This window comes from Mytilus trossulus, unplaced genomic scaffold, assembly GCF_036588685.1.
Source record: "Mytilus trossulus isolate FHL-02 unplaced genomic scaffold, PNRI_Mtr1.1.1.hap1 h1tg000103l__unscaffolded, whole genome shotgun sequence".
Taxonomy (NCBI): Eukaryota; Metazoa; Mollusca; class Bivalvia; order Mytilida; family Mytilidae; genus Mytilus; species Mytilus trossulus.
Window position 1 is genome coordinate 1,517,772 of NW_026963296.1, and position 60,948 is coordinate 1,578,719.

The 60,948-nt window shown below is 31.7% G+C and overlaps 3 protein-coding genes across 3 annotated transcripts; 2 read left to right on the top strand and 1 right to left on the bottom strand.

The window, feature by feature from the left end:
• Positions 1 to 29,067: 29,067 nt before the first annotated feature.
• LOC134699900 (cysteine-rich secretory protein LCCL domain-containing 2-like) lies at positions 29,068 to 38,421 on the bottom strand. Its single transcript, XM_063561299.1, has 6 exons — positions 38,362 to 38,421; positions 37,254 to 37,374; positions 36,722 to 36,828; positions 34,591 to 34,718; positions 29,850 to 29,943; positions 29,068 to 29,082 (listed from the first exon to the last, which is right to left on the bottom strand). Exons 1-6 carry the CDS (start codon positions 38,419 to 38,421, stop codon positions 29,068 to 29,070), a joined length of 525 nt encoding a protein of 174 aa, XP_063417369.1.
• A 3,233-nt stretch (positions 38,422 to 41,654) lies between these two features.
• Positions 41,655 to 45,567, top strand: LOC134699901 (peptidase inhibitor 16-like). The gene is made up of 4 exons (XM_063561300.1): positions 41,655 to 41,759; positions 43,507 to 43,627; positions 44,937 to 45,079; positions 45,550 to 45,567. The coding sequence occupies exons 1-4, from the start codon at positions 41,655 to 41,657 to the stop codon at positions 45,565 to 45,567; spliced, it is 387 nt and encodes a 128-aa protein (XP_063417370.1).
• Positions 45,568 to 46,115: 548 nt separating this feature from the next.
• On the top strand, positions 46,116 to 49,170 carry LOC134699939 (glycine and tyrosine-rich protein-like). Its single transcript, XM_063561342.1, has 3 exons — positions 46,116 to 46,218; positions 48,364 to 48,583; positions 49,074 to 49,170. Exons 1-2 carry the CDS (start codon positions 46,169 to 46,171, stop codon positions 48,557 to 48,559), a joined length of 246 nt encoding a protein of 81 aa, XP_063417412.1. The 5' UTR covers positions 46,116 to 46,168; the 3' UTR covers positions 48,560 to 48,583; positions 49,074 to 49,170.
• Positions 49,171 to 60,948: the final 11,778 nt, after the last annotated feature.

A 60,948-nucleotide genomic window follows, 5' to 3' on the forward strand; every position in this document is an offset into this window, starting at 1 on the left:
TTTCTTATGTGGAAAATCTTTTAGGAATGGTAATGGATGTTTTTGCAGAAACATATGGAAAAAATAAAAAGAATAAAAATTACTAAATGAAATAGACATTGACTTATTACAGTCCATTTGGTCAAAGTGGGGAAACTGGTATTTCTCCTGGCAGAAGTAAGCACTACTGGCACAGGGCCTTACATGCTATATAGCGCCTTTCCCCAAAAACATAAATATAAACAGGAAACAACTTTGAATATTTAATCCTGGTATCTATGATGAGTTTATTGACAGAAGAAATGATAAAAAAGATTGACAATCTTAATGTATGAGGGTTTTTACCTAAACCTGATAGCCTTATATGAGACAGATTGCTTGAGCTTTGTACAACAGATAATACTGGTCACTCTTCAAGTCGAGAGATTATGCTATTTTTTTAAAAAGATAAATGTATTTTTATCAATGAAAACACATGTATTTGAAATCCCCTTGACGGTATCAGAAGACAATATAGAATTTTGTTGCAAAAAAGGTCCAGCTTACTTTCAATTTGCGACACGAAAATCATTTTGATTTATGTAAAATTGTCATTTTTTTCGCAAGACACAAATAATTCAGAAGCAAAACTGAGGTAATGGAAGGTAAGCTATTGATTTCATACTTCTCTTTGAAAATTGTATTCTATAAATGTAAAGCAGAGAAACATCGTCAATTTGAATTTGAATATAAATAAATATAATTTCGTTAAGATAAAATACTAATGAAATGAACCCACATTAAACCTTGGAGTTATTGAACATAATGACAACTAGGAGAAAAGTGGTTATAGATTTAGCTTTATTTTTTAAATACCGAAAGTTGAAACAATTTAATATTCAATGTTAGAGGAACAAAATATGAAGAAATCAAAATTTGACTTTTAAAAATGCTTGCTTACATTTGATAGAATTCAAAAAAGTTGTGCCAAATACGGCTAAGGTAATCTACTCCTTGGGTAAGAAAATCCTTAGTATTTCGAAAAATTCAAAGTTTTGTAAACAGAAAATTTATAAAAATGACCATATAATTGATGTTCATGTCAACACCGAAGTGCTGACTACTGGGCTGGTGATACCTTCGGGGACGAAACGTCCACCAGCAGTGGCATCGACCCAGTGGTGTAAATAGTTATCAAAAGTACCAGGATTATAATTTTATACGCCAGACGCGCGTTTCATCTACATAAGACTCATCAGTGACGCTCAGATCAAAATAGTTAAAAAGCCAAATAAATACAAAGTTGAAGAGCATTGAGGATCCAAAATTCCAAAAAGTTGTGCCAAATACGGCTAAGGTAATCTACTCCTGGGGTAAGAAAATCCTTAGTATTTCGAAAAATTCAAAGTTTTGTAAACAGAAAATTTATAAAAATGTCCATATAATTGATATTCATGTCAACACCGAAGTGCTGACTACTGGGCTGGTGATACCCTCGGGGACGAAACGTCCACCAGCAGTGGCATCGACCCAGTGGTGTAAATAGTTATCAAAAGTACCAGGATTATAATTTTATACGCCAGACGCGCGTTTCGTCTACATAAGACTCATCAGTGACGCTCAGATCAAAATAGTTCAAAAGCCAAATAAATACAAAGTTGAAGAGCATTGAGGATCCAAAATTCCAAAAAGTTGTGCCAAATACGGCTAAGGTAATCTACTCCTGGGGTAAGAAAATCCTTAGTATTTCGAAAAATTCAAAGTTTTGTAAACAGAAAATTTATAAAAATGACCATATAATTGATATTCATGTCAACACCGAAGTGCTGACTACTGAGCTGGTGATACCCTCGGGGACGAAACGTCCACCAGCAGTGGCATCGACCCAGTGGTGTAAATAGTTATCAATTTGTAAAGGGTTTTTCGAGTTTTCATTTGTATTTCCATTTCTTCTCTCACGATAAATGTATTTTTTTTGATAAAATACAAAATAAGATAATAACTGCGTTATTCAAAAAGATTTAAACGCATGTTCTTTGCAAAAGATATACACAGGAATATTTTTTATCACAAGAGTGCGTTGTACGTATAAATATCATGTATATAATTTAACAAAGGAACAATAATATAACCTTCACTTTATCACGTTTTTATTAGATTCGCGCGTGACATACGCTGGCTCATGGAAGAATTTCATCACATACTGTAAAAATTGTTCCGGAAATCTTACATTTTTTCTTTTTGATTGACCAATTTATATTTACGTGATTCGACATTATGCACACCTTTCAACATTTACTATTTTTTTCTTTTGAAATAAGAAGACAACAAAATGGTATCCATGCACGAATATATAATTATCAAATATGTTACAGCCATTCATTTCATAAAAATGAGAAGTAGGCAGGGAGTAATATCACAAATGTGAATTTAAGCATAGGTGAACGTGTGGAATTCCTCATCACCAAATCAGGTGTCAGTTCAAATCCATTTATCGAAGATTCAATATTGAATCAATTAAAATAGAGGAACAATATAATACATTATGATAAATCGTCAATCTCAACACGCAACGGAAACTTTTTTCTGTATATTAAATTAACGTAGGTCAGAATATGTACAATTGTTTGTGTTTTTTTTAAATTTCTTGATCGGTCTGAGAAATCCTTTCTCCTTACTAGTGATATATCTGTTCACTGCAAATAATTGGTCGAAAATAATTTTGACGTTTAAAGCTTTGTTTCTTCTGTAGTTCATATTTTGACGTTATGATGAAGTCACATGAAAAAGAGGAACTATCTGCAACTCTTTAAAAGGAATAAAAAAAAATATAAATGTAAATATCTGACCACTATAATTCGTGTATTACAATATATCTCCGCTCTCAACAGTTAAGTTATAATTATCTACAAAGCCCGAAAAACCTCGATTAATGTATTTTATTTCACAGAGTCGTATTTTATATCGCTAACTCACAATGAACGCAATAATAGTTAGGTATACCCTTTATCGCTATATTTTCGCCATTACTGGATATCACACATGTTCCCGTAACATTTTGAAATAATAAAACAAAATATCTGACGCCACAATGGAAAAGTGATTGTTGTATGGCGTCAAAATTTCAACTGGCCGAGTCAGCCAGGAATAGCGATAAGGTGTATTCCTGATAAATCAAATAACTAATACTATGATTTCAGACGAACAGCCTTGTTTGTTTAACTCTGTATAATCATTCCATGAGCAGTGTGTACTATCATTAATGCATGATTATAAAATAAACAAAAGTATAGTAACGTGGAGCACTGGTTTCAGTCAACAATTTCAATATAATAATAAAATCAATATGTGAACCAAGAACTCAATGTAATTTATAGACATATCGCTTTCGCTGAATTTTCACTTGGTGAAGGGCATGGTACATACATTTTTAAGTGCATTGCAATAATATGCTATTGATAACGATTAGCAAACCGACCGTGCGAAGTATGTATATCCAGCCAAGGTCGTTAAACACTTCCAGTTGTTGATAACGATTTTAAAATTTTGTGCATGGTACATTTTGTCTAAATCAAATATTGTTTTCCAGAAAACAATAAGTTGTTGGCACAAGAGACTAACTATTTATCAGGCAGTGAATTAGTGCCTTCTGGATTACCTTACAGGCGCCTCCACTGTGAGGACTATATATCCGTTAACCAATCCAGAGCACCTTTACAAGTACAGCAACGTACACACAATAATAGCCGATGTATTGTGCAGCTGAGGTTCAATTTGTACCAATTGGAATTTCGTACAACTACCAGTCAACAGAACCATATGATAGAAGGACCTGCAGCATTCCTCTTCTGCCGATACAACAAGAAAAACAGGGCATACAAGAAATAACAAAGACATAGACAAGCGAGGTGAATCAGATTATCTAGTTTACTTGTATTAGAATTTGATTTACAGATATTTAATTGAAGTAAAGGAAATGAAGGACTGAACACTCTCATGATTATGAAGTATGTATGATGGATACTTTGTTCTCGGGAATGCACGAATATGTATCAAATAAAAAATGCTTAATTTTATTTTTTATTTAACAATTTTGCTAAGCTAATGGGAACTTTCAGTTCATATTTAAGTTTCTGATCTGCATCTTATTTCTTGTTCATTTTTTCATGTTTTAACTGTTGTATTGGGTCACATCATTGGACATGGAAAAACACCAGAAAGAAAACCAATAGTATCAAACAAATAAGATTAGCTTGTACAAACACACAATTAAAAAAGCATTCGGTATAGGATGACAACATGAACTAGGGGTGATCTTATATGCAACGAAAAGGTAAAATACACGTATCAATGTGATACAGATATCAAGTCGATTGTTCAAATTTTAATAATATACATGTTCTTTTTACTTTAAAGATGATAAAAAGGTTAGAACAATATTCGGAACGCGTTAGGATAGATAGAATAAGATCTTATGAATTCTGTTTTTAGTATCCGATGGTCTATGGATCAGTAGGGGGTAGTAAATTTCAAAGGGGTTCATGACGTCACGTCTACTGTTAATGGAGACGTCAGCTATTATGTTGTTATTTTTAAATAGTTTTTTTCCTATATAACGCAGCCGAAATAGACCTGCGTGCGAATAGTTCGTTATACGGTTCACTACTGACCCCCTAAGAAATATAGAGGGTGGATAAAAGCCATAGGGTGAATGAACAAGTAGGGTTTTTGAATGTCAACTTAACATTATTTCCAACATATACTGTTCTGAATTGAAATTGTCTGGTGACATACATCAAATTCCAACACGCGTCTGGCGTAAATATAAAATTTCAATCCAGGCATCTATGATGACTATATTTCCAAATTCAATGGACACTAGTACAGGTTTTTTTTAAACTGTCTATTTGTTTAAGTTTTAAAATATATAATCATTCAGTTAAAGATTAGTTTGCATTGCAAATCCTATACCAGAATTCATGAAATATATATTTATTAACCGATCGGCTGTTTACAAAACTGTCAAACATTTTATGCGACTTTAACATTGAACAGATATTCAGTAACTGAGTGCATTACGCTACTAGAAAAAAGGCGTGTCAAATGCTTATAGCTAAAAATATCTTGTTAAATAAAGATGTTGCTCTTGTCTAAATATCTTTAAAAGATTTCATAATTGGACATATTTTACATTTTTTTTTTTTACAAGTATAAACAAATGTTAAGCTTTTGAGAAAAGTTAGTTTTTTTCGCCAATATTTAGGAATTTAAAAGAATAACTGATATGTAGACTTTTGTTGTATGTGTGTTCTTAATATCATATGTGACCTTTTTACCGAACTAATAGACATTGAAAATGTACACCCTTTTAGGATCACCGTAACTACAACTACGATGATAAGAATTAAATGCTCAATATTATTAACTAATTGTTTCAAAAACATATTCGAATAAAACACCATAAAAAGCTACTGTTATATCATATAATTCACACCAGTATAGCTATGATTAGAGCTGTTTGACACACCCATATCTTAAACTTATCAATAGTGGTCCTTAAAGATAACAATAAGATAGGAATGAAATACAAGTTGCTTAATCAGAATAGTTACACATCCTAACTATCTAATTAAGTACCAGGATAAGTGATTAACAAACATTGTCCGTAACATATATAACAATACGATAGGGTCAAAAAACATGCAGTTAGGTTATCAAACTTTTTAAGTGGTGTAAACGGGACAATCTGATAAAAGAAATCTCTTGATTCTTGTTTAACAAATGTATGAATGTGGTAGATAAGATAATATCACCTTTTGAAAACAATTTAGAAGTAAATAATAGAGTACATCTAGAATAAGAAATAAACTTTACTTTCCATAAATACTCCACGGACGTTCTTGAGAGAATGAAATTATAAATTCATCTACATTTAAGTCCATCCGCTCCACAGAGAGTCATATATTAAACTATCATATCACAACCACATTAAAGCTTAATGCTTCGTCTGAATATCTGAAGGTCCCTATTATGTATTGGCTACCTAAACTACACAAAAAAAATCCTTTAAATATCGTTTCATTCGGCCTCTAGTAGGTGATCTACAACTAATCTTTCAGTGCTTTTAACAAGTTCATTAGCTACTATTAAAGAGCTTATCATTAACTATTGGAATAAAATATATGAACATAGTTTATATACCTATATGGAGTTATTTTCTTTCAGAGCGTCAGGTCATTCTTTTTCAGAATCAACCCGGACGATACCATGTTTCAATGATATATGCTCCAAGGCATAACATTATAACCTGCGTAAGGTCATTATTTTCCTTTAAAACATGCAATCTATGATTTACTTCAAAACTTTATTCGTCTAATAGTTTTTTTTATGCCGATTTGGAAATTTATTTTTGAAAGTTCAATCGATGATAGGTGTAAAAGAAACCGTCATTGTAGTCCTGCATTTTAATTTTAGAAAAAAATAACGTGAACTTTTGTTGATTTATCCCCAACCTTTGTAGCAAAATACTTCACCAGCATATGGGATATATATTTCCCAACTTATTCGATATTCAAGAGCTTGCAGCTCCTACTCAGACTTTGTAAAACGTCATCAGTGTCTGAGTAGAAAGTTGATGAACCAGGGGTATGTCAAAGAACGTCTCGTCCTTTTCCTAAAAATTTTCATCGGAAGGTACTAAGACCTTGTTGATAAATATTCCGTATCCACTTCTCAAATAATACACGATGGTCTTGATGTATAGATTCTGCGTACCGATGTTGTTTATCATCTTAACAACATGTTTTATAGTTCTTTCATTGCATTTGTTCTATTATTAATATTACTTTTGCTGTTGAATGGTTTTATGTGATATCCGTTTGACGTGGTTCGGTACTTATACATCTCGTCAATGTGTTTGTATTGGCTTTCATTTTTTTGTGGTTTGTTTTGTATATGCGACTTTTTGTATTTCTTTTGTTCTTATAATGTGACTCTGTTCTTTAAAAGATTCCGTCAGTATGATATTGTTCTATTATATGTCATTATGATATATTTCTAATATGAATTACATGTATACGTTGAACGACAAACGTCAAAATCATTCAATCGCGTAGTGGAATTAATTATTTGTGGATTCTTATAAATTCTATATATAACTTATGGACTCGTTTAAATCTAGGTCTATTTCTGAAATTTATTCACACATACTTTTGAATTTTCAACCCTGTATGCTTACATTGCCTATGCGAATTTTAATTTTTTTTTATGCACATTGAACGACAAATTTATGTGACGTATACAAAAACTCTGACGTCAGACACTCAAATTAATGAATATGTTCGTAGAAAGTAGATGTTTTTGTGTTCTGTTAAATTGTTCCCTTTAAAATTGGTATACGATATTGACTGATGTACCCATATTTTGACTATTGTATTTATTGTGTCTGTTTATTTAAGGCATCAATGTAAATATAACGAAATTTGATGAGACTGTCATTAAAGTGAGAGGATTAGTGCTATAGAACCAGGTTTAATCCACCATTTTCTACATTTGAAAATGCCTGTACCAAGTCGGGAATATGACAGCTCTTGTTCATTCGTTTTTTATGCGTTTTGTAATTTGATTTTGCCATGTGATTATGGACTTTCAGAATTGATTTTCCTCTAAGTTCAGTATTTTTGTGATTTTACTTTTATCTACATTTGATAATGTCTGTAGCAAGTCAGGAATATGACAGTTGATGTCCATTTGTTTGATGTGTTTTATCCTTTTATTTTGCCATGTGATTGGGACTTTCCCTTCAAGGTAACACCACAATTTTCCTCTGTTTATTTTTTCTTATATTTACATCATTGGAAAGGTAGGGGTCCATGCATCATCTGCCAAAGTCGCAAGGAAATTGACCGTTCCATTTTATGTTTAGGGAATATTGAATATGACCAGTTTTGGGGTACCCTAAAAAAACGGTTGAAAACACTAGCAGGTAAAATTCATTGAGTGTGTCATTAGAAATACCCCTGACTGTTAAATTGCATAGAAGAAACATATCTGAAAGTAAATCTGAAACATCAAGGTATTATACATAGATTGAACTTGAACAACAAACGGTTTTCAATAATTAATACAGTGAAGTCTGGCCAGCTCAGATAACAGATCTTTTTCAAATTATAGAGAAAAACATTTTTGTCGTTTAATTCCTGCAAAAATAAATTAAACATGTATTGGTTTTTAATCTTTGAAAACTATCCATTTAGTTATAAAAAAACACATGCATCATTTTTATTTCAATTTTTGGTTTCATATGACTTAATTGTTTTTAATTTTTTAATATATTAACCTTGGTGAATGTTATAATGCTTTGATATACGTATGAAACGTGTGTTCATTCTGGCTGGCATTAAAATTACAATTTTTATTCTTACAATTATTTTCAAACTTAATTGGATTCGTTTTTTTTCAGACGCATTCCTGTTTTCAAATTATTTTGATATAGCCACGTATTACTAAAAGCAACTCCTTTCGCGTAAATGACACATTTACGCGAAAGGAGTTGCTTTTAGTAATACGTGGCTATATTAAAATAATTTGAAAACAGGAATGCGTCTGAAAAAAAACGAATCCAATTAAGTTTGAAAATAATTGTAAGAATAATGTTTTTTTAACTTTTTTTATATCTATTGAGGTCCAACACTTTGGTTTTGCCTGGCATTGAAAAAAGACACAATGTTTTTTCCTGGTCGGTCAAGAAACAATTATGTATAAATGTAGAAGATATTAGAAGTTATTATGATTGTTTAATTTTTTTGTGTGTGTTTTATGTGACATGATTGTATATTTGTATGAATTAACTAGACAGCTAAAAGAATAAACAAGCAGCAAGCTAATAGACATACATACGTTTTAGATTAAGTAGTCTTTTAGGTAAATGTGGTATAACGTTAAGAACATAAGATATAGAAAAGAATAAAGATATGGACCCAGCCTTTTTTTATAACTATTTAATGATTTGTCTATCAATAACTAAAATAGTTCCGACAATTTATACATGTATACCCTTAGATGTTGACAGACTGGTAATCTGTTCTTTTTTTGTGTATCTCTCAAAAAATAGATAATCTGGACAAACTATAACTGAGGAAAACACATCAAGTATAAGAGGAAAACAACTAAACAACAGAAACACTGAAATGCAAAACCATAACAACAATGTAACGCACATATAAACAAATATATGTTTTTCATTCGTTAGAACAAAAAACCATCGCCGAGTTTTGTATGTATCATATTTCACTGACTTAAGGTCTTAAGTGTTTTATGGACTGCTGTTTGTATTGTGGTCGTTTGTTTTACCATGACGTTGTCAGTTTCTCTACTACTGGTGAGTTTGTGTATTCAATTTTGGGCTGTTTTATCAAATGTAAGATATCTTTGTCAGTAAATTTGTTGAATTATATCTGCATTCCAGGGATTGAAAATTGCATGATATTGTTTTGTTAATATCAATGAAGTTACGTTTGCTCAAATTTATTTTCTTGTTTTCCTGGAAAGACGTCATTTTGAAAATCCAAGATGGACGCTATGATCGGATGGATTTTTTTCGTGGCTACCCCCCTGCTATGTTTACATACACCTACAGGTTTCCTGATTGTATCAACACTTGCATGATTTGTGTAGTGAGATGCTTAACTAATATTTATAATTCCTGGTATTATCAATTCGTTCCACAATTTTCGTTAAATAGTACCACTCAGGTACATATACGTTATGGTAATGGGTAAAATAAATACTGTATATTTATTAAATTTCGTGGGTACTAATTTTTGTGGATTAAGGAAAACTTATATGTTCATGGATACTTAAATTTGTGGTTTTACCGAAGTCTGCATATAAGCGTATGGAATATTTGTTATTTGTTGAACATTTAATTTCGTGGTTTTCCTATACCCACGAAATCCACGAAAATTGATATACAACGAATAAATATGAATCCACAGTATGTATATTTTTGTAGATTGCAATGGATATTTCAACGGCATCAAGTACAAAGTTTATAGATATGACATAAAATGCTTCATTTGGTTAATAAAAGTTCGCTACACCATCTTTGCGAGGTGATTCTACACATATACATTTTATTATCAGATTGGTCGCAAAGAATTTCATTGATTTCCCATGATAATAAAAACCAATGATTTCACATTGTCATAAAAAAAATGCCAATGTTATAAAAAGAACAACTAATCAAAGAAATCAAATACTACTAGTTTAGAAAAATATTTAAACCATACAACAGTGAGAATTACATCATTCATTTTTTAATGTGTTGTTTAGTCACTCATTGAATAATTTTCGTTTACAAGATGCATCAATGACGAACAAACAAAAAAATATCTGTTGAAATCGAATAGAATACGAAGAACATTTCGGATCTTAAACACCAAAAGGTTTTGCAGTAAAAAAAAATTTCGTGTTTTTTTTTTGTCATGACATTTTAAGTTGTCGCTTTGATTAATAAATTAGTTAGTTTTAATTTTCCCTTTTTAGTTTTCTGGCGTTTTTTCTTTCACATCCGGTCAATATCATATGAAGTAAGTTGTGTAATAAATTAAATTTAAAAAGTTAACACCACGCACTAACTGAACGCCGGGGGAAATTGAAAATGTAAACAAATGGCAAAATCAAAAGCTTAAACACATCAAATCAATGGATTACAACTGTCACATTGTTGATTGGTACAGGCATTTTCTTATGGAGACATACTGGTCAGTCCACTGTGTTAATCGGATTAATTAACACCTGCAAAAACTTGAAGTTTGAATTTCATTGGCTGATGAAAAAACAAAAGCTAAAGTGGAGTGTTGTTAGATCCTTTTCATGAAATAGTTATCAAAGGTACCAGGATTATAATATAATACGCCAGATGCGCGTTTCTTCTCCATAAGAGTCATCAGTGGAGATCAGATCAAAATAATTATAAAGCCAAACAAGTACAAAGTTGCAGATCATTGGGAAACCAAAATTCCAAAAAGTTGTGACAAATACGGCTAAGGTAATCTTTTTCTGAGATAAGTAGTTATCAAATGTACCAGGATTATAAAATTGTCTTACACAGGATCGATAGAATGTATCAGATTGTTTAATGTAAGACTTAAAATTCAAAAGATTTATTTTTCAAAAGATTAAAAAAAAATATATATATAATAGACCTAACAATTATCACCAAAATAAACTACCGTTCTGTGATCTATACAGGTTTACTTTTACATTGAATGAGGAGTGTGACATTGAATGAGGAGTTGTCTCATTGGCACCCATGCATTATCTTCTTATATCTATACATATATTATCATTTACAAAGGTCTGATTCCGTCAATGAAGGAATCATTGCTTTCCTTGCCTATATATACATCAGGATTTTTCTTCTTCGAAAGACGGTTATACAAATGCTTTACAAAAAAAGTAAAATCACAAAACTACTACGCTCCGAGAAAAATTTATAATGGAAAGCTCCCAATCAAATGGCAAAATCAAAGGATAAAACACATCAAACGAAAGGACAACAACTGTCATATTCCTGACTTGTATTGATGTGGATTGAACCTGGTTACAGCGCTAAACTCGTTTTACATGTTTGGGGTACCAGGTTAAGGGATAAAGTAACAACAGTAGTAGTATGCAACAATGATTTGTAGATTTATTCTGCATAATTATTAAAATACGTTTAAACCATTTATTCAGTAGAAACTCTCCTGAAATAAAGAAAATTAAATTAAAGTTGTGTTGTAACATAAGGTACAAAAACATTGAAGCCTACATACATATGCAATAAATCAATGGCAGAGAAGTAAACTTGAAATGGGTACCAAAGTTACAATTCAAACTGTTTTCCTCGCTACTGAACTACAGTTATAGGTTAAAAATCAGTGGAAGTTGTAAACATGCAGATCTATCATCTACAAATATATTTCCGGTATTATCTTTCAACAAGCAATATGTACTCTTGTAATTTTAAAACAAATTCATGTTTTTCGAAATGACTCATAAGATTTTTGTGCTTGACTTATTAAAGCTAAAAAGATTTGTTCGCAACTGCGTCCTGTGTTTTACGATAAGAAATCATTCGTTTAACAGTGACTGCCGTTGCAGCTATGTTTATTGGTTGATATTCAACTAATGTTATGTCATGCAGCTCGATATCAACAGGCTTGTGATCCCTGCACACGAAATATCCATACAACTTGACTAATTAGATCGCAATGAAATACATAAGTAACATCTATTCAAACATACAATATTAGTTTCTCCTGTTGTTTCCCACCCATCAGTTGGTGTTCCTCCTTCTGTTGGTTTTTCTCCTCCTGTTGCTTTTTCTCCTGCTTTTCCGGTTTTGTAAGGTGGTTCATCAGGCATGTTACCGCTAGAAGAGCAAAGAAAAAAACAGTTACGGTGGTATAGGTGTCTTATGCCATCTTGGATTGTACAAAAACAGAGAATCGAAGGTCCAGATTTCCAATCAATTTTAAGTGGATGTAACTATAAAATAGTGCATTTTTTTAAGGAATCTACATCGAATTTTGCTATTTTGCATTTAACCCGGAAAAAACGCGCGGTAAACCTATTTGTCTTTTGATATTCTAACCGCATTTTTTAAAAACAGTGTTCTCGTATTTCAGTTACAATTCTATCATTTTGTTTAGCTTCTAATAACATAATGATGCCTTTTCCTGTATATTCCATACAAAACGTGTCGTTTTCTTTCTTTTTTTTTTTTTTAAATGATCAATCTTTTATTGCACATTTCTTTGCTGTTTAACAAATTACTCGACTCACAGCATTCAGCCGGGTATCCCTGTGAATTAGTTGCTGTTTAACCAGGGAGATTATACAGTAAATTTATATTTATATGTATATATATATATATTAATTATGATTAGTTATTATAAATACAGTACATTGATTTTAACAATTTGTCTGAGTTCTTAGTTCTGTGGAGGTCATCATAATGTAACGTAAATACGGAAGTTGTACTATTCATTATCCGATGTTGGTTATAATTTAATCATTGACCCTTAACCTTGATCGGCATAATCTCGTGAAAATTGAGATGATCGAATGATTGAAGGATAACACGTGGAATGATTTCATGAACCAAGGATCTAAATTGAGTATTTCTAAAGGTGAGTTTTGTTATATTCCCATTGACTTATGATAAATTGATCAAGAAGGATTTTTTTTTATCCTAAAATATTAGATATTTTCTAGTATTTAGACAGTAGACAGTACGGGGTCAATGTCCTACAGGTAAACATTGACCATGCGTCACATTAAACATCTTAAAATAATACATTTGTTTACATTTGAGTTTTTCTACATGATATATATAGTAATATAGAAGAATGATCATGCGCAATAATACATTATGGTTATTATATTTTTTTATCAACATCATTCAAAAATCTACTTGTTGTTTTATCAAGAAGTTTCATATTTTCATAATGTTGTTTAAATTCTGTTTTTTAAATATTCTATAGACATCAACATTGTTTTGTTTATACTCTGATGCATATGTAGATTTATGAATAGAGAATAATATTACAGTGAGAAATAGATTAATGTCATAATAATTTTTATCATATATTTTGTAGCCTAATATTAGATTTTTGAAGGTGATTATGTGTGTTCCCATTTCTATTTTATCAAGGAGTAGTTTGACCTTTTTCCAAAAGTTTTTAAAGTATTTGCATGAAATGAAAAAATGTTCATAGTTTTCTAATTGGTTGCAAATATGGCACTGGTCATCATTTTTCAGATGCCAGGTGTACAATAGTTGTTTACAAGGAAGTATATAATGAAGTAACTTCCATCTGAATATTTTTAGTTTGTTTACTTGTAAACTATTGAATATAAAGTTCAGCATTTTGTACAAATGGCTTGATGAATCTAATTTTAATTGTGTTTTCCATTTTAGAAAGCCAATTGGTGTTTTTTCCAGTATATAACATGAGCTAATACTTTTATAAATTTCTTATGATGGAAGGTTTTCAATTCTGATCAATTTTGTATTATTTTGTGTTTTTAAGTATAGCCTTTTATCTGTTTTAACTTGAGTATTGCGCGAGTTATTTGATTTCATTATCATTTGCCATTTTTTTGGTATTGCAGCTCTTATTCTAGATAGTTCTGATATCCAGTTTGATTTGAGGGTCAATTTATCTAATACTGCCTTTTGTGATATGTTTCCTGCTTCATCTATTATATCATTAATAAATAGTATTCCATTGGTTATCCAATGTGAGAATATTAAACATTTGTTTTGAAATTTTATATGTTTATTGCCCCATATGTATTGTTGTCTTATATTAATAAAATTTGTACTGTTGGTTTTTATTTCAGAGATATTTTTTTTATCTTAAACCAACTTTTCACTATTTCTAAATAGAAAAGAGGGATTGTTTTACTGAGTTTTGGGATTGCTTTTATGCTACCTGGATTCATGTTAAATAAAGTAAAGTTTTCTCCAAATTTATTGAAAAAGAAAAGGGGAATGACTTTCCAGTTTGCAAATTGTGTTGATGTTAAACGTTTGACCCAGGATACTTGTGTAGCTGATAAAAAATAATCAATGTTGATCATTTTAAGGCCTCCTTCCAAGTAATCTTTACATAGCGTGATTCTTTTAACTTTTTCTTTTTTATTACCCCAGATGAAGTTGTAAATCAATTTTTTAAATTCATTTAAAAATTCTTTGGAAATGGTTGTTACTGATGCCAAGAAAGTTAAATTTGGTAAGATGAGAGATTTAATTACTGTTATTCTACCTATCATTGTGAGATTTCTTCTGTTCCAGCTATTGATTGTATCTTGAGACTTTCTTAGAATTTTTTCAGTATTTAATTTGTCACATTCATTTTTAGTAAGTCCAAAGTATACACCTAGGCTTTTAATAGGTTCTTTTTTCCAGTTAATGTTTTCATATTTATCTTTACAGCTTTTAAGTCTGCCTAGCCATATTCCTTCTGTTTTCGATCAAATGAGTTTAAGACCTGAGAGCGTTCCAAATATTTCAATAATATTCAGAGCATAGCTAATTTCTTGCTTGCATTTTAAAAAAAGAGTTGTGTCATCGGCTAATTGTGAGATTTTCAGACTATGTGTTTTGGAATCTAATTTTATTTGAAATCCCTTAATACCAGTATCTTGTCTTATTTTGCATGCAAGAATTTCTACTGCTATTGTGAAAATTAGAGAGCTGCACGGACAGCCTTGACGTATCCCGCGAGATACATTGTAAGTTTCTGAAATCCACCCATTATTTAGCATGCAGCCTTTAATATTCTTATATAATGTTTTAACCCATTTAATAAAAGAGTTTGGTAGACCAAATTTTATAAGGGCTTCATACATAAAGTCCCATTCAAGCGAATCAAAAGCTTTTGAAAAATCAATAAATAGTAATGCACCATCTATGTTAAAAGTTTCAGCATAGTCTATAATGTCTTGGATTTGGCGTATATTAAAACCAATATATCTATTTTTGATATACCCATTTTTATCTCCATGAATTATTTTCAGCAGTATTGGTTTTAAGCGCTGGGCTATTGCATATGCAATGAGTTTAGTATCTACATTTAATAGCGTAATTGGTCTATAATTATCCAGTGACAAAGGGTCTTTTTTTTTGTAAATTAAAGAGATGATACCTATCTTTTGTATAGTTGTTAGTTCTCCGTCATCATAGCATTTATTAAAAACTTCAACTGTAAATTCTTTTAAATTACTCCAAAAAGTGCGATAAAATTCTACGCTTAACCCATCTATTTCTGGAGATTTATTTAATTTCATGTTGAATATTGCTTTAGTGCATTCTTCTATAGTTAAGGGCCCCCCAAGGAATCACTTTCTTTTTCTGATAGTTTGTGATAAATGTTGGTTTCATTTATATAATTTTTTATATCATTTAAGTTTGGAGAAGTGCTTTTATATAAATTTTCATAGTATGATCTTTCTATATTTAGGATTTCTGCAGAATCTGTTACTATTTTCCCTTGATTTTTTTTTTAGGGCTGTAATGCTCTTTTTTGTTTGTCTTGATTTTTCAAGGCCAAGGAAATATTTAGTATTTTTCTCTCCTTCTTCTAGCCATTGTACTCTAGATCTTATTTGTGCACCTTTAAATTTATTTAAATAGAGGTGTTCAAGTTCATTTTCAATGTTTTTAATTTCTTTTTTTATAATTTGGCTTGCATTTGTTTTCTCATTTAGTTTTCTTAATTTTATTTCTATTTTTTTTATACCATTTTTATTTTCAGATGATCTTTGTTTGCAGTAAGTAAGAGTTGCAGTTCTTACCTCTGATTTAAACATATCCCAGAGTGTTTTTAAATTTTTGGTGAGTATTTGTACTTTATAATTTTTGATTAAATCATTTATGAGGTCAATATATTTTTGCTCTTTAAGTATACTATTGTTAATTTTAAAGAAACCCCTGCCTCTTTCTTCTGAATTTTGTCTAACTTGTAAAGAAGTGGCTTGGTGATCAGTGTATGAGATCATTGCAGGTCTAATATCTGCTTTTATAACATGCGGTCTTATATCGGGACTAATCAAGAAGAAGTCAATTCTGCTCGCTATGTTTGTTTCATTTTTCCTTCTCCATGTGAATTGACTAGTATTTGGATTAAGTTCTCTCCATATATCTGTTAAGTTATTTTTCTTTATCAGTTTTTTTAAGCTATTTACTGGTTTGTAGTTTCTTGGAATGATATTAGTTTTTCTATCATTAATTGAGAGCGTTTCGTTCATATCACCTCCTAATATAAGAATACCCAAACGATTGTTTTCAATTATATTTTGAACCTTTTTGAAAAATTTGTTTCTATTTTTGTGTAGATTTGGAGCATAAACATTTATTAGAGTAAAAATATTGTCATTTATTTCTAAATGAATAGTACAACTTCCGTATAATATATTATGTATTATTAGCGTCTTAATAAATTTGATTATCGATACAATTTTTCGTATGTATTTTTCATAAACAGGGAAGGCTGTTTCAGTGATTGTTTTATCACAACTTGACTTGTTCTCATCTCTTGTTTGTTGGATCGCATATTGAGAGCAGAAACATTTATTCGTTGGTTTGAGGAATGGGGTTATTTGAAGATCGTTGTTTTCCATAATAAACAATATTATACACAGTTCATTACATATATATACATTTTCATTCACATGATTAATATTTATTTTATTACTAATTTCAAGGTATATATAATCTAGAATTATATCAGACTTTGACTTATTTTTTTCTGTATTTTTTTTTTGCATAAAAAGAAAAATAGACAAACAAGTAAAAAATATAATACAATATTTTCGGATGTCCTTGGTTTTGTTGAGCCAATATCTCGGTCATGCAAAGTGTCGGTTGGTGTGGTTGCAGATCGTTTTGCTGTTTTTTGCTGTGGGGTTGTTCCAAGATATTTGTCCAGTGGACCGTGAGCTGTTTCCTGGGATTTGGTTACTTTTTTTTTTTTTTTTTTTTTTTGGATTTTGTTCAGGGGACTGTTCTATGGGTGCCTCTGACTCCGACTTAGATATGTTTTGTGTTGGTACATCTACTTTGCTGGTATCTTTGGTAAGTTCGGTAATATTACTGGTTTCTTTATTCTGTGGAGTATCATCAGTATGTGAGAGATTTTCAGTCGATTTAGATGTAACAATCTCCTCATCTTTCTCCGATTCATTTTCACTTCCTTCATCTGACTCTTCTGTTGAATCCTCTGAGGCAATTTGACTGTTTTTATCAAATTCAGAAATGCAGTTCTTTGAGATGTGTCCGTTTTCACCACATGTCTTGCATTTCCAATCATTGCTACAGTTTGTTTTTTTGTGACCTTTTTGCAAGCATTTGGAGCATTCAATGTCTGTGTTGTTCTCATTTATTTGTCCTTTATAAAATATGAGGCCACGGTACTTGCCAATTTTTACGTTTCTTGGAATTGTGTGTGGAAAGGGTTCGCAATGAAAAATTCTGTCACCTGTTTGACAGTTTGTCATAAACCCATCGATCCTTAATCTTTCTCTGTGATAATTGAGTATGTTGAGGTGCAGTTTTGCAGGTATCTTAACAATTGGCCATCATCGGCGGACAGTGGTATATTTTTCATTCTTATTCTCACAGTAGTTGGACTCTCTTTTTCTACATATCTTGGGTTTCTAGGGTATACCTCAATGCGTTTTTTCCTTACTGTAATTGAATTAACCAAAAGTGTATTCCTGTCTTCATCATTGTTTGGGTAGATGCGCCAGACGCCTCCAATTACCATCTGAAGCCCGTTTAGATGGCTAGCTGGTATTGTGAGGTCAATACATCTAAACAGTTCTGTGTGTGTTAGGTAGTTGTTTTTATCTGGTTTTCAGCTACCGAAAATGTCTGATTCAAGAATAAATACAGGCTTGATGTTGAAATAATCAGCGTCAGGTTCTGCATTATCTTTGGAAAAGTTGTTGTTGTTTTGTTTCAGTGCCGAGACATAGGAGCCGGCCATCTTGTCATTGTCCGGATTTTCACTGTTTTGATTACTCATATTGCAAAGTATAAAACTTCTGTATTTTGTTCTCTAAAGATTATCTGACAGTTTCTAGATGTTAATTAACGTTTTGATTATTATTTAAATGGTTGGAGTGACTTTCAAACTTGTACATAACTATAAATTGTTGTGTTATTCCGGGAGCTCTGGAAAACCGTGGTCAGCCATTCTAACCGGAAGAAATACCCATACAACTTGACTAATAAGATCGCAATGAAATACATAAGTAACATCTATTCAAACATACAATATTAGTTTCTCCTGTTGTTTCCCACCCACCAGTTGGTGTTCCTCCTTCTGTTGGTTTTTCTCCTGCTTTTCCGGTTTTGTAAGGTGGTTCATCAGGCATGTTACCGCTAGAAGAGCATAGAAAAAAACAGTTACGGTGGTATGGGTGTCTTATGCCATCTTGGATTGTACAAAAACAGAGAATCGAAGGTCCAGATTTCCAATCAATTTTGCAAAGTATGTACAAATTCTTAGTACGTCTAAACAAATGACAACTCTACGACAGATCAATTGGACCACAAGAGAAGGTGGTACACGGATGAAAACATTTATATTCATAACTACTCTAAATATCATCACAACATTTAATCGGCAAATTAGCCGATATACATATATATATATATCATGGCATGCCGTTTACATAACTTTTCAGTATCAAACGCGGAAGCATGTTTTCACTATACACACTACTTTAAAGCTACGTTATGTTGACAAACAATATTACAGTTTTACACGGTCATCATAATGAACTAATTTACCGATAATAACATTAACGGAACTTCCCGTTTTGTGAACAATTTCGACAATAAAAACATATATTTAAATATTTGATTTAGAAATGTTTTGAACCAATAGCATTTCTTAATTTACTGAGGATTAAAAAATATCAAAGGAAAATCCAACCGTATGAGTCCAAAACAGAAAATGATAATGTCATTGAAAAACAAAAACAAAAACAAAAGCGACTAAACTCAAACCTCAGTGCACAAAAAAAAATTAAGAATGGAAATGGGGAATGTATCAAGAAAAAGTAAAATCACAAAAATACTGATCATGAACTCAGAGGAAAATCAATACGGAAAGTTCACAATCACATGGCAAAATCAAATAACAAAACGCATCAAAAACGAATAGACAAGAACTGTCATATTCCTGACTTGGTACAGGCATTTTCAAATGTAGAAAATGGTGGATTAAACCTGGTTCTATAGCGCCAAATAACCCTCTCTCTTTAAAAACAGTCTCATCAAATTCCGTTATATTTACATGATGCGTTAAATAAACAGTCACAATTAATAAAATAGTCAAAATATGGGTACATCAGTCATCATCGCATAACAATTTTTAAAGGGACATTTTAACAGAACACAAATACATCTATCTACGAACACATGGATTGACTTGAGTGTCTGACGTCATAAAATTTGTGTACGTCACATAAATTTGTCGTACAATGTGCTTACAAACAGTTTTAAAATTTACATAGGCAATGTAAGCATACAGAGTTAAAAAATCAAAAGTATGTAAGAACAAATTACAGAAATACACCGAGATTTAAACTAGTCCAAAAGTTATAGGTCGAATTTATGAGAATCCAAAAATAGTTAATTCCACTACGCGATTGAATGATTTTGACGTTTGTCGTTCAACGTATATAGTAATTCATAATAGATATATATCATAATGACATATAATAGACCAAAATAATACTGACGGGAGCTTTTAAAGTACAGAGTCACATAATAAGAACAAAAGAAATACAAAGAGTCGCATATACAAAACAAACCACCAAAAAATTAAAGCCAATACACACACATTGACGAGATGTATAAGTACCGAGCCACGTCAAACGGATATCACATAAAACCATTCAACAGTAAAAGTAATATTAATAATAGAACATAGACAAATGAAAGAACAGTAAAACATGTTGTTAAGATAATAAACAACATCAGTACGCAGAATCTATTCATCAAGACCATCGTTTATTATTTGAGAAGTTGATACGGAATATTTATCAACAAGGTCTTGATACCTTCCGATGAACTTTTTTAGAAAAAGGACGAGACGTTCTTTGACATACCCCTGGTTCATCAACTTTCTACTCAGACACTGATGACGTTTTACAAAGTCTGAGTAGGAGCTGCAAGCTCTTGAATATCGAATAAGTTGGGAAATATATATCCCATATGCAGGTGAAGTTGGTATGTTGCTACTAAGGTAGGGGAAATTTATAATTTCAAAATAAAAATCGTCTCGTTTGTCATAGATTCTGGTACTGAGATGACTGTGTAAGTCAAATTCGAGATATAAGTCTAAAAATGAGGCGGAGGAAGCCGTGTCTGTTGTTTCTTTAATCTCTAGTTCTGGGGGATATATAAATGGAACACAATCAGAAGAGTTTGGATTGTTTATGGAAAGAACATCATCAATATATATGAAAGTGAAATTAAATAATCTGGCTTCTTTGATCCTCTTGTTTTTGACAAGTGTCTGGAGGAACTCCGATTCATATGAAAATAAGAAGAGGTCGGCAAGAAGAGGCGCACAGTTTGTTCCCATAGGAATGCCGACAATTTGTTGGAAAAGTGTACCTCCAAACTCAACAAATATGTTGTCGATAAGAAACTCCAGCATACTGACCACTTGTTTTTTTTTGTGTAGCATATTTTACCTTTTTGTTTGTCACTATTAACGAAATATGCCTTATGAAATCCCAAAGTGATAAATTTATAGCGTATGCTACCATTTTTATGTTGAAAGGCATTGTGGATAATTTCTTCAAGGCGATTTTTCAATTTTACATGGGGAATGGTGGTATACAGGGTTGAAAAATCAAAAGTTTTGATGGAACTAATTTCAGAAAAAGACCGAGATTTAAAATTGTCTAGAAGTTCTTTAGAATTTTTAAGAATCCACATATGGTTAATACCACTACGTGAGTAAACAGTTTCATACTATTTCTGAAGACCCTCTTTCACTGCGGACAGAATCTTAGTCAATCTAATCGACAATTCTTTAGTGGAACATGAAGATGAGCCAGCAATATACCGTTGTTTGTACGAAATTTTATGAAGTTTTGGTATCCAATACAAACAAGGTAAGTCCGATTTGGTTTCAATGTAATGTTTATTGAAGTCATGAAGGACTTATGATTTGCTAAAATCTCATCCTTGTTAAATGATATGTCAAAGAGACAATAACCCGACCATAGAAAAAACAAATTGTACATAAGAAACTAAAATTAAAATAATACAAGACTAACAAAGACCAGAGGCTCCTGAGTTGGGACAGGCGCAAAAAAAGCGGCGGGGTTAAACATGTTTATGAGATGTCAACCCTCCCCATACCTCTAGCTAATGTAGAAAAGTAAACGCATAACAATACCTACATGAGAAATTTAATTCAAGAGAAGTCCGAGTCTGAAGTCAGAAGATGTAACCAAACAAAATAGACAAAATGACAATTACACATAAATAACAACAGACTATTAACAGTTACCTGACATGCCAGCTCCATACTTTAATTAAACTGATTGAAATATTATGATTTCATCATATGAATATCAGGAATAATCCTTCCTGTTAGAGGTTTAGTATCTGACCATCATAACATATACGAGAAGAACATAACTCGTATCATGCCAACAACTGGTTTTTGAATAAATGTGTTTAGTTCCGATGCAAAGACCCTATAATTGAATCAATATTAACGCCAAAATATGCAATCTTTAATGACCTGACAACAGTATCGTAACTATAAGTCTATTTAAAGGTTTTGTTAGTTTCTGCGGTGAATACTGACATTTTTGTGCTTTATAAAGAATATTTCCATGAAAAATTGGATGTGAAATACCTTAACGTATAAGAAGTCTGCATGTCGAGCTATATTTACGAATGATGTCCTTATACCGATGTTTAAATTTAGTAAATATTTTTAATAGTTTGTGATATCGAAAACCCTGGTGTTATAATTTTTCAGTAATACATAAATTTATTACGTTAAAATCTAAAACATTGTTACATACACAAGCGAATCGTACAATTTGAGATATATAAACACCGTAAGATGGTGACAATGGAACGTCACCATCTAAAAATGAATAATTAACGATAGGACATGACAAATCATCTCTTTTATCATAAATTTTAGAATTAAGCTTTCCGTAAGTGATATAGATGTCAAGATCGAGGAAATGATAGTGGTTATTGTTAATATTAGCTTTATTTAAAGTAAGTTTAACAGGATAAATTTCTTTAGTATACATACTGAAGTCGTCATTATTGAGAGCCAAAATATCATCCAAATATCTAAAAGTATTATTGAATTTGTTTGTCAGATGTTTTTGCTGATTTTTGTCATAAATTGTTACTCATAGCAATACAAAAACAGGTCCGCAATAAGTGGTGCACAGTTAGTCCCCATTGGAATTCCGAAAACCTGACGATATACGAAATCTCCAAAGCGAACAAAAATGTTATTTAGTAAAAATTCAAGGGCAAAATATTTTCAAAGCATGTCAAATTGACATAGTTTTTTTGTTTTTACCTACTAAAAAATGACCTAAAAGAGTTTGAACATATATATTCACATTCTGACTTTTTAAATGTGCCTTTAAAGATAGAATATTAAACGAAAGACTGTTCGACACACTATATCAAATATTCGAAGTATTACAGAAGCTCTGAATAGATAAGTCAAAGGTACCAGGATTATAATTTAGTACGCCAGACGCGCATGAAATGGCAAAAGATCATGCTTTACAAATACACACGTCGTGGTGCTCGTTTAAGTACAGAGTAAGTGATGTGTCTATTCTGTAGATCACATTCCAGAAAAATAGAACTGGAGTACAGCAATTGGAACATATTCGTCGTTATATTTGTATACACAATTGAAATTAAAGTTGTATAAATTAAGAAACTTACGCTTGATAATAATTACAGACTAAGTATTGGTACCCATCAAAACCTGACATGTCATCGCCATCGCTAGATGTAAATTGGCTACATGTAGCAACGCCGCATCCTATTTTGGTTGTAGCTGTCTATATCATCTTTGTAGAAATACAATAAAAATAACAGGTTTTTGAAATCCACAGATGACCGTTTACTCACGCGGTTATTAAAATGATATTAGATAATCCCCAAAAATGACTCTGTCACGAACGGGTATGAGGTATTGTTGAAAATGTAATATATTTGGAACATGTTCTGTTGCTATTCCACATCCTAACTGTCTATTTTTAGTAGTTTTTCCCCCGTTTGTTTTTATATTAACAGCAATTTATTTAACTTTAAGACAAAGTCATGTGAAATATTTAAGAATTCGAGGACTCAATATATATAATTTTATAAAAGAACTGAGGGAAAATATCAAATTCAGTATCAATTATTGTGAGACAACTGAGATGAATTTTAAAATGATGTGGGTCCATGTAACTGAAACAAGTTCATAAAATAGACTTATTATTTATATAGCTGTTTTGAAATGTATATAATTATTCGCATCCTCCAAGTATTTTTTAGCTTTAATTTTCACAATATGATAATATAAAAAAGAAGATGTGGTATGATTGCTAATGAGACAACTATCCACAAAAGACCAAACTGGCACAAACATTAACAACTATAGGTCACCGTACGGCAAAGCCCATACCGCATAGTCAGCTATAAAAGGCCCCGAATATTTTTATCTAATTTTTCACATCTATTTTTTGTGGGATAAAGGTTGTAGTCAATACACGAAATATAAGTATAGCTTGTAAATTGTTTAAGCGAGAATTTTTGGATTCTTATAAAAATTGGGGTAAATAAAATGAGTTCATGGTTTATTTGAGCCAGAAAAATGTAAATACGATACATGTGAACTTATTTATTCAAAAGAAGTTGGCATAAGGAAACCTATTCTTAAAAAACATAGTTTTAATATTGCAGTTATATTTTGGAGCATTACTATTATACGTACTATCCTTGACTCCTAGTATAATATGTAGTACTTTCCATTTAAGAATACTGCGGGCTTTAGATCCTGTTAATAATTTGGCATTGCATTATGTTTTGCTTATTCCTTGTTAAAAAGAACGTATTCACACTAAATTTTGGATGTGTACTGGTTGATACATTGTTTTTTTAGAACGTTATATATTAAATACTATTTATTAATTGTTTTTGGGGTTTGGCCCATCTGTCAGTTGCTAGAGTAATGTAGGACTATTTATCATTTGTTTTATACATTAAATGTGTTTTGTCCGTCGTGCAGATCTGACATTTCCAACTGATTGTTACAGTTTGTTTTGTTCATAAGTTGTACTTTTACAACATTTATCAAGATAAGGGAAGGTTTCAGAGGTCACAATGATGATCAACGTAGCTAAACTGTTTATGGCTCCGTGTTGAAGGCCATACCTTGACCTATAATGGTTTACTTTTATAAATTGTTATTTGGATTGAGAACTGTCTCATTGTCACTCATACCACATCTTTCTATACCTATGTCCTAAGTTAGAAGCCAGTCATTCAGTGGTGACCGTGCTGTCTGATATATCTGTTTTATTGTGGCTTTATTTTGTCAATAATCAGACTGTTGGTTTTCTTTTGAATAGTTTAACAATTTGTCATGACGGGGGTCTTTTTAAAGCTGAACATAATGTTATAATTTTGTGCATTTGCGTTTGACAAAAAAAACTATACATGTTATTCTTCCATTAGCAACTTTATTTTTATCATTAATAACTTCATCATTCAAAAAAAAATCGTACACTCTTTCGTGATATTTGTTTTTCTAACGTTTGGAACACGTTTTGAAAATTGCTTTTTTTCCCTTCAAAACGATGATATAAAATCAAATAAAAACTAAACTGCTTTATGTAATGTAATTCTTTAAAATTTTATAGAATATGACTTTAATCAGAAATTGCAAAATAAAAGTTGAAATGTCTTTTGAAAACATTTTGTTTATTTTTCGATTACTTTTTTTCTGAATTTTAGAATGCTATTGATTGTTTGATAATTTTTGTAAAGTATGTAAACAAATAAATGTTTCATACAACTGTTCAATATCAATTAAGTAAATTAATCAATATCTAATAACTTTAAATACCTGTGTATTAAGACCACATGAACTCCCTGTACATACCTGTATATAATGACCACATGAACCCCCTGTACATCCTGTATCAGAGTTGTCATATGTCAAGTCACTTTTCTCCGACTCCCAGTGCTTAATGCCATCATGTATGGGGTCTGTTGAATTGAAATAAAATATATCTAGTCACAGGATGTTACAAACTTTAGGCATGCACGTTGTAATTCATTACCTTAATATAATATCGTCATATTGTAAAGATCGCATCAATGCCGAGACAACTAGTTTCAAATTTAACAATGTTAAATATCAAGCATAATAATTAACAGCACACGACACTAGATATTTTTGACTACAAGGAAAACAGCACACGGAGCCTATCGATGAATTAACAAAAGAAATTGAATTAAATTTCGTCTTTACTGTTTAGACATTTACCTTGATTAATTGCAATGTTTTCACCCACTGTACCGAGTGAACTTGCTTTGTCCTGATTGTGAGAAAAATCACAACCCTGTGCCTACTGTTCCGCCTTACTGGCTAACTGGTCATCCTATTCCTAGACAAAATGTAATGCTACCATTTCCATTATCAATTTTATTTAGTCAATATTGAGTCTAGTAGACTGTTGTTTGTTGTTTTTTTTTTATCGTTGTCGGTTTATTGACGGCGTTTTTCACTTTTTTTTCGACTGATAGAAGGGTGTCCATGGTCAAAACTGTTTTAGTTAACGGGTTTAAATTAACGGATAACACACAGCTAATTTTTTTGTGCAAAATATAGGAAATTCATTATAAATTTTAAAATCATGATTGTCGTCGTAAGTACCCATGGTTAGATTTTTTGACATAAAAATTAGTAACCCTGGTATCAATGATGAGTTGATTATTAACTAGCAGTGAAATGTTTCAGTTTGAATTCATTATTAAAAACACTGGACAAGATAATCATCATGGTTAGTTTTATTTGATCTATTACATTACAGATAAGATGACTAAATAGGTCATATAGTGATAAATATCTATTAATAATAACAATACTAAGATACAGAGATATAATGGAAATGGAAATACATATAAAGATAAGTTTTGGTAAATACCAGTATTTCGTTTGCAGGAAAAATTATGCAATGTGATAACTATGGTCATATCGGGAAATATAAAATTCTGCCAAAAAATCTTAAAATAACTTAAGGCAGAAAAAAGTAAAAAAAAATATTAAAAAAATAAATTCAGGACATAAAAACATGAAAAAAGATACGCAAAAAAATAAAGATTTAAAAAATAAAGAAAAAAAGTAAATGACTATGCGCAGCCACATCGACGTTTAAAAGATGTTACCTTGTTTTTTTTCCATTATCATTTTTCAATTTAACATCACGGTTTGAAAAAGAGCAAATGAATTGTTCATAGGAAATAAATACGCTAACTAGTTGATATCATATATGTATATAATTTAAATTGTTGAACATTTTTTTTACATCCCCGTTAACACCAAGATAGCTTGGTATTCATCATTCCATGTTTCGTAAGCACAAAATAAATTGTAAAACTACTTACCAAGTTTGGTAGAGCAAAGTTAACAGCTGGGAACACCGCCACGTATCTTATTGTGCATAGATACAATTTGATCTTTTTCTTTTTGTTTTGATGTCCCTTTAATGTGTTTTTTCTATGTTTCCAAAACGGTGTTATATTTTCTGACCGTCAGATGTTTATAACATCATCGCAAATCTGCTTTTAATAAACGATTGAATTTAAAAACGATTTAGATAAAAAATTATGTCAGTTTTTCTAATCATCAAATATTTCATTTTATTGCTTCCATCATATTTTTTTTCGATGAACGATTGAATTTTAAAACGACTTTGTTTAGAAATGGTTTCAGATTTTCGGTTCACATATATCTATTTCACCTATAAACAGGATCAACAATAACCACAATTATATTTGTGTAATCTTCTAATTTCAAAAACGTTCCAAAATTGAAAGTGAAATTAAATAATCTGGCTTCTTTGATCCTCTTGTTTTTGACAAGTGTCAGGAGGAACTCCAATTCATATGAAAATTAGAAGAGGTCGACAAGAAGAGGCGCAAAAAAACAATTCTTGGTAATCAATTAAGCAGCTGAAACATGTCTACAGATTTAAACGAAGGGATAAATGCTGTTAGCTGTCCTGTTGAGAACAAAACCATTATCGTTTTGTCTACAAAAGATTCTCTATTCTGTGATGGTTATAATCTAAGTTTTCCTCTATACTGAATCCAAAGGCTTTTACCATAAGTTACCCTTTCACATTTTTTTGCTTTGTTTATTAAGTGTCTCTTTGACTAAATGAGTTTTGACTTTTACCTTGATTTTTTTCATGCGTCTTTTCATATTTTCTTCTACATCCAATCAAGATACATATAAGATTCTTAAATTCGTAGAAGAAAATATAACTAAAATATATTATTAGCACTGCATCCCAATTATGTTTACATGACATAAAGTCATTTAAAGTTAGTTGTTGAATAAATACAATTTTAAAAACTTTTTGAGAACATCCAAACATTCAATTCCTTTCGAAGACAAATTAAAGATACCAGGCTAACTATTAAATTACAGAGGCAATGCTGAGTGTCTGAATAAATTATAACCATTCACATTTGCCCTTTTAATAATCTGATCAAAAAACAAAGTCCATGATTTTCTTACAAGGATCTGCAAAAGCGCTATTATATTTTCTATTTTGAAAATATTCGAGGTCTTTTATATTGATTGGATTAATACATACCTGCGAAGACTGAGATTGTATAGGCTAATGTAACAAATAATGGTAGAAGAGAAACAGAATGTTGTCAGATCCTGGTAAGCAAAGTATTCACTAATGATGTGTATTTTAATCAGATAGTAAAATTAAAAGCTTATAACCGGATTTGTTTTAACATAAGCAACACCATAGGTGCCACATATGGAGGATCGGATTATCCTCCCGGAGCACCTGAGATCCCCACTATTTGTTGAGGGGTTTTTTCTTAGTCTAAAGTTTCTATTTTCGATATATGAGCTTGAATGTCCTTCTGGTATCCCTGACCCCTCTTTTCAATGTATGACTTTAGTTCAAAAGACTTTAAGTTATTTTCTATAAATAATATTGTTACAAAACGATACTGCATATTACCAATCTCAAGGGTTTGATAGAGACATTGCAAAGAATCAGAATCTATCCGTTTCCTGCTGTAATTAACAACAGAGTGTTTTTGTTTTATAAAGTCAAATATGGAACCAACACCTCAAGAAGTTCGTTTGACAGGTTTTATATACTGGTGCAAGAAAATTTGTACCGTTAATTTTATTATATACCCGGTAAAAGATTGAAATAAAAAAAATATAATATGCAACAACGATATATAGATTTATTCTACATAATGATTAAAAGACTTTTTCTTCAGTAGAAACTCTCCTGAAATGAAACAAAATTGAAATATAATCATGTAACATAAATTTCACATACATTCGAACATTTATACACAAATACAAACAAAAAGACAGAAAAATATGTAATCCGTGTATGGAAGATAAAGAACACTTCATTGGGTATCAAAGTTACAATTCAAATTGTTTTCCATGCCGAAGAATTACAGTTATAACTATAGACGTTCCTCAAGAACTAATAAACATTGTATATACAGATCTGATATATAATACTCGATTTCCGATATCACATTTCAACCCACAATACATTTTTTTTTTATATCAAACTTGATAAAAAAAAAATATCACTTTCAACGCGACATTTTTCCAAAAGATGTTTGTGGTTTATTCAAGGACGTAAGTTCACATGGTCAGTTCGTAACTGCCTGATTAGAAATCATAAGTTATACATGCAGTGAATATCGTCCTAAAATTGCAGCTATTTTTTGCTAGAAATACTTTTGATGTTAAATTTCTGTCGATTCATACAGACATACACGCTTATTCTGTTTTTTAAATACCACTCTAATTACTATTGACTGTATCATGGCGGTCAGGTATTATTTATGGAGAATGTTGAAGTGCCTGAAGGAAAAACACCAAACTTCGACAGCACAACATGCAACTCCGGTTAATCTAGATAGAAACTGAATGCGCCAATCACGAGTTGGGTTTGAACTCACAACCTCAGTGTCAACAGGCTAGAGATATGAATTACTGAGACCACTTGAGAATCTAAAACAAATAAATACATACCAAATCAGTTTCTCCTCCTTTGTTAGTTCCTTCTCCTGTTGTTACCTCTCCTCCTGTTCCGGTTTTATAAGGTGGTTCACCGGGGAAGTTACCACTAAAAAAGTATAAACACAAAGTAAAATAACAAAAACAACATTTTTTCTTAAACAGGAAGTCCCTAAGCAAATGAAAAATCAAAGCTCAAAACACATAAAACGAATGGATAATAACTGACATTTTCCCGGAAATTATTGTTGCGACTGTCATACAAGTGAGAAGTTAAACTAGTTAATATATAAGCTTTTATATATCTTAACCATGAAAAGTTTAACTTTTTTGGTTAGAAATGTTTTTTTGTTTTTTTTGTGTGAACCATAAACAAGACTGACATACGATAAACTGTTACTTGAAACCTCTGAAAAAGGTTTTAAAATTGTCAGAGGTGTGCTTAGGGAACAGTTGTTTGCAATTTAAGTGAATGTTTGAGTTGTCACTTCAAAATTTGAAGAACGCTGGTTAAACTAATGAAAAGTAAAATACCAAATAAACTGTTTTTTCTGAGGAAAATTCAAAACAGAGAGTCCTTAATCAAATGACAAGAATAAACAGCTCAAACACATCAAATGAATGGATGACAACTGTCATATTTATGAATTGGTACAGGCGTTTGCCGATGTAGAATATGATGGATTAACCTTGGTTTTATAGCTAGCTAAACTTTCATAGAGAATAATAGTCGCATTGACTTTCCTTAAGGAATGACTAATATTTGTTCTGTCTATTAAGAAATAACATCCGAAAATGTAGTGCACACTGAATAACCCGCGGATTCATTTCTTATAATTTATTATTAAATTCCATTTGAAACTGGAGTTAACCATGAGAAACATTGATGATGTCACGGTCACATTACACAATTATGTCTATGATCTGATAAAATAACAACGTCAGCCAATCAGAAGACGCGTTACATCCTTAATCAAAATATTTTGTCTTAAAAACAATGTGTAAACATTCTCGTTTGATTTGTTTTACATTTGTTTTACACTTCTCTGCATAAGCTAAGTTTATCACTTGTACGACATTCGCATTTAATTCCTTTATTGACAACGATATGCGACTGAATCAAACAAACATATCAAGATAGAAAGAAAACCTTTCAAAAAATGAACGAGGTATACGCCAGACTATTAAAGGGTTTGACCAATTTATAATATTCTATCACAGACCTCGACTGACCATATGTTGTGATTACACTGTTTTTTTTTTAAATTAAAAAGAACATTGCGAAGTTTAATTCAAAGTCAGTAAATAAAAGCCTTTAAGTTAATGATTAAAAAGTAAATCAGCAAGTAAAAAACGCTCGTCCTCAACAACTGGTTGAACGATAAAACATTAACAGAAATTTCCTTTTTGTGACCCAGTGACGAAATTTTGACAAAAAGAATAAAACTTCTTTAAAAGAATAAAGTGCTTATAAACTGAAATGAACCATCAACTTGTCATCGAAACCATGATGCCTGTCTACTTTGAATATTTGAATTAAGAAGATTCCGTGATATATTAGAGAAGTAAAAGTTTACAAATGGACATTTTTTATATAGATTAGACCGGTCGTTTAATTGTTGTTGTTGATTGCTACCTGATATATCTTTTTTGGTTAGAAATGTTTTTTTGTTTTTTTTGTGTGAACCATAAACAAGACTGACATACGATAAACTGTTACTTGAAACCTCTGAAAAAGGTTTTAAAATTGTCAGAGGTGTGCTTAGGGAACAGTTGTTTGCAATTTAAGTGAATGTTTGAGTTGTCACTTCAAAATTTGAAGAACGCTGGTTAAACTAATGAAAAGTAAAATACCAAATAAACTGTTTTTTCTGAGGAAAATTCAAAACAGAGAGTCCTTAATCAAATGACAAGAATAAACAGCTCAAACACATCAAATGAATGGATGACAACTGTCATATTTATGAATTGGTACAGGCGTTTGCCGATGTAGAATATGATGGATTAACCTTGGTTTTATAGCTAGCTAAACTTTCATAGAGAATAATAGTCGCATTGACTTTCCTTAAGGAATGACTAATATTTGTTCTGTCTATTAAGAAATAACATCCGAAAATGTAGTGCACACTGAATAACCCGCGGATTCATTTCTTATAATTTATTATTAAATTCCATTTGAAACTGGAGTTAACCATGAGAAACATTGATGATGTCACGGTCACATTACACAATTATGTCTATGATCTGATAAAATAACAACGTCAGCCAATCAGAAGACGCGTTACATCCTTAATCAAAATATTTTGTCTTAAAAACAATGTGTAAACATTCTCGTTTGATTTGTTTTACATTTGTTTTACACTTCTCTGCATAAGCTAAGTTTATCACTTGTACGACATTCGCATTTAATTCCTTTATTGACAACGATATGCGACTGAATCAAACAAACATATCAAGATAGAAAGAAAACCTTTCAAAAAATGAACGAGGTATACGCCAGACTATTAAAGGGTTTGACCAATTTATAATATTCTATCACAGACCTCGACTGACCATATGTTGTGATTACACTGTTTTTTTTTTAAATTAAAAAGAACATTGCGAAGTTTAATTCAAAGTCAGTAAATAAAAGCCTTTAAGTTAATGATTAAAAAGTAAATCAGCAAGTAAAAAACGCTCGTCCTCAACAACTGGTTGAACGATAAAACATTAACAGAAATTTCCTTTTTGTGACCCAGTGACGAAATTTTGACAAAAAGAATAAAACTTCTTTAAAAGAATAAAGTGCTTATAAACTGAAATGAACCATCAACTTGTCATCGAAACCATGATGCCTGTCTACTTTGAATATTTGAATTAAGAAGATTCCGTGATATATTAGAGAAGTAAAAGTTTACAAATGGACATTTTTTATATAGATTAGACCGTTGGTTTTCCCGTTTGAATGGTTTTACACTAGTAATTTTGGGGCCCTTTATAGCTTGGTGTTCGGTGTCAGCCAAGGCTCCGTGTTGAAGGCCGTACATTGACCTATAATGGTTTTCTTTTTTTTTAAATTGTTATTTGGATGGAGAGTTGTCTCATTAGCACTCACACCACATCTTCCTATAACTATTTAATTGCTTAAGTCGAAATCAAACTAATCAAAACAAACAAAAGCGACTAAATAGAGCCGACAGTGCATAAAACACAACAAATGAAAATTAAAGACTGTCGACACGACTATCAAAAAAAACCTTTGAGTATTGAGGATGCTCCGGAATAGTAACCAGATCATGTTTTACAAATTGTACTCGCGTCGTGTTGCTCTTGTAAGTACAAACCAGTGATTATTCTAAATGGGATTATGGTTACAACATATCCGTCGTCACATGTGTATAAACAATAAAATCAAATGTGTATACACAATTGAAGATATATAAATACAGAAACTTACGCTTGATAATAATTACAGACTAAGTATTTGTAACCATCAAACCCTGACATGTCGTCGCCATCGCTAGAGGTAAATTGGCTACAGGTAGCAACGCCGCATCCTATTTTGGTTGTAGCTGCCCATATCATCTTTGTAAATATACAATATATAAAACAGATTTTTGAAATCCACGAATGGCCGTTCACTCACGCCGTTATAAGATAATCCCCAAAAATGACTCGGTCACGAACGGGTATGAGGTATTGTTGAAAACGTTATATACTGAGAACCTGTTCTGTTGATATTCAACATCTTTTTTTACCCATTTTTTTTTTAGATTAACATCAATGTATTTAAGACATGTGAAATATTTATTTCTCTTTTGTCATGTAATAAATGTATTTTGTGCGTTGAGCAGATCTGACAGGTCAAAACATTTGCAACTGCTTTTTACAGTTTTGTTTGTTCTTAAGTTGTACTTTTTACAACATTAAACAAGATAAGGGATGGTTTCAGAGGTCACACAATGATGATTTATCTCGTCAGAATGTTTATAAGCATCTCCTTTGTTAGAAGCCGGTCGTTTAATTGTTGTTGTTGATTGCTACCTGATATATCTGTTTTATCAGGGATTTTATTTTGTAAAAAGGAAATAGACTGTTGGTTTACTTCTGAATACAGTTTGTCATGAAGGGGAGCTTTTTATAGCTGACCATAATGGTATAAGTTTGTGCATTTGAGTTCGACCAAAAAAACAACTAGTCACGTTATTCTTCCATTAGCAACTTTATTTTTCTCATTAAAAACTTCATTATTCAAAGAAAAATCTCACGTTCGGTGTTTTGTGATTTTTTTTCCAACGTTTAGATTACCTTAGCTGTATTTGGCAAAACTTTTTGGAATTTTGGTCCTCAATGCTCTTCAGTCTGTTAAAGACTGCGTACTTAATTTGGCATTTTTAACTTTTTGGGACTGATGAGTCTTTTGTACACGAAACGCGCGTCTGGCGTATATACTTAATCTAGTCCTGGAATCTATGATGAGTTTATTTAGAACACGTTTTGAAAATTGCTTTTTTTTCTTACCCCAAAACGATGAAATTGAATAAAATTAAAACTAAACTGCTTTATGTAATAAAATTATTTAATATTATATAGAATATAGAATATGCAACAACAAAAAAATTGAAATGTCTTTTAAAAACATTTTGTTTACTTTTCTATAACATTTTTTTTAAATTGTGGACTTTAAATGAATGTTTGATGATCCTGTTTATAAATTTAATCTTTCCGTCGTCACATGTTTATACACAATTGAAGATATATAAAGTAAGAAACTTACGCTTGATAATAATTACAGACTAAGTATTTGTACCCATCAAACCCTGACATGTCGTCGCCATCGCTAGAGGTGAATTGGCTACAGGTAGCAACGCCGCATCCTATTTTGGTTGTAGCTGCCCATATCATCTTTGTAAATATACAATATATAAAAAAGGTTTTTGAAATCCACGAATGGTCGTTCACTAACGCCGTTATCAAAAATTACATTGGATAATCCGAAAGAATGACTCGGTCATGAACGGTTATGAGGACTTGTTGAAAAAATTATATATTGAGGACCTGTTCTCTCGATATTCCACATCTTAAGTGACTATTTTCTCTGATTCCTTTCACGGATTTGGCTATACTTTTTGGACCTTTTGGATTATAGCTCTTCATCTTTTATGTAAGCTTTGGATTTTAAATATTTTGGCTACAAGCATCACTGAAGAGACATGTATTGTCGAAATGCGCATCTGGTGCAAGAAATTGGTACCGGTAATTTTATTACAGAAAGCAACATTTAGCAAATTTTCAATATCTCTTATAAGATGTACTTTACAACTTTAATCAAGATAAGGGAAGGTTTCAGAGGTCACAATAATGATATATCAGACTGTTTATAAGCATCTCCTTTGTTAGAAGCCGGTCGTTTAATTGTTGTTGTTGGTTGCTATCTGATATATCTGTTTCATTTGGGGTTTTATTTTGTAAAAAGAAAATAGACTGTTGGTTTACTTCTGAATACAGTTTGTCATGAAGGGGAGCTTTTTATAGCTGACCATAATGGTATAAGTTTGTGCATTTGCGTTCGACCAAAAAAACAAACTAGTCACGTCATTCTTCCATTAGCAACTTTATTTTTCTCATTAAAAACTTCATTATTCAAAGAAAAATCTCACGTTCGGTGTTTTGTGATTTTTTTTCCAACGTTTAGAGTACCTTAATTAAGCTGTATTTCGCAAAACTTTAAGGAATTTTGGTCCTTTGCTCTTTAACTTCGTACTTTATTTGGCATTGTTAACTTTTTGGGATTCGAGCGTCACTGATGAGTCTTTTGTAGACGAAACACGCCTCAAACGATGAAATCAAATAAAACTAAAACTAAACTGCTTTATGTAATGAAGTTATCTAAAATTTTATAGAATATAGAATATGCAAAATAAAAGTTGAAATGTCTTTGAAAACATTTTGTTTACTTTTCTATTACGTTTTTTTAAATTGCGGACTTGGTGTTTGATGATTATTGTTATAGGTATCAATTGCGGTCCTTTACTCGCAGATTTGTTTTTATATTTTATTTATATCTTTTAATTTCATCTTTCGGTATATTGATGATGTAATGTCTGTTAATAATAATAGATTCAGTGATCATTTACATGTAATATATCCAAGTAAATCTGCTTCATATTTAGACCTTTTTCTCGAAATGACTACTGATGGTAGGTTGGATACCAAACTTTTCCATTTCTGTATAGCAACATCCCAACGGCACCAGCATATGGAGTATATGGGTCTTAATTGATACGGTACTCTAGAGCTATCTCAAAGTACGTTGATTTTGTTGAACGAGGAATACTGCTTTCTCAAGACAGGGCTATGAATCAATTAAATTAAGGTCATCACTAAAGAAATTTTACGGTTACCATCATGAGCTGATTGACCATTATGACAAAAGTGTGCCAGAAATCATATGTGATATTCTTCCTCAGTCATAATAACCTTCCAGCATTACAAAACTGAACAAAGAAATAACACGATGGGTGCCGTATACGGTGCAGGAAATGCTTGCCCTTCCGGAGCACCTAATTTCACTCCCAGTTATTAGTGGAGTTCGTGTTGTTTCTAAAATATTATTTATAACTGTTGATGTAACTGTCCTTTGGATTTGTGAGTCTTTGATTACTCCTTGGTTTTGATTGTTATTGTCTATACACAAATAGATATTCCATACCAAAGATTAATATCAATTTAGTAAATTACTCCATATCAGATAACATGAAATACCTGTGTATAATGACCACATGTAGCCCTGTACATACCTGTGTATAGTGACCACATGAACTCCCTGAACATACCTGTGTATAATGACCCTATAACTCCCCTGTACATACCTGTGTATAATGACCCTAAGAACCCCCTGTACATACCTGTGTATAATGACCACATGAACCCCCTGTACATCCTGTATCAGAGTTGCCGTATGTCCAGTCACTTTTCTCCTTTTCCCAATCTTGAATGCCCTCGTGTATCGGGTCTGTTATTTTGAAACAAAGTATGTTACAAAATTTAGACATAAAAGTTGTTATTGATTACCATATGATAACATAACGTCATATTGTAAACATTGCATCAATGCCGAGACAACTAGTTCAAATTTAACAATGTTAAATATAAATTACCACACAATAAAAACGAAATAGTCTTCTTGCATATCAATTTGTTCTTTAATACTTAGATAAATGATACAACTTCAACCTTTGTTACATACAAGTAGTAAATAAAAACAATTCTACATTTGATCTGATTGATTACATAACAGATAAACTGATTAGGTATACACAGTTATTTTACATCATAATAATTAATAGTTCCACACAATAAATATTTTGATTACAAGGAAAATAGCGCAATAAAGAAACTGAGCCCATTAATAGGAATTGACAAAAGAAATACATTTACCTTGATTAATTGCAATGTTTTCACCAACTGTACCGAGAGCACTTGATTTGTCCTGATTGTGAGAAAAATCACAACCCTGTGCCCACTGTTCCGCCTTACTGGCTAACTGGTCATCCCATTCCTAGAAAAACGTATCAATATATTGAATAACATGTAATGCTACCATTTCTATTATCAGTTTTATTTGGTCTATATTAAGTTTAGTAGATTGGTGTTTACTTTTTGATCTTTGTCGGAATATTAACGACGTTATCACTTTTTTTCGACTAATAGAAGGGTGTCCATGGTCAAAGCTGTCTTTTAGTTAACGAGATTAAGCTGAAGGATAATACACGGCTAGTTTTTTGTGTCAAACTTTTGGAAAGTCATTACATTTTAAAACCATGATTGTCGTCGTAAGTTCCCAAACAGAACTCAAATTTTGGGGCATCATCTTATATGATCCGAGCATCACTGGTAAGTGTTTTGTAGACCAAACACTTGTCTGACGTAAAAATTTGAAATCTTGGTATCAATGATGGGTTTATTATCAAATAGCAGTGAAACGGTTCTGTTTGCACTTATTATCAAATATACTGGATCAAATAATCATTATGATTGGTAAGATATGATCTATTGAAGATAAGATGACTAAAATAGGAACGTATAACATATGGTTATAACAAATATGATTTTATTATCATTAACAATACTAAGATACCAAAACACAATATTAATCATGTTGATGGAACTACATATAAAGATATAATCAAGTTTTGGTAAATATCAGTAATTCTTTAAAAAAAAACTGCAATCTGATTAATTACCGCAGTCAAAATAACAACCCACTCTTGTTCACACCGGTATGTATAAAAATTTGCAATAATTCCGAAAAATAAAATTTTGTCAAAATATTGAAGAAAAAATAATGATAAAAGAAAATTGGTGACAATACAAATATTAGCATTTTTAAATTTTACATAACGGTTTAAGAAAGAGTAAAGGAATTGTTCTTTAGATATACATTCGTTATCTTGTTGATATCATGGGTGTACAAAGTTTTATACCAGTGTAATCTAATATGGCTAATAATTTTCGTAAGTACAAAATAAAATGTCATACTACTTACTAAGCTTGGTAGAGCAGGGCTTGCAGCTGGCGACACTTCACCTCGTATCTTATTGTGCATAGATACGATTTGATCTTTTTTTTTTTCGACAACTCGTCTCCCATAGACACGCTGACATGAACGGCAACCAAAAACAAACAACAGAAAACAAACTGATATTCAAACATATTGTTGATATTTTTCAGATACTATGAAGGCGCTATATTATATGATAGGACCTGTGAATCCTTTATTCTGTTCCGCTACTCTTATTTATACTTTTACATTAACACAGTCATGCAACTAGTACGTTATGTGGAAATAGTTTAAATTACAATAGTTTATCATATTTTGTTTTTGATGTTTCATTAATTATATTTTAGTTTTGGTCCAGATTTTCTGACCGTCAGATGTTTTATCTCATCAATCATCGAATACATCCATCAAATCTGCTTTTAATAAACGATTGAATTTAAAAATCAGTTTGTTAAAAAATTGTGTCAGTTTTTCTAATCATCAAATATTTCATTTTATTGCATCCATCATATTTGTTTTCGATGAACGATTGAATTTTAAAACGACTTTGTACAAAAATGGTGTCAGATTTTCTGTTCACATATATCTATGTCACCTATAAACATGATCAACAATTACCACAATTATAATTTGTGTAATCTTATAATCCCAAAAACGTGCATGCATCATCATAGCTACACTCATATACAACTTTAAATTATAGTTTTGAGCTATGCAATCACAAATAGGAATGCATTATGACGTTAAAGGTAAAACATTGTAGAAATAAACTTATCATAGATACCAGGATCTAAATTTTATATTTCCACCAGACGCGTGTTTCGTCTAAAAAAATCATCAGTGACGCTCGAATAAAAAAATGTTAAAATGGCCAAATAAGTTGAAGAGCATAGTTTCCTTCAGTTGTTATGCAGTTACCATTCTTCGTTTAAGTTATTAACCATGGTTGAACTAAGGGTTCAATTATCTGACTGAAATTTCTAATATTTGATTTATAATGTTCTGAAATGTATTTCTGTTATAGTGAATTGGTAAAAGCAAGGACTATATAATGAATTCCATATTTTGCAGGGATTTTGCATATTTTCAATTATCCTTGGTGATTATAAATAATCCTTTAATATAACCAGTAATTTAAAAAAAAATCATATAAAACAAATACATTAAATGTGAAATGTGTATCATTTTATTGTTTACCTGGACATTTATCAAATCTTATTAAAGTGAACAATTTTTCTGATGTATTTAAGCGAAATTCCTGAAAATGTTAGAAATACTATGCTATCTCTAAAATTAACAGTTTTATTTCAAACTTCGTGAAATTTAAAGATTTAACACATTACCACAAAAACAAATATGGGTTTCAAATTGAAATTAGTCATCATGGTAATACCAAAATTAAGGTAGACACCATGTAACTTGCGGTAACGAGAGGCAATGAAAGTTGGTCAACAACGGATTCGTACAATGCACAGACATAAAGTTAAACGTGCATAGACACAATCGTGGAAATAGAGACCTCACACAAAATAGCCATCATTTATAAAGGGGCTATAAAGGGCAATACTGAAATCTGACCATGAAGCATGATATTATGATCAGATGATTAGTAATGCATCTTCCGGTGACTGATTGACCTATAGCTATTTGTCAGATGTATTTAATGAACACTTTATTTCTGCTAAAAGTGTAGTTAAATCAGATTTAATATGTGAATGCTAAGGTGATTATTTCTGTTTATTAAGATCTTTTTTAAACGAAAAAGATAAGCAGCGGAAATGTTCAAAAGTAAATGGTCTAGATGGTGTTTACTGGATACAGAATAATGAATAAAGAGAGCAAAATAAAGGGCTAAAAAATAAAGTATAGTCAAAATTAGACAAATCAATAAGAATTAAGAGATAACTGTATTGTATTTTAGCTTGGCCTTCGTAAAACATAGATTATACTGTCGCAAATTGAGTTTACCTAGCTCTGCGGAGCGGAGATAGGTAAACGGATATATATTTGCGACAGTAAAATTAAGTTTTACGAAGGCAAAGCTTAAAACACAATACAGTTATCTTCATTATAAGGCCACATATTAAAATAAATTTAATTTACTAAATGTTTTAGCTTAAAAATGCCATAAAAAAAACGTCCGCGAAACTGTTGCATTGTCTTTAGCATATGAACAATGTGACGTCATATGAATACAGTGGATTTCAAACATGAATACTAAACGTATTTTTAATTTTCGAACGCTTCAGAATGGTTTTAAAAAAGACTATATTGTTATTTTTTTTGCGAAAAACATAATAGTAGCCTACAATAGATTCGAATTCCAAATGGTTGTTTTCTTAGTTACGAACTGGTAAAACGAGGAATCTTACCCTCAAAATATTTGTCAATGTACAATGAAAATTATCGTTACAAACTAGTTGCATTAGAAAAGAAAGTAAAAGTGTGCTAAGATATACAGAACAGAAAAAAATTGATAAAATAAATAAAGTATAGAGAAATATGATATTACAAAATAATGAATAAGAAACGAGGAACACACAATCGAGATCCTTATGGTAGATGTCTTCCAACTTTACAATGTAGTTGGTAAAAAGAAATGATGTATGCTTAATATTTCAAATATTTATGTTTCTAAGGATTTTAAATAATAATTTATAAAAAACAACAGTATTTTCCATTTAGTCGTTGGACACTTGTCATTTGTTGTGATATTTGATTTGGGGGATAAGTGTCCATAGCATATTGTTGAGCATACAATTTAACAAATATATGATTGTTGTAATAGTTGATAGGTGACATAGATATATTGCAATCAGAAAAGCTGACACCACATTAAAACAAAGTCGTTTTGACAATTCAATCGTTTATCGAAAACAAATATGATTGATTCAATAAAATGAAGTATTTGATGGTCACAAAGCTGACACCATTTCGAAAATTCGATCGTATTTCAAAAGCAAATATAATGGATGCATTATACGTTATAAACATCTAACGGTAAAAAAATATGACACTATTTTCGAAACATAGAAAAACACATCAAAGGGACATAAAAAAAATAATATGATAATTGGAACGTATTTACCGTAACCTAATCGCTGCACATGTTGATGTGGGTACATTATAAATAAGAACAACGAAACAAACCAGAGCATTCACAGGTCCTATTGTATCTTATAGCGCCTGCATTGTAGTGCAAAGATTTCGACAGTATGTTAAGATATCAGTTTGTTTTCTCTTGTATGTATTTTGTTGCAATTTCTGTCAACGTGTCTATGGGAGACGAGTTGTCGCAAAAAGAAAAAGATCAAATTGTATCTTTGCATAATAAGATACGCGGTGAAGTGTCGCCAGCTGCTAACCCTGCTCTACCAAACTTGGTAAGTAGTTTTACATTTCATTTTGTAATTTACGAAAGAAAAAGCTTTACCAAAACTGCATGATATCTTTATACTAGTATTTAAATCCGATTGCATTGAGTGTGAAGGCAGATGTAGTATATTTGGTTCGCTTGCTTGCTAACTGAACCGTGAAGTCATTTTTACATTAGGCATACTACCCCTCTTTCGAAGTAGTCTAGTCCTACAGACAGATAGATTGGTTATCTGTCGGACTAGTCTATTCTTGAAAGAGGGTAGGGTAACAAGGAATGTGTTTTTTAATTTGATAGATGCTTTTTGCATTTTTTGTATATTTTTGTTTGTCTTGAGATTGTAACATAGTGATGACTGCTGTAACCCTATTTTGACTATTTTTACCGATTATGTCTGTTTTGTTCACGCATCGTTGTAAAAATAACGGAATTTGTTGCGACTGTCACAAAAGCAAGAGTTTGAGCGTTATAAAACCAGGTTGAATCCACAATTTTCTACATTTGAAAATGCCTGAACCAAGTCAGGAATATGAAAGTTGTTGTCCATTCCTTTGGTGTGTTTTATCCTTTGATTTGGTCATTTGATTAGGTATTTTCCGTTTTCAATTTTCCTCGGAGTTCAGTATTTTTGTAATTTTTCTTTTTACCTAACGTAAATAATGACTTCATGCAGTGAAATAATGTTTTAAGGTTGTAATTAATTCTACAATATAAACTAGAATGGAACATTTTGAGTAAGATACAAATGTGCAATTAGGTTTTGAGTAAACTGGTTAAAAATTGTGCTGAAATTTGTAGCCTCAAGCCTCCTTAACATATAGGTTACAAGTCCAGATTATATTGTAAATCTATTTACAAATCTTTCAAATAATGATTTCATTTTGGATGAGTAAAATTCATAAGGTTATTTTTTTCAGGCATGTGGATAGAATATGTGTATATCATATATATAGAATAGAAACAGAATAATTAAAATAAGGTTAATGAATTAAATTAAAGATTTCATTTTCCCTTCTTTTATCATGATCATTTGTTTATTGTTTCACTCAATTGTAACATTTTTTTTATTGAATTTCTTTTTTATTACACTATTAGTTGTTACTTTATGGTATGTTAAAAAATTCGAGCAAATGAATTAATTCGTTTTGGCCACAGGTGACTTTTAAAATGTTTGTTTTATTTAAAAAGCTCCAAATTATCTCTATTTTGTACAAAAATGCCCTTTTTTGGCCAAAAAATTGAAATATATTTTTTTACTCATCGGTGACCTATATTTTTTATTACTTTTATCAAATAAGCTGTCCTTAAACTAAACAGTTGTAAAATTAAAACGATTTCTGTAATTAAGTTCTGTTTTCATTTCGATAATACCTCTATTTCTCCATTTTTTGATTTATACACACGAGCCCCTTAAATATAAAATAATGTGTAAGAGTGTATGAGTGTTCCAAATAAAATAAAAAAGATAGAAAAACATAGGATTTTATAATTAAATAGAAAATTTATTGATCTTATTTTAAAAACAAATACAAATTCTTTGACATGATTATGCAACTTAATATGTTCTAATCTGAAAATGAATACAGTTATATATCATAAAAAAAATGGTAGAAGCTACCAAGGGAATTCTAAAACTCATAAGTCGAAAACATCATGATAACGCCATCACAGACGAAAAAAAGACAAACAACAGTCTTTCATGTAGACCAAAGACTGCATAACATTTTGTTCAATATATTAATACGTTTTTCTAGGAATGGGATGACCAGCTAGCCAGTAAGGCAGAGCAGTGGGCACAGGGTTGTGATTTTTCTCACAATCAAGACAAATCAAGTACTCTCGGTACAGTTGGTGAAAACATTGCAATTAATCAAGGTAAATAATTATACTTGAAAGATGATATTTACTTTAATTTCTTTTGTTAATTCCTTTAGATAGGCTCCGTTTCTTTATTGCGCTGTGTTCCGTGTAATTACAAATGTTTTTTTTTTGGGGGGAACTATTAATTATGCTGTAAAATAAATATGTATACCTTATCAGGAAATCCTGAATAAGCATAGGTATATTCTATATTCCTTTGGAATTTCAACCAAAGATGAAGAACTGGATCCTTACAAACAACGGTATATTGCTGTGTTTTCCGAGTGCTCCACGAAACCTCTTTCATTATTATTAACATCTATTTTATCAGCAATCAAAGACGGGCTTCAAATTTATTGTGAAACTGCCTATTCTAGAGGTGGCGTGAATCAGATGTGGATACTTTAAAATCCAAAGATCTTTTAGAGTACATACGATCTAACTCTCTTTCATCGTGTAATAGCAGTAAAACATTTGACATTTCTACACTTTACACAAGTATTCCACATTACAAACTAAAAATCAAATTGAAAGAGTTGGTATTGCTTCGTTTCATAAAAACGAATGGCCAACGTAGATACAAGTATCTTGTCTTTGGGAGGAATACATCCTTCTTTGTAAAAGATCACTCTGATTCAAACAAAAAATTCTCTGAAACTGACATTATCAAGATGCTTGATTTCTTGATTGACAACATATTTGTTACGTTCGGGGGACGTGTTTTTCAACAGACTGTCTGCATTTTCAATAGGTACAAATTGTGTCGACTTGTTTCTTTATTATTATTAGGCTGACTTCATACATGAACTTCTTAGGAAGAAGGACAAGAAGTTAGCGATATCCTTTAACTCTACTTTCCGCTATATAGATGATGTTCTTTCACTAAATAATTCAAAATTTGTGTTGAACTCATCTATCCCATCGAACAAGAGATAAAGGATACGACAGATACAGAAACGTCGGCCTCATATCTTGACTTACATCTAAAAAATGACAACGAGGGTCGGTTAAAAACAAAACTTACGACAAAAGAGATGATTTCAGCTTTCTTATTGTGAATTTTCTATTTCTAAGTAGCAACATTCCAACAACACCTGCATACGGGGTATATATCTCCCAATTGATACGATATTCCCGTGCTTGCATTACCTATGATGATTTCTTGATAGAGTTCCAAATTGTGAAGTTGAAATCATCCCTTCGTAAATTGTTTTACATGATATATTTGGATAAAATATAAGAAAAAATAGAGACATATTTATGTCTACAGTTTGTAACATCCTGTGAAAAATGTAACAAAAAGTATTTTGTTTCAAATTAACAGACCCGATACATGGCGGCATTAAGCATTGGGAATCCGAGAAAAGTGACTGGACATATGGCAATTCTGATACAGGATGTACAGGGGGTTCATGTGGTCATTATACACAGGTATGTACAGGGGGTTCATGTGGTCATTATACACAGGTATGTACAGGGGTTCATGTGGTCATTATACACAGGTATGTACAGGGGTTTCATAAGGTCATTATACACAGGTATGTACAGGAGTTTCATAAGGTCATTATACACAGGTATGTACAGGGGGTTCATGTGGTCATTATACACAGGTATGTACAGGGGGTTCATGTGGTCATTATACACAGGTATGTACAGGGGGTTCATGTGGTCATTATACACAGGTATGTACAGGGGTTCATGTGGTCATTATACACAGGTATGAACAGGGGGTTCATATGGTCATTATACACAGGTATGTACAGGGTGTTCATGTGGTCATTATACACAGGTATGAACAGGGGGTTTATGTAGTCATTATACATAGGTATGTACAGGGGGTGCATGTGGTCATTATACACAGGTATTAAAGTTATCTGATATTGAATAGTTTACCTAATTGATATTGATCAGTTGTATGAATATTTATTTGTTAATAGACATTACAAGGATCATAAAACAATCAATAACAGTCTAAAAGTTTTAGAAAAAAAGGGACAAAGAACACTTTTAATGATATATATTTTGCAATTTCAAATTAAGGTAATTTTTTTATATAAAATTCATACATCATTTCATGACATAAAACAGTTGAGTTTTAATTTGATTTTCATCTCATCGTTTAGAGGTGAAAAAAACGACAACAAAACGGAAATATATAAGCTTAAAAAACGATGTTTAAAAGTGTTCCATATCTAAGAAAACAAATTTCACGAAGAAATATTCTAAAATAAATCGATGATAATTTTAAATCGGTTAAAACAGTTGTGATAATCCAGCTGTATAAAGGAAAAATAAACAGATAATGTTTCCCAGTATATAAAATGTTGAACAATACCTTAAAAAAAGTCTTTTCACGACCGATTCATTTTAAAATCATATTTATCAATGCAATATCATTTTCACTACCAGTAACAGCATGAGTGAAAGTCCATCCTTGGATTTTATATATATATTTTCATATATTTTATATATACAAAGATAATTTGGGCAGCTACAACCAAAATAGGATGCGGCGTTTATACCTGTAGCCAATTTACCTCTAGCGATGGCGATGACATGTCAGGGTTTGATGGGTACAAATACGTAGTCTGTAATTATTATCAAGCGTAAGTTTATTAATTTATTTATCTTCAAATGTGTATAAACATGTGACGACGGATACAATTGTGTATAGACATGTGACGATGGATACAATTGTGTATACACATGTGACGATGGATACAATTGTGTATACACATGTGACGATGGATACAATTGTGTATACACATGTGACGATGGATATTGTTCCAATAGCTATAAACATACTCCAGTTCTATTTTCCTGGGATATGATCTACAAAATTAAAGTCGTCAATGGGTTTGTACTTACATAATCAACTCAATGGGTACTATTTTTGAAAACGGATCTGCTTACCATTCGAGAACTTCTGCAATACTCCCGGAATTTTGATAAAGTCGTGTCGAACAGTTTTTATTTAAAATAATAATGTTGAGTTTTAGGAACTGTGGTCTGTGGTTTTTTTTTCCATGACATTATCAGTTTGTTTACGACTTAGGCGTTTGAGTGACCATTAGTAATCTTTTGTCTCTTTAATATATTAAGGAATATTCTTGATTCAAATATTCATTGGAGACAGGCATCATGGGTTCGATTTATAATGTTGATGGTCCTTTTCGGTTTTAAAGCAATTCATATGTTTAAAGAAGTTTTGATTTTTTAATTGTCGAAAAGACCGTACTTTGACCTAGGCCTATAATGATTTATTTTTATAAATTGTGACTTGGATGGAGAGTTGTCATATTAGCACTTATATCACAACTTCTCATATCTGTAATCTAATGTTTTAGCTCACCTGCCCAAAAAAGCCAAGAGGGCTTTTCTGATCACTTTGCGTCCGTCGTCCATCGTGTTAATTTTTACAAAAATCCTTTTCTTTGAAATTATTTGTCAAAATTTTACCAAACTTGGCCTCAATCATCCCTATGGTAAATAGTTAAAAAGCTGTATCTGACGACCCCCGCCCACAAACCAAGAGAGCCGTCATGGCGAAAAAAAGAACATGGGGTGAAATGCAGTTTTATTTTAAAAACCGTCGTCATGGCGAAAAAAAGAACATGGGGTGAAATGCTGTTTTATTTTAAAAACCGTTGTAAATAGAGAAAATCTGAGAGGGCAAAAAGGTTAAGAATGTTTAAATCTACCTATTGTCTATTTACATCAAAGTTGTCAGCCAATTTCTTATATGAGTTATTGCTCTTAAATGACACATTTGCCTTTTTTCATTTAGTCCTATTATCTTGAAAACTATCACAGATACAGCGAAATATCAAGTAGCAAAAATATTCACCAAGACATGTTCTATTGTGATGTTTACATTGTCGAAATCTTCAGCCTAATCATTTGGAGAGTTATTGCCCTTTGGTTATGATTTTAACAATATTTTGCGCTCTTGTCTTCTTTCATAAAATGTTTAATAGATAGATACAAAGAAACTTAAATAGGCAAAACATGATCAGCAAGACACGATCTACAATTAAGACAATAATCGCCAGACCTACTTCAAAGTCACAATTTGCTGATGAAGGTAGTAGACTAACACATTTTATATCAATGATTACACATCCCATTAAAATTTGAACCCACCATTAATGTGGTACCCAACACCTTTACTAAAATTAAGTTGGCTTGTTTAATTTTCATAAAATTTTAACAAAGTATGTACTGTGACCCTTTGACAAAAACATAAAAATTTAAAACAATTTGAACAAACCAATTTATCAGAAAAATTACACTGGTTATGTGGCAGTTTGACAAACACTAATTTTGGTCATTGGGACGCATTATATTCCCTTAACAACACAACGTTATTTAACGTTTAACTGATTTTACAGAGTTATCTCCCTGTAGTGTTAGGTACCACCTTAAGTCATGATTTGTTTTACCTACTTTTGTGTTTTAAGCATACACTTAAGCAGATAGAGAGAAACTAAAGAGACCAAATGATCAGCAAAACAAGATCAACAAAATAGAAATTTTTCTCATGAATTCTAATAATGTCTTCAATGTTTGAGAGTGTCATTTGTTAAATATGCACATCACCAAGGTTATCGACAGAGGATCTTTAGATCTAGTTTCTTAAATTCATTGATAAATCAATACATCAAACACTCTTCGTGATCGTGAATCTATCAAACTGGTTTCGTTATAATTTATCAAATAGGTCTTTAAGTGTTTTTTCTATGCTTTTCTAGCGGTAACTACCCTGGTGAACCTCCTTACAAAACCGGAAAAGGAGGAAAGAAAACAACAGGAGGAGAAAAACCAACAGAAGGAGGAACACCAACTGGAGGATGGGAAACAACAGGAGGAGAAACACCAACGGGTGGATGGGAGACAACAGGAGAAGGAGGAACACAAACAGGTGGATGGGAAACAATAGAAGCGTAAACAACAGGAGGAGAAACTGATATGGTATGTTTGAATAGATATAACTTTTTAGCGAAATATTAGTGTTCAAGTGGTTTGAGTAGATCGTGGTAAGAGATTAAAGACTGTTGACATCGGGGCTGTTAGTTAAAATACCGCTCGTGATTTATGCACTCATTTGATTGAATAAAGCACACACATATCTTATGACAAAATATTTCGTGAAAAGAGATAAGTTTTTAATCCGATTTCATGAATAGATAATATTATGTGTTGAACTACTTTATCAAAAATCGAGTTTTAAATATTAGATCTACATGTATACAACTTCACGAGGAATGCCTATAGTTATAACTGAACTTATCGGGCAAGGAAAATAATTTGAGTTTTTTAAAACATTGATGCCCAATGGAGTTTCCTGTCTATTCCATTCATTGATTACATATATGTGTTGGTGTATGTATATGTGTGCATGAAAGTTTGAATATATGTTAATCTAAGTAACGCAATTGTATTTTGATTTGTTTCCTTTCAGGAGAGTTTCTACTAAAGAAAAAGTCTTTTAATCATTATGCAGAATAAATCAGGACTGGATAAACAGTAATTACGTAGAATAAATCTTCAAATAATTGATTCTTTTTGTTATTTAATTCTTTAACCGGGTCAAACATGTCAAACGAGCTTTTCACGGTTTTGGTGGAATAGTCTTTCTAAAACAGATTAAAACAAATATAAGGCGAAAATAGGCAAGAAACAGATAGATTCCTGAACTGTCTTCTTCAAACATTAGTAAAAGTTTTCGCTGTTTTACGAGTTTTTCCATTGATCTTACTGACTTCCTTTCAGTAGAGTGATAAGAAACAGTATCGCAAGTGCCGTTAAAATTAACAACGTTGTTATAAGTAAAATAGCGATAAACAGATTATCAATGGTCATCTCAACTCGATTACTTTTCTCTGTTTTCACTTACCAGCTCAAGCGAAAAAATCAATCTCGTTGCAATGACCAAGGAATATGCTGTATAGTTAAGGATATTTGTTATTTCTGTAAAAAAAAAATAAGGTATAGACTTTTTAACTAAAGTTTTACATTTAATAATGTGATCAAAATACAAGTCGTTAGTTAACACTTTACTTACAAGGATCTGACAACTATCCGTTCTAAATCCTGTTCTACTGTTATATTTTCATCAACCTACAAATCTCCAGCCTTTGCATGTATGTATGAATCCAATAAGTACAAAATACCTCGAATGGTTTAAAATAGAAAGGATAATGAAGCTTTTGCAATAAAAACATGGACTTATATTTGTGTGTTGATCAGATTGATTGTTGAGTCTGTTTTTTCTGTGATATCTATTTGACGTGACTCTGTACTTTTACATTTTCATACATCATGTACATTGAACGACAAAAACAAAGCTGTTCTACCTTTGTGACGTCACACGCGCGTTTCTACGTTAAAGTTAATGTTAATTTGTCTGGCAAGGTAATGATTCAGTCAAGTACTCAAAATCTTTCAATCCTTAATGGGTTGATTTTACAAATATAAATAATTTCACATATATACATATCACTATAAAAGCTGACTGATGTAACATAGAAACACAAAAAGGCATAAATTAAACTTAACAACCTCATTTTGCTTTTTTATACGATTTTATCTATATATGTAAAATCCACCCATAAAATCAAAAGTACAAACACATCAAACGGATTGATAACAACTGTCATATTCCTGACTTGGTACAGCATTTTTGTATGTAGAAAATGGTGAATTGAACTTGGTTTTAAAGCTAGCTTGTATGACGGTCGCATAAAATACTATTATATTAACTACGATGTGTGGAAAAAACAAACACATACCAGGTAAACATGTCAAAAATAGGGGTACAGCAGTCAACGAAGTGCTTTAATCTTAATTAATATAAAAACAAACAAATATGAAACAAAGAAGCACAAAATGTCATATAGAACAAGCATATTAGCAAAATTTAAAGACAATAAAACGCAAAATTACCATATAACAATAACACAATGACGGGATGTATAAGTACAATATGGAAAATGAAGAATTCAAACAAACTATATTTTTATTGGAACACAGTTAAAGGCAATGATACAGTTCAGTGAAAGTTTAAGTATTAAATTTCAGATATATTATTATCTTTTAAGTGTGAATCATATCTGTTAGGCATTGAATTTGACACTTCAATCAGCTAAACAAACCAAATTGTTTTAGTTATCAAAATCAATCATACTATATTTAACTATACATGCCATCTTTTATGGTAATATTCTTAAAAAGCACAACAACCTAAAACAGACTTATTTAGAAAGAATATAGTTACGACATTAATCAGGTCATTTAAGATGATATATTTTAGCTTTAATATTGAATCATATATATCATTGTAGGGTTTTTGCATCGAACATAAATACATTTATTCTTTTAAATGTTATCACAGAGATATGTCTCGCTTTTGTGTAATTTTAATTATGCAAATCTTTACAAAAAGATAGCAACACTTAACGTGTTACCTAAGTTAGGAAAATATTCAAAGTCAATGAACCATGACTGAGGTACTTGGCTGAGCAATCTTCATGTATATGAGATGTGCCAATGATAAAACAACTGCATACTAAATATCATTGACTTATTATAAGTTTGTCCTTCCCTTTTAACACACATAATTACAAACAGTAACTTGTAAACTATGTAAAAATTTCAAAGACGGGGTGGAGTGAAGATATATAACCTCTGTAGAAACATAAAGTCAAATAAATTTGCATACCAAATACCATTAACTTAACATTAACATTTCATATTAAGGTGATCTAATACCAAACTATTACATATAAACTAAGCAAAATCTTCAAAGTCAATAGACCATAACTGAAGGGACAGGGCCATATATTCTCCATAGAAATGAGATGTGCTAATGCTGATACAACTTAATAACAATTGAGATTTGTTCAATATGTTTTCCTTTTTATTTGTATTGTAGTCCTGTAATATTGTATTGTCATTTTAATGTGATATTTAACATTGCCATTCAAGAAGGAGGTTCGGCATGCCACAAAACCAGGTTCAACCCACGATTTTTTCCTTTTAAAAAAATGTCCTGTGCCAAGTCAGGAATATGGCCATTGTTATATTATAGTTCGTGTCTGTGTGTGTTACATTTTAACGTTGTGTTTCTATTGTGTCGTTTGTTTCCTCTTATGTTTGAGTGTGAAATCACATTACTATAAGACGTGAGACGGTACTTTTCTATCCCAAATTCATGTAATAAGTTTTGATATTATATTTGTTATTCTCATCGGTTTTTTTTTTCTAATGCTTTGTTCGTTTCTGAGTGTGTTACATTTTAATGTTGTGTCGTTGTTCTTCTCTTTTATATAATTCGTGTCCCTAAGTTTAAGTTTGTAAACCGGATTCTTTTCTTTTTTTTTCTATAGATTTATGAGTTTTGAACAGCGGTATACTACTGTTGCCTTTATCTACGAATAATGGTTTCCCTGAACTGACCTAATCGCAAACTATTACATGTAAAATAAGACAAATTTGCAAAATCAATAGACCATGACTTAGGGAGCGGGGTCAAACATCTCAATGGAAATGAGATATACTAATACTTTTACAACTGCTTATCAAATTTTATAGATCTACCAATAGTGGTTCCACATAAACTGACATAATCACAATATAATACATGTAAACCAAGCAAAAGTGTCAAATTCATAGACCATGAATGAGGTTACAGAGCCAAATAATCGCCTACTAGACCTAATCACAAACTAATACATTGTGACGCCGCCGCCGTAGTCATCACCAACGCCGGAAACATCACACCTATTTCTCGCTTTTTGACTCTGTCAAGCCAAACAAAAACCATTTGTTGGCATGATACCGTAGAGGTTCTTCTCATATATTTTATGATGGTATGATACTAAACCCATAACGAGAGGGAATGTGCTTGATAATTATATGATAAAGACAAAACTGTGAAATCAGTTAAATTGGGGTCTGTAGCTGGCATGTTAATAACTGGTAGAAGTCCTTTGTATATTTATGTATCATTGTCATTCTATTTAGTTTCTTTTGTTACCTATTCTGACATCGGACTCGGAGTTCTTTAAACAGATTTCAACTGTGCGTATTGCTGTGTGTTTGTTTATATTAGCTAGATGTATGGGGGAGGCTTGAGATTAAAAATAATATGATAAACCACGCCGCATTTTTGTGCCTGTCCCAATTCAAGATCTTCTGGCCTTTTTGAGTAATTTTAGTTTATTTATATATTTCGGAGTTTAGTATGCCTTCCATCATCACTGAACTAGTACACAGTTTTGTATAGGGCCAACTAAGGCACGCCTCCGGGGCGGGATTTTCTTGCTGTATCGAAGAACCACTGGTGGCCTTTGGCTGTTTTGTGCTCTGTTGTCTCTTTTACACATTCCCGATTTCCGTTGTTAATTTATTCTTATACCATAAAAGATTAAGAATCTTTAATGTAAGAAAATATAAAGAAAGCATGAAACCATTCGGTATTCTAAGATTAGACATGAAGCAAATTCCTAATGGATAGGCATGCAGACACGTGTTTGTCACAAAATACATCAAGGAACAAGAATGTGTTCCCAGTACACGGATTCCCCGTTCGCACTATCCTTTTCTATGTTCAGTGGACCGTGAAACTGGGGGGTCAGAACTCTAATTTGACATTAAAATTAGAAAGATCTAATCATAAGTAACATGTATACTAAAATTCAGGTTGATTGGACTTCAACTTCATCAAAAACTACCTCGACCAAAAACTTTAACCTGAAACTGGACAGACGAATGAACGAACGGAAGAACGGACGCACAGACCAGAATACATAATGCCCCTCTACTATCGTAGGTGGGGCATAAAAATAAACAAACTTGCAATAACAAAACTTACTAAGTACTCATATGATTTATATGCCTTATATTTTTAAATTGAATGACTTATAATTAGTAAATAAAACGTTGACGAAAGTTATAGAGTTACACAAATTGTCAAATGACAAAACGAGTTAAATGTTTTCAACTTATTCCTATCACAATATTTACTCTTACATTAGTTATATTTCTTTTCGTTTTGAGATTTCTTTCTATTTCTGTCGCGGAATACTGAGTAATTCGGTTTTCGGACTTTATATACTGTTTTACGCGCCCTTTTCATTTCATCGAGATTTCACACACCAAACGTGTTCGACAACTTTAGTTCAACATGAGTGACGAGGAAGACCCACGCGATGTTACTTACCGAGATAGTGAACCGCCAAATCAAACAGACCCAGGTAATCATGTAGCATTTTCACATGAAGACGCCCTTTCTTTGTTTTCCCGTCAATTAGATACCGCTTTAGTTAGACACAAGAAAGAACTTTTCGCACAAATTGACTTAAAGATTGGCAATAGTTCCCTGGAAAAGAGTTCTCGTTTACCATCAATCGCTCCAAAGTTTAAATTCGAGGGCAATGGAAGGCAGCCCGAGTTCAATACTGCTCGTATTAACGAACTTAGCAGAGCGACAGATTTTCTAGAGCGTGGTTCCGTCGGTGCAGCAGTTAAAGCTTTGGAGCAAGCAGAAGCAGCTTTAAAGGAAAGGAACAAGCTACTCCACATTGCCGACAAATATGGTTGGGATTGAATGCAAAGATCACTTTCCTTTTGTTATCAATCCACTAACCGTATCAGTTCACGCCTCAGGTAAAGAAAGGTTGATCTTAGATTTAAGGCACGTCAATCTATTTATAGAAAAAAGGAAATTTAAGTTTGAGGGTGTAGCGGAGGCTTTACAATACACAATTAAAGACGGATACATGCTTAAATTTGATTTAACTAGCGGGAATCATCACGTGAGTGTTCACAAAGACCATCAGACATATTTGGGATTTTCCTGGAAATTTCAGAACACAACTAAATACTTTAAATTTTCAGCTCTCCCATTTGGGTTATCTACAGCAGCACATGTGTTTTCAAAAGTTTTACGTCCTGTCGTCAAGCATTGGCGCTCGCAGGGTCTTAGAGTTGTTTTATACCTTGATGATGGTTGGGGTGTAGAGTCAAATGCACAATCTTGTAAAGTTTTATCTAATACCATGCAGTTAGATCTTAAATCCGCAGGTTTTTTCGTTAACCAAGAAAAAAGCGTTTGGGAGCCTACTCAAAAATTAACTTGGCTGGGTTTTGAATGGGATTTGCACAATTCAACTTTGGATCTTCCTATAGATAAAATTGTTCGTTTTAAAAAAGACATAAATAAGCTTTCCTGTAATTCGCTGTCAGCAAGACAGTTAGCCAGAATTACAGGGAAAATTATTTCTTTCATGCCTAGTTTAGGTAACATTTGTAGGATCATGAGTAGAAATATAATGATGTTAGTTGCTACTTCTCGTTTTTGGGAAGAAAGAATAATTTTAACATATAAAGCACAGCAGGAAATCAATTTTTGGTTGAATAATTGTCATAATTTACCTAGAAAAAATCTATTCCAACAAACATACCTACCCGACAGAATAGTGTATACAGACGCTAGCAGTTATGCATGTGCTGGTTTTATAGTAGAGACAGTTCATCAAGTAGTTCACAAGATGTGGTCTAATATTGAAGCATCTAAAAGTTCGACTTATAGAGAATTAAAGGCCGTCTTTATTACTTTATCTTCTTTGGTTCAATGTTTCAGCAATCGTTTAGTTAAACTTTACACTGATAATCAGAACGTAGTAAGAATTATAAAGGCAGGAAGCATGAACTCTGAATTACAAGATATTGCAATTGAAATTTTTAATTTTTGTTTAAAATTCAGCATTTCTCTAGAAGTAGAATGGATACCTAGAAATCAAAATCAAATTGCTGACACTTACAAATTTTTTTTTGACTTCGTTGATTGGTTTGTATCCGATTTATATTTTAATTATTTTAATAAAGCGTGGGGCCCATACACGTGCGATCTATTTGCAGACAGCAATAACCGAAAGTTGGAAAAAATCCATTCTCCTTATTGGTGCCCCGGGACCAGTGGAGTAGACGCTTTCGCACAAAATTGGTCAAAATTTAACTGTTGGATTGTACCACCTGTAAAATTAATTAGTAGGTCAATTTCACATCTGTTTACCTGTAAAGGTCAAGGCACTTTAGTCATACCGAAATGAACATCGTCACCTTTTTGGCCTTTATTGTGGTCATTTAATGATCAAAAATTTAAATACCTCGTGAAAGATGTAATCGAGTACGCAAAGCCCAAGAAGTTTTTTCATAAAGGCTCTGATGTTAACAGTATTTTCGTTGCTGAGAAATTATCATTTAATATTCTCGTTTTGAGGTTAGATTTCAGAAGCTGACGGCAATTATAAACTAGTATTAATTTTCCCGTGATGGGAGTTATTTCAGTCATTGTAATAACCCGTGATGGGTATTGATATTCTTAACCTGTTATGGGTGTTTATAACTGAATTTATTATTTCCTGTGATGGGATTTTGTTGAAGTTCCCGTGATGGGATTTTGTTTATGTTCCCGTGATGGGATTTCGTTTATTTCCCGTGATGGGACTATCTCTACTGTGATGAAATTTGTCAATTCCGTGACGGAGACCCTTACAAGATACGATACTTGGCGTAATATAAGTCTTTTTTTTTTTTTAATTGCTTTCTTTTCCTTTCAGGTTCGGTTTAATTTTTCTCACTGGAATGATCTGAATTCTTTTGAAAATCCCTGTTTACGCAACCTCGCTGATAAACTACCCCGTATTGTTATGTCCAGCAAAAGTAAAAACACTATTAAAGTTTATGATTACGCTTTTAAAAAATTTAACATTTGGTGTACAAATTATGACTTATGTGCGTTACCATCGTCAGTTTCTAACATTGCACTCTATTGATCATATTTAATTCAGTTGGAAGTATCTTCTTCAGTTTTACAAAATGCTTATTACGCAATTAAATGGGAACATGAGCTTAACTTGTACAATTCAGTGTTTTCTGAAGCATTTTTGCAGTTGATTTTAGAAGGAGGAACCAGAATTTTATCAAAGCCCGTTAATAAAAAAGAACCAATTACAGCTGAAATTTTACGAAAAGTTTTCGATAATTATGAAGATTTGAATAACATTGAGAATTTAAGAATATCTTGTTTGATGCTGTTGGGATACGCCGGTTTTATGCGTTTCAGCGAACTTGCAAATATTAAAGCATCAAATTTAACTTTTCAGAAATCTCATCTTGAAATTATGATAGACAGTAGTAAAACTGATGTGTATAGACAGGGTAACACTATTTGTATTGCTAGAACTAACACGGACTTGTGTCCAGTGACAACGTTAGAGAGATATTTAAAATTAACAAATATTTCTGTGATTTCCAGCGAATATGTATTTAGAGCAATTACATTCTTAAAAAGTAAAAACAGTTACGCGTTATGCAAAATTAACAAACCTATATCATACACTAGAGCAAGAGAGCTACTTTTAGATGCTTTGCGTCAAGCAGGTTTTGATAAAAGTAAATTTGGCCTTCATAGTTTGAGAAGTGGAGGTGTGACACAGGCAGCTCATAATAGAATACCAGAAAGATTATTAAAAGCACACGGTCGATGGAAGTCAGATCTTTCAAAAGACGGTTACATAAAAGAAAATTTATATAACAGGTTATCTGTTACCAATAATTTGAATTTGTAAATTGTCATTTTTGTACTTTATTTATACTAATCTACACACATTTCCTTTGTTTTGTCGAACTGTTTGGTGTGTACCTCCTGCCATATTAGTCTTTGTTGTTTCTTTATATAGAATGAGAAATAATTTATGTTCGGACGAGCATAGCGAGGTAGAACATAATTATATTTCTTTTCGTTTTGGGATTTCTTTCTATTTCTGTCGCGGAATACTGAGTAATTCGGTTTTCGGACTTTATATACTGTTTTACGCGCCCTTTTCATTTCATCGAGATTTCACACACCAAACGTGTTCGACAACTTTATAACATTTAGATTGTAATATTATGCTTTGTATAAATCCTAATTCTTTGTATTTTCTTTTTGTAGATATTAGCATGATCACGGCTGAGATGACTTATATATAGATAATATAATGACGCATGATGTATGGACTTTAATATTTGATTGCACGGGATACATGTATTTTGAAAATGTTATATTAAAACTGTTTGGTGTGTACCTCCTGCCATATTAGTCTTTGTTGTTTCTTTATATAGAATGAGAAATAATTTATGTTCGGACGAGCATAGCGAGGTAGAACATAACAACACATTACCAACACGGGGGCTGCCACGTGTAGAGCAGGGTCGATTTTGTTTATCCTTCTAGAGCATCCAAGATACCTATTAACATGTTTAGGTTTCGCGTTGCTCTGTCAGTGGTTTTTATTATTTTTTTGAGATTCTTGTTCGTCTTTTTTTTCGTTGTTTTGTCATGGCTTTAACAATTTGTTTTTGTGTTCAGAGTTTGAAAGTTTCTTTGGTCCCTTTATGGAAACACACTTATACCAGATGCATCGATTGTATAAAGACAATAGTAGTATACCACTGTTCGAATTTCATAAATTGATTGAGAAAAAAAATCCGGATTACAAACTAAAACTGAGGGAAACGCATATAAGAGGAGAACTACGACATAACAGAAACACAACATTTAAATGTAATACACACAGAAACAAACTATAATATAACAATGGTCATTTTCCTGACTTGGTACAGGACACTTTAATAATAATGGTGGATTGAACCGGTTTTTGTGACATGCCAAACCTCCCGCTTTTATGGCCATGTTAAATATAACATTAAAATGACAACGATACATGATAGGACAACAATACAAATAAATGGGACAACATATAGGGCAGAGAAATACACATCAGTCACATTTTCGATTACATGTGATCGTCATTCAATCGATTATAAAACGATTTCACAGATAATATCAGATATGTTCGTTCCTTATGTCGTAACTACAATATCCTTCCTTTTCACGAAAATGACGTACAGAATAAGACTAATTACCGGGTTTGTAACAGCATAAGCAATACAACGGAGCCACATGGGGAGCAGGATCTGCTTACCATTCCGGAGCACCTGCTATCATCCGAAGTTTTTTTGCAGGGTTTGAGCTGCATAGTCTTTAGTTGTCTATGCTGTGTCTTGTGTACTATTATATCTTTCGCCCATCTTTTACAGCAAAAGTTATGATGTAATCATCGATTACTTTTTTATTACATTTCTGATACTTTACTAAATAAATTCATCATAGATACTAAAATAGTTTGATGAAAAATAAACCTATTTCAAATGAAATATGCACGCGTTCATCACTTAATAGTAAACAGATAAAACAGAATGTCTTAATAAGGTTTTAGATAATCAAATGCCTTATTCTATCTTTTTCTCAAATTGCAGAAACCAGATCTTAAACCAAAGTTTGCTGTGTATACACCTTTTAACACAATTAACATTACTGTCTTAATGCCAGTAATAATTCAAAGACCTTTTATTCTACATGTAGAAAATGGTACATTAACCCTGGTTTTAAATAAATCTCCCTCATTGTGTGACAGTCGCATCAAATTCCATTATTTTGAGAACGATATGTGAACAAAACAAACAGACAAAATGGGTACATATAATTTAGAATGGAGCAAGACAATTCTCTTAACTAATCAAAGACTTCCTATCAATTCGATGCCAACCTTGTTTTGATTTTAATTACAATGAATTATGTCAAATTAAGAGGATGATTCATTAATTTTGTAATTTTATAGAAATTACATTTTTTTTCAAATCAGTTAAAATTGTTAATTATTCTAATTTTTATATATTCTTTTAGAAGAAACATTCAACATTGAAAAGTATATTCGAATATATCTGTTGAAAATATGTAAATAGAAAATACGTAACGTAAATAAGAATGAGAATGGAAACGGGGAATGCGCCAAAGGGACAACTACCCATTTAAAGCAGGAAACAGCCGACAGTCTTCAACATAGCGTGAAAATCCTGCACCCGAAGGCTTTCGTCAGCTAGCCACTAAAAAATATGTGTACTAGTTCAGTGATGATGGACGTCATAATAAACTCCAAAATATATAAAAGAACTAAAACTAAAATCATACAAGACTAACAAAGGCCAGAGGTGCCTGACTTTAAACAGGCGCAGAAATGCGACGGGGTTAAACATGTTTAGTAGGATCTCAACCCTGTATTAAAAAAAGTTTCAAAAGTCATCAATCTATTGAGAGAAAAAACAATCTGGGTTACAAAAAAAAACACGAGAGAAACATCGTAAGATAAAACTTAATAAACGATGGATTACTGCATAACAAATGAGGGAAAAGTATACAGGTCAACTTTTAAATATGAACGTTTTATATGTATAATGTAAGTTGATGTAACTCATGCTCAACAGAGTCATGTAATATTTTACGGTTTTTTTTATGTTTAAGTAAATTAATATATATGATTGTGGTATTGCTGATAGGTGACATAGATATTTGAGGGTAAAAAAAATCTAACACCATTTTAGAACAAAGTTGTTTAAAATTCAATCGTTCATCGAAAAAATATGATGGATGCAACTAAATGAAGTATTTGATGGTCAGAAAAGCTGGCACCATGTTGTAAAAAAACTGTTTTAAAATTCAATCATTTATGAAAAGGGAGTATGATGAATGCATATGATAATGGATGTTAAAAAACATCTAACGGTCAGAAATTGTGACACCATTTGAACGAACTAATGACACATCAAAAACAAAATATGATTAACTATGGTACTTGAAATTTTTATGACCCACGTAATCGTTGCACGTGTTACCTTACCTTAGTTAAACTATAAATAAGAACAACGAAACACAGTAAATATTCACAGGTCCTATTGTATCTTATAGCGCATGTACTGTAGCTTGCAGATTTCAACAAAATGTTTAAGGATCAGTTTGTTTTTGCTTGCTTGTGTTTGGTTGCTGTTTATGTCAGAGTACCCATGGCGGAAGAGTTATCGCAAAAACAAAAATATCTTATTGTATCTATGCATAATAAGATACGTAGCGAAGCTAGCCAAACAATTCCAAACTTGATAAGTAGCTTTAAATTTTAAATGAGTTTACGAAAAGACAGAATGGTAATATACAGTTATCAAAGGTACCAGGATTATAATTTATTACGCCAGACGCGCGTTTCGTTTACATAAGACTCATCAGTGACGCTCATATCAAAATATTTATAAAGCCAAACTAGTACGAATGACAAAGCTTCATGATATCATTATATGTATTTCCATTCAGATAATTATTTCAGACGCGCTTTTTGTCATCACAAGAATCGCCAGTGACGCTCAAATTAAAAAAAAAACCTGATAGCCAAATTAATTAT

Excerpts from the sequence above, each read along its gene's own strand:
- LOC134699900 (XM_063561299.1), bottom strand. The coding sequence starts at position 38,421 with ATGCACAATAAGATACGAGGTGAAGTGTCGCCAGCTGCAAGCCCTGCT. Across the intron at positions 37,375-38,361 it reads GCCCTGCTCTACCAAGCTTA|GAATGGGATGACCAGTTAGC; the intron begins GTAAGTAGTATG and ends ACGTTTTTCTAG. Across the intron at positions 29,944-34,590 it reads GTCTGTAATTATTATCAAGC|TGGTAACTTCCCCGGTGAAC; the intron begins GTAAGTTTCTTA and ends ATACTTTTTTAG.
- LOC134699939 (XM_063561342.1), top strand. The coding sequence starts at position 46,169 with ATGTCAGGGTTTGATGGGTACAAATACGTAGTCTGTAATTATTATCAA. Across the intron at positions 46,219-48,363 it reads GTCTGTAATTATTATCAAGC|CGGTAACTACCCTGGTGAAC; the intron begins GTAAGTTTATTA and ends ATGCTTTTCTAG.
- LOC134699901 (XM_063561300.1), top strand. The coding sequence starts at position 41,655 with ATGGGAGACGAGTTGTCGCAAAAAGAAAAAGATCAAATTGTATCTTTG. Across the intron at positions 41,760-43,506 it reads ACCCTGCTCTACCAAACTTG|GAATGGGATGACCAGCTAGC; the intron begins GTAAGTAGTTTT and ends ACGTTTTTCTAG. Across the intron at positions 43,628-44,936 it reads AAACATTGCAATTAATCAAG|ACCCGATACATGGCGGCATT; the intron begins GTAAATAATTAT and ends TCAAATTAACAG.